Source organism: Olea europaea, unplaced genomic scaffold (genome assembly GCF_002742605.1).
Source record: "Olea europaea var. sylvestris unplaced genomic scaffold, O_europaea_v1 scaffold550, whole genome shotgun sequence".
Classification (NCBI taxonomy): Eukaryota; Viridiplantae; Streptophyta; class Magnoliopsida; order Lamiales; family Oleaceae; genus Olea; species Olea europaea.
In genome coordinates, this window is record NW_019263832.1 from 257,024 (window position 1) to 329,112 (window position 72,089).

Genomic DNA, 72,089 nt, shown 5'->3' on the forward strand with positions numbered 1-72,089 from the left:
AATGATTCCTAAGAGCAGATTCATTTTTTTGACTCTTTTTTCTTATTTTATTTTTAGTCCTCAAATTATCTATGAATTACTAAAGAGCATCTTACTCGACTTTTCTCAAATAAGAAATCATGGATATTATTATTTGTACTCTAATAATATTTTCTCCGCCAATGGAATAGTTTACGTAATTTTCATTTAGGCCTTTGAACTTTTAAATAATATGCAATTAGATATCAAAGCTTCTTAAGTTGTAATATATGCTACACCCTATAATATCATGACTAGGAAGTGACCTCAAAGTTTAAAGGTTTTATCCAAAAAGGAATAAAACTAGCGAATAGCTCAAGTTTCTTTTGGTTAGAAAATTTGCACAATTGTTGGCTTCTTTCCTCTAAATAGAAGCCTCAAGTCCTATTGCATGTCCATCAATATTTGAACGTTAGGAACTAAGTAAAAATGGGGATCTTGAGTTGTGGCATGCTTAATGAGATGCATGCAGTTCTGGGAGTTACTTTCAAGGAGAAGACTCCTAAACCCCAACTCTAGACCTTTCAAAATTTCCCAAAATTTAGCAGTGGTATCAGTAGATACTCCTATACTAATGATAAAGCCTTTTAACCATTTTTTAGTAAAACCTCTCAGCAACCCTCCTATTCCTATTGGTCCCGAGTTTTCACTCAAGGAATTCAATTTATCAGTACCTGATTTTCCCTTCAAAAATGCAAGTCGTCCTCAAAATCTCTAGATCTTCTGTAGTTTTTTGAATTATGAGATTTTAAGGGCTTGTCAGTACCATGAAGTTATGCTGGTGAAGCATCTCATTTTGCCATATAAAGCAAACACTTCTATAAAGATAAATCTCCATGAGCTCCGATCCTCAAGTTGGAATGATTTAGAATACCCTTGCTTTACTTTGAAATCACCATTAGAGGCACATTCTGACATCTTTGAACTCTTCTCAACAACACTCGTTCAAAGTCATTAACAAAGAAAGGAAGGCAGCCTCTCTTTCAGCTAGACAAGAATAGTGTCACAAGGAAGGATCGTGAGCAACTAATCGAGATCCTAGCTAAAGTCCTTCTAACGGTTAGATGTTCTCAAATCTGCCAAATTATCTTGAAGGCATCAATTCTCGTGCTCGAGCAATGCCAGTGTCTAAGCCACGATCAGGAGTAGGGACTTCCTCCACAATTGTACTTTTCTATAAGCTTGAATAAATTTGCTCGAAAGGTTCTTCATATAGAACCAAAAGACATGCTCAGGAATAAATAGAGGGCTAAAAGAGACTTGAAGAGAGAAAGAAGAGAAATTATGTACCTTAAGAGACGTGTCAATAAGTTGATTCTTTAGAAAGGTGTCAAAAGGAGAAAAAGTTACCTACTTGGTTGATGGTAAACTAGCAAGAATTCAATAATCACTTCCTTTTCTTCTCTTGACACTTCATTCTATTGATTGTTTGTACTACAAGAACGATCATCAAATCCACTTCTTTTGGACTGAACTACACCTCTACTAGCCAATTGGAGAAACAAATCAATTTTCATTTCCACTTGATCGAATCGTTTTGACATCTCATTATGTAAGCGATATAGTCATAAGAAGAGGGTGGCCGTCATCTAGCTATTATAGATGAATGTTAATGGCTAGACATAGATGGTCGATCCAATGTACTAGAAAATTGTAGATAACCTTTTCTTAATGGTGCATCAACACTCTCAGATTTTTTCCACCATTATCCTCAATCGCGACATTATCCAGCTTAGGATCTATTTCATCATCAAAAGGTCTAGATTCTTGCCAAAATGGCTCTATCAGTTCATCATCTGCAGAATTTAGCATAAGATGTACCTCAATCTGAAAAACCAAGAATGTATAATTATTCAGCAATTTATTTAGTTATGGTTATCAATATGCCATGTAGATTTTAATAAACAAAACTCACATTTGACAATTCCAAAAATGTGCAAAGTATTTGCCCGTAAGTTGCTTGCACATTTCCTAGTCCATCATTCTTGAAATTCTAGAATCATCTATCACACAACCAAATGTCTTTCCAGCACTGGGAATTGCTTCAAACGCCCAAATCTGTACAATTATAAATTTAATTTTCAATAACTTAATCAAAAAATGTAATGTATAAAATAGTTCTAGAATATTTACTATGATTGCAAGGGGAAATCATGCAGAGAATATGGATATCGCGGAGAATTTGTATAAATTTTTCAACATTTCTTCCAACTTTTGTTTAAACACCCTAATAGTGTACTCATACGATTTTTTCCCCATTAAAAGTTGTTAAATCTATCAAGATCATTCATCAAATAAAACCTCCATGGGTTATTCTCATCTACTGTCAAAAGTACATACACCAATATAACGATGAGGCCTAACTTATATTTATCACTCCTATACTTGCAATGTTTAAAAATATCTAATAATAAACCTCTTTTTATGTCCCTCAAGCTCAACAAATGTCCAAAGCAGGAGTTTGATAATAGTTCTTGATGCTTATCATCTAAGCTGTAGAAAATTCATCAATTAATTTTATTGTACACATATTACTTATCTTCTCTTTCACTATGTCTTCAAGTCCATTTTTTTCCATTTTGACAAAACTAACAATGGACAGCATTTGAGCATTCTTCATATATAAAGATGAAAGAGTATTGTTAGATAAGAACAAACAACTAGAGGATATCACAACATATCAATAGAAAGCAGCCAAAGATGTATCAAGAAACTCCCAAAAACATTCAAAGAAATTGCATGCCTAGTATCCGTGGTTATAATTCCTAAAGTTCTTAACAAATGACCATCATGCATTCAACCTATGTTTCTCTTCACAAACTATATAAAAATATTGAATCCAAAATTGGGAATAAACACATGACATGCCTTCGCATTGAGCATAAAATAGAAGCATCATTTTATAGTACTCGCTGCGTCAGTACCCCGAAATGAAAATTAAACTTTCTCTCGATCAACTCGATGGCTCTTTAATGCATTAAAGCATACATTTTAGTTAGCTATTTGAAGGCCACTTCCATCAAGATTACCAAATAGCAACATCAAGAGAAGTATGTGCATTTTAATTACAAGTTAAGTTCTGCCAAAATATAATGAAGCCTAATCGAATTAAGTTATAAAAGCACACAAAAATGCAGTGGATCCTATTAGATTTGAGTTTACATTTCTAACAAATTTCAAATCATTCTCCACTTTTTTTTAAAGAATCCAAGATTATTGCTATAAATTTATCTATCACCATTCACTTTCATGATAATTTAACCCGAGTCATGAGTTGCTTTCTTTCCCTTTGTTTACTGCAACTGAAATACAGACATTACCACGAAGTCCTCAACATAGACAATCATTAACTATTCAATGTGTGATAGCCTAGTTTGCTTGAGCCCCATAATCTATACTCTCAATTCTATTTTAGCTTGCAGTTTTAATGCTATATGTAATCAAAATAAAAGATAAGAAGTATCAAAGCACGTAACATGTAATTTCCATTTGCTTACTCAAGCCTCAAGGGCACCCCACTCTGACTTTTTGAGAAAGAACGTACTCCTTCAAGATACATGTAGACTTTTAATATGTTTTTCTTTCATCCCTTACTCGTTTTGAAACTATGAGAATTTTTATTTTGCTTCCCAAGACAAAACATATAGAGGAGGAAATTCTCTCAATTTTGATAAAAACAATTATATCTAAATACCAAGCATTTAGCGCCCGTTTGGCCCCCATCAAATTCCATTACATTACATTTAATTTTTGTCCTTCCTATTTTTAACCACACAATCTTTCATAAAATAATATTACACGTAAATCAAAAACTTTTCTATCTTTTTCAACCACTCATTTTTCAAAAAAATAGTATTCCGCCCATTTTTGTTTCTAGAAAATGGGGGGCCAAACGGGGGCTTATAGAGATTCCAGCCATGTCCAAAATTCATTCCAACACACACTAACTGTAAAAATTATTGTACAAATAAGGTAGATAACTTACTCCTATTGCGTTTGCTTCCACCTTCGTAATAGTAAGGAAAGGAATTCTAGAATTTCCACAAATTTGTAATTGAATATTTCATAATTCCTAAATCTTCAAGTATCTGAAACTATGCCCATAAACAATTGATGCTTCCCAATCAATTGAACTTGACGGAATGCAGTGGATTTTACTGGGTTTATAGTGAAGTTGAAGGCAATGAAAGAGAAGAAAGAAGCCATTCATTTTTAAAAAATTGGGAATAGGGTTTTACAATGGGTGAAATTTAAGGAAATAGGGTATAGTTGAAAGGCAGTTTTGTCATTTTACATTTAATACATTTTGAATTTTTTTAAAATATGACTCAAAGGCCATTTGTCCAAACTCTTTGCCACCCAGTTAATTAGACCAATTTTCCTTTTTCTTTTTCCTTTTTTTTCTCAATTTTAGTCTCTGCCTCAGCTTTCTGTTTGTTTTCCCCCAAAATGTGAAATGGGCTCAATTATCTATTTTTGTTCAGCCCATTTTTCTAAAAATTTATTTTTCAAAATTTATTTTCAACCATACATTTTTTAATAAAATAATTTTACACGTAAATTGAAAAAAAATTTCTCATTTTTTAACCTCGCGTTTTCTAAAAAAATCACTATTCAATAATACATTTTTTCCACCTAAAATGGGGCTCCCAAACCTTCATTTAATATAGGTTTTGATCCTTAAATTCCAATAATTGAAAATTAAGTATATGTAGTTGTAGAATGAGCTCCAAAAAAAATCATCTATTCTACTTAAGTTCTTATTTGACTCTGACTTCGACTAGTTGATTTTTTTACTTTGACTAAATAATTCTTGACTTTTGGCTGTATAAAATGGATGGTAACAATCTTACCCCTTCAAAAAAAATTCGTCATTAAAGTTCAACTGACTTGCTTTTAAACATGATATTGACACGTTTAATCCTTACTCGCCTATGTTACCTCTTGTATGAAATGATTTCTTGCACGTTAGAATAACTACACAAAATTCATGCTTATGTGTTTTGCATTTTCTTTGACTTGTTCATGGTTGAGATCTATTCGATTGTACTAAGACGAGCTCTCTTTAATTGTACTGTAATCTATTACCTTAAATGTTAGTTAAATTTGATATTCATCTAATAAACCTTAGAGATAGGGAATATGTTCTTGAATATTAGATAAGTCCATTGTAAAGACCATTAATAAACAATTGGACCCAAGCATTAAATACATTTTAAGGACCAATATATGACATTCTCTGCTTTTCATTTTACCAAACCTTAGAGAAACTCAATCATTTTTCCAATTCGAAGTTTAAGATACTAATTCCTGTGCTCTTCCAAACTTCACTTTATGTCATGATTAGAACAATTCTTGAATCAAGTTTTTTTTCCTTGAAATAATGTCTACATAATTAAGATCGAATAACTTTCTTTTGCCATTTTCATCGTGATGAATACATCTGTGGAATATTTCAATATCATATATAACTTCAAAAATCTTCATTATTGTCTAGTTTTAGCCCCCGTTTGAGGCCCATTAAAACTCATTAAATCTCATTTTTTGCCAAATTTTTCAACCACATGCAAGCCCTGTATGTCCATTCCAGCTGACAGTTGCAGGCTTCTTGGGGGTTTGGTGGGTGGTATAAACAATTTAAAATTTTATACTAGAGACTAAAAAGACCATAACACCCTTACAAATATTATGTGTCAAATCAGGGACAATGCATTGGGAGCGTAATTCTGTAAATGCGCAGGGAAAGTGGAGGGTCACTGGCCACTTCCATTTAATATCCTCTGTCACGAGATTTAAAATACCCAGACGTGGGTCCACCTTGGTCAAATATGTTGGGTTGAAAATGTAATTTAAAGAGATATAATAGGGCTCAAACGGGGGCTTATATGCCAACTCCATTAAAAAATATATGGTTATCCAATTACCCTTTAAATAACAAACTCATTGTTGGCATATATATTCTAAACTCGTCTTCATAATCTCTCGCACTCGAATTAAAAAAACTGTACAAATATAATTTAGGTCCATAACTCCATATAAACTAAGCCAAGTTAGATATTCAAAGTCCATATAAATTAATTATCTTACCTGGGTATAGCTTTAGAAATTTGTCTTATGAACTGACTTATTTTATTTGGCAAAATCTTTTAGCTTATGTTGATTTTTCAACGATGATAGTAATAACTATTTAACAACCTTCTGAGTGCTTGGAAACCATAAAAGAATTTGAGGGTAATATGTTCTATTTCCATTCTAAAATTGGCAATATAGAAAAAAGTTCAATTGTTTCCTAATTTTCTAAAACTTTAATGATACCCAACTACAATTGCTATATCTAAATAAGATGTTCTTTTCCTCTAATTCTAAGTCAGCCAATTATATGTGTACAACTTCAAGTTCAAATCTTTCAAATAAAAATATACTTAAAACTTCTGTGATCGTTAAGTATTGATATTTCTCATCACCATTATAATAAACTCTAAATCATGTATTTTAATAAGGGTAATTAGCACAAAACGTCCTTATCTTTCAATGTTATAATACAAAACATCCTTACCTTTTATTTTTTACAATTTTACCCTTACCTTCATTGCAAAAATCATTATTTCATCCATTTTTTTATTTAAAAGCTGTAAAATGACAAATATACCTCCTCTATAAATAAACAAAAATAAAGGAAAAAAAAGTAAAGAACAAATTGCTACTATACTCCCAATTTTTTTTTTTAAAAAAAAAGCACAAATAATTTTAAATAAATAATTAAAATTAAATTCCAAATAAATAATCAAAATAAAGTCTTTTTTAACTAATTATTTGGAATTTATTTGTAGTTTTTTGAAAATTTTGGAAATATAGTTGCGATTTGTTCTTCATTTTTATTTTTATTTTTGTTTGTTTAAAGAGTAGCATATATTTGTCATTTACAGCTTTTAATTGAGAAAATGGATGAAAATTAAAGATTTCGCAATGAAATATGAAATAAGGATGAAAATGTAAAAAAGTGGAAGGTAGGGATATTTTGCAAAATAAATTTGAAATGTAAGGACTTTTGTGCTAATTATCTTTTTAATAATTTATTTGGACTCGTTTGCACTTTTTAAAAAAGTTTAGGAGTATGATTACAATTTATTTTTTTTAACTTTTCTTTTCTTTTTTGTTGTTTTATTTAAAGAGGGGGTAAATTTGTCATTTTACACAAAAAAATTGATGAAAAGAATGATCTTTGCAATGAAAGGTCGGTCTAAAAGTGCCAAAAAAATGAAAGGTATGGACGATTTTCATTATTACATTAAAAGGTAAGGACGTTTTGTGCTAGTTACCCATTTTAATAATGTGTCTTCAACTATCAACAAGCATGATCTATAACTTTATCAATCGACTTCATAAAACTTTCTAAATCCTTATATAATTTATTATCATAAATCGAAACACTTATCATCTTTAGATACAAAAGCAAATATTTTCACAAAATTTAATCAATTTTGAGCTCCTAAAAACGAAACATTTTACATTCCTAACCCACACAAGCTGCTTTGTACTTTCTATCTACTAGTCAAATAATAAGACCATGTTCTTTCCTTAGTATCAATCTTGTGGGAAATTTCATCCTAGAGAGTGCTTTAAGGATGTCGGTATTTGTTATCATTGTAGTCAAACAGGACACATGAGGAGAGAGTGCCCAATTCACTTTCAGCAGGGTAGTGCATCATTGAGGCCATTTTCACAACCAAGTGTTCTTATTTCTAGGTAGAATCAGAATTAGAACATGTTGCCAAGTAAAGTAGGTGCTACCAATGTTGTTCAATCTGATGTCTTCCTCAACAATTGTACAAGACAGAAGGGCTAGAAAGGAAGTTCAAAGACTTCGGGGAAGAGTTTTTGTAGTGACTCAACATGATGCTGACGAGCTATCAGACGTAATCATGGCTGCATTATCTATTTTGGTAAAAGAAAGCTTGTTCTTTAATTGTTTCAGGTGCTACACATTCATTTATTTCATATGCACTTGCTATTTATGCAGATCATATGTCGAAACCACTATAAAGTTATTTGGTAGTAGCTACTCCCATAGGAGATTCACTTTTAGCTAAAAGTGATTACAAAGATCTTGTGATTAGAATGAATGATTAGGACTTGAAAGCTAATCTGATCCACTTGATATTCATGATTTTGATATTACATTGGGTATGGACTTCTTAGCTACAAATCATGCTTCAGTTGACTATTTTTGCAAAAAGTTGATGTTCATAAAGCAATGTGAGCCTGAAATTGTTCTTGGTAGTGAACGGAGAATATTGTCTTCGTGTATCATGATAGGTGTAATTTCTACACCTATTTTGGCCATCAAAAATGAATATTTAAGAACCTATTTGAATAAAATATTACTTGATTTGTCTGAATGTTGATCGTGATAGGTAGATATGCAATTTTGGATGGAATTTGGTCAAAATGATCGAAGATAGGTGAAAAGGTGAAGAAATTCAAAGTCTGGTAAGCAAATCATAAATATTCAATAGTTGATTCTTAAAAACAAAAAGATGATTAAAAATCATATAGGATCAATGGGATGTAATTAGAAGTCAAATAAGTGTCAAAGTATTTTTTTCAAATCGATGTCAAGCAGCACAAATTATGCTCCAGGTTCTCATCCACAAATTGAAAGCCAATTTTCCCATAGCAAATGTTAAAAGTGTAAAATGATATTGCTAGAAGAATTTTACCCCTTTAAGTTAGCTTTTCAATTCACTTTGAATTACCTCAATTGGATATTGGAAATGAACGTTATGACAAAAATAACGAATGCTGCTTAGAGGAGCTCAATGTTGACCCAAGGGCACTCCTCTCAAGCGTAAATTCCAGAACATGGGTGCTTGATGTCTGCCAATAGGGGTGGTCGAGCACCTATCCAGCAATCTCAATGTTTATTTTTTTTTACTCAAATCCAAATTCTAACGATTTTGGATGCGATTTTAATATATTTTTTTTTATCTCTATAAATACAAAACGTGAGCGTAACATTTAAAAAAAAATAAAAAAAAAATAACTCTCATACTCCTAAATTCGTCAAATAACATCGTTAAAGAGAGGTAAATTTAATTTTTCTTGTGATAATTAAAGGCTAAATTACAAGATTTCAATAAATTGGAAATTCAGCCTTGATTATTAGATAAAGAATAGAAGAAATTTTTTTTTTATCTCTATAAATACAAAACGTGAGCGTAACATTTAAAAAAAAATAACTCTCATACTCCTAAATTCGTCAAATAACATCGTTAAAGAGAGGTAAATTTAATTGTTCTTGTGATAATTAAAGGCTAAATTACAAGATTTCAATAAATTGGAAATTCAGCCTTGATTATTAGATAAAGAATAGAAGAAACAATTAGAGATTCATCCACAAACCATTGAAGAGATTCAAGATTCATCTTCTTCCTTTAAATTTATCAATAATATGGTTATGTTCTTCCAATTATATTTGAATTCTTGGAATTTTGTAATGCTAATCTAGGGTTTTAATTACTAAAACATTGATGAACCTTTGTTATGAAGTTTATATATATATATACCGTTTGGCCCCCATTATTTCTCATTAAATTAAATTAAATTTTTCACTCTCCTATTTTTAACCACACAATCTTTAATAAAATAATATTACACGTAAACCAAAAACTTTTCTTTTTTTTTTAACCACTCATTTTTCCAAAAAAACACTATTTAAAACATTATAACCTCCAAATAATGGGGCTCAAACGGGGGCTAATTACATAATCCTCATGGAAATGATATCCTATTCATTATTTTATTATTTGTTCGCAATACTGCACACTTGCGGGAAATTGTGAATGACTATTGTATTTAATTAGTTTTAATTATATTTAGCTTTAATATGAATATTTAGTACTTTCTTAGTTTTTAAATTGATATTAGAAAAAATTGTGGTGTTGTCTCTCTTTCTTTATAGGATCTTATATGCAAAATTCGAGATACAGTGATCTTACTCCTTTGATCTGAAAATCAAAAGAATACTCTGGTTCTGAAGAAAAGTAAAGTTAGTAGCACATCAAAAATAGCAAGTAGAATCAATGTTAAAAAATTCAAAATTCATTGGTCATTGAGTATAAATGTAGCACATCTAATTATAGCTACAAGAAATGAAAATGGGAGACTGATGGGAGAATACATTTCACCAATGGTAGAAAGCCAACCCAGCATAGCTTATCCAGCATTCAGGCAAGCTAACTTTAATTTGAGGATGGATATAATAAACACGTTCTAGAATGCACAACAATCCTTCAGGAGACCCACTAACAATCCAAAAACTCAAATCTCGAGATTTTTAGTTATGTGCTCAACAATTAAATATTCAGGAGTTTCCGATTATGCAATCGGGCTAAGACTCTTTCTCTACACTTTGATAAAGCTAGAGAATGACTGGACACTTTTTCACCTTATAGGATCACCACTTGTATCAATTTAAGTCAAAAGTTCTTTAGTAAATTCTTCCCACCTAAGAAGATTGCCAAGCTGAAGGACGAAATCATTACCTTCTCTCATCTTTATTCAAAAGGGTATTACAAGGCACGAGAATGATATAAAGGGCTACTTCAATCATATCCACAACGTGGTTATAAAAATGGCTCCAGGTCCAGTACTTGTACATAAATTCGATTAGTAGGGTTAATGTTGACTCTATCGTGATTGGGTTAATTATTAAGAGGATAACTGATCAGGTACATCAAAATCATGGAGGATCTAGCTTACACTAGTGGATTGCGGTCAACATGAAAATCCAATGGGAAGAAAGTTATAGGGATGCACGAGGTTGACAAACTAACAGCAATTCATGAAAGTGTGGATTGTAATGTATAGAGTCCTTTTGCTCCAACAGTTGAGAATACACAAATTACATGCAGAACTTTTAAAGGTAGCAAAATAATCCAGATTTCAATACATACAATCTAGATTGGAATTCTCCCAAACTCTTTCGAGAACAACCAATGTTATCAAAGTGCACCATATTAGAGTGTACATTGGGTTTTCATCAGCCAGAAAAGAAGCCATCATGAGAAGAAGTATTGAACAAAATGGCAGCATCATTATCCGAAGATTTATCAAAATGGCTTAAGCATCAACTAAATTCATGCAATAGACTGAGAAAAACGTTTAGATTCAAGGGGCTACTATACAAAATTTGAAAAATCAGATAGGGCAAATAGCCAAAACACTTTCAAAATGACAACATGGGACCTGTGAAGTAACATTGAGACAAATCCTAAATAGCAGGTAATAGAAATAAATATTGTAAAATATGAGGTCGACTCTGCACAAATCAAATTTGCTCCATTTACAGGAGAATATGTGCCACATATCTCATTCATATTAAAAATTTTGAAGAGGCTAGAAGGGAAAATAGTTCAGGCAATTACTACACGTAAAGGGGGTTTAACTTCAAGAAATCACAACTAAGAGATAGGTGATATTGAATGAAAATGTACTTTCTATAGACGAAGAGCATGTGGATCAGTCTGAACAATCAACAAAAATAATTTCAAATCAGAATTCAGACAGTCCATAGGTTAAGCCAACGTTTCCTATCGAAATGGGTTTACCTTCCCCTTTTCTCAAAAGCTACCAAATAAGAAAATCTACAAATAGTTTGTAAAGTCTTTGGACATATTTAGGAAGTTTCATGTCAACATCCCATTACTTGAAGCGATATCTTAGATGCCAAGCTATGCAAAGTTTTTAATGAAGTTCTTATAAAAAAATTGAAGCTCATTGTATTTGAGACCATAGTACTAAATGAGGAGTTAGTGCTATTGCACAAAACAAACTACCTCCTAAACTAAAGGAACTAGTGAGAGTCAAAATACCTTGCTCAATCGGAAATAGTTCTACTTTCAGTTATTTATGTGACTCCAAAGCAAGTATAAGTTTAATGCATTTTCTATCTACGGGAAATTATTTTTGGAAGAGCTAAAGAACACAACAATTTTTCTTCAACTGGTGGATAGATCAATCAAACACCCTAAGGAGTGGTTGAGAACGTGCTCATTAAAGTGGACATGTTCATATTCCCAAAAGACTTTATCGTCTTACATCTAGAAGAATACTGGGATATATCACTACTAATCTTGGGGTCTATCTTTCCTATCAACAAGTCGGGCAATTATGAACTTCAAAGCAGGCAATTTGACTTTAAGGTATCAATGAGCAAAAAAAATTCCAGGTTTTTACACCACTATGGAAAAACCATCACATAATGAAGTGAATAGCATAACAGTTAAGGAGAAAGGAGCAAAAGAGCATGTTAAGTGCCAACATAAAAAAGAAGTTGGTGGAATAACTGGAAAGCTCAAGGATGAAAAAGGAGCTCTTCAAACAAAGAGAATCGAAAAGGGGATTGGCAATTCTTCAACGCTCTGCTAGTGAATTTTGCTTCGAACTACATGAAAAATCTCTCTTCAACAAAGTCTAGCTAAAAGACTTTAAATTAAGTGCTTTTTTGAAGGTAATCCAATTTCTTACCCTTTTATTGATCATGCTTTTAGTATTTGCATTGCATGTAGTTAATANATTAAGTGCTTTTTTGAAGGTAATCCAATTTCTTACCCTTTTATTGATCATGCTTTTAGTATTTGCATTGCATGTAGTTAATAACTTGCATTAAAATTAGGTATATTTGTTTTAATTTTAGCATAGAAAGGTCATCACATCAACATTAGGCCTATAAAAAGAAATAAATACCTTTATTCAAGTTAAAATTAGTAAAACAAGCAGTAGCCACATTTTTCTAGGTTCCAAGGACGTAAACAAAAGTGATTATCTTACACACTACATTGTAGCTTTCATGCTAGTTATTGACTCTTATGTTTTTTTTCCTCCATTCATACATATTTCATCCCGTTTTGGTGTCTTTGTACATTTTTAATATTCATTATTACTATATTAACTTGAGTGTACCATGAAATCAAGCAGGAAATAGCTATACCAAGAATGGAAGGGAATAATAAATTTCGTGCCTCTACCATCAACAAACCTATTGGTAAGTCTCTTTATCCCTCTCTTATTATTTATTTGATTTTGGGCTTTATACAGTCACTGTATACATTGAGGAAAATGTATAGTTTGAGTTTGGGGGTGGTGCTTATATTAAAAATGATATTGAGCGTTTATTTTGCATGTTTTATAGCTTCATATACAAGAAAAAGAAAAAAAGAAAAAAAAAGTTGAAAATTTTCAAAAAAATATTTTATTGCTTTATTGTATGATTATGTGAGTTGGGTAGTCTTACCGGCTTTTTTTGATATGGATGGGAGCAAGTGATGACAATAAAAATAGTAGGAAAGTGAGTAACCAAGGGTAGCTATAAAAGTTCAATCCGTTGTACCTCCAATCCCACTTTTGCAAAGACTTCGGAAGAGGTCAAAAGAGGAAAATATCCATGCCATAATTACTAGGAGTAAGGTACAACTATTCAAGATTCATGTGAAGAAGCTAATAAGAAATAATAGACATGGGTTGAGAGATGAGGAGGTGAGTAGAGAAAAATCTCTCTATTCTATTTCTTAGGAGTTACAGAAAAACATCCAAGAAACGAAGTTTGAGAAATTCTTGTATAGATTTTGGGTAGACTATTATTAGCGACAAGTTGAACCTTCTTCGATATTGATAAAGGTAAGTTAGTCTTAAGGGTGCAGGATCTGAGCCAAGTTCAAAGTTTTCACCTTACTCAAGCAAACCATCTAACCTTTTGAATTGCATCAGAATCGACAATATGGTAGAACTGAGTGGATTTGAAGCAAACATACCAAATGTGAGAAATGGAGATTAAGCCCCCGTTTGATCCCCCATTAAATTCAATTACATTACATTCTATTTTTCTCTCTCATATTTTCAATCACACAATCTTCCATAAAATAATATTATACGTAAATCGAAAAATTTTCCTTCTTTTTCAACCACTCATTTTTTAAAAAAATACTATTCCCCTCATTTTCATTTTCAGGTAATGGGGGTCAAACGAGGGCTAAAAGTACATACCAAAAGAAAAGTAGAGTCCCTATTGCGTGTTGCCTCTGCCTTTGTTGCTTTGCACAGGTGACACTGTTGCCCCTGTTTGAGAACCATTATTTGAATATTTATTTTTTTATTTTTATTCTTTTACATACTCATTTCCAGCCACATTCATACAATATAATATTCTGCATACAAAAATAAAATTTTCTTACTGAACTATACATCTACAATATATTAAAAATGGAGATTGAGGAGAAACTTCTTATTACCAATTGTACCCTTACTTATTTAGCTTTAAATCCAATATGCCCTCATTTATCCTCATATCTTTAATTTTCCATTTTACCCTTATATTTTTATATTTATGGTCAATAATACCCTTAAAATTAAATTTATTTCAACTAAATTCAATTATTATTAAAATTAAAATTATCTATCTTTTAAATTAATTTCCACTAAACACTATTATTACTAATTATTGTATATGATTAATACAAACTTATCTACAATATTTAAAAAGTGGGGATTGAGGAGAAACTTTTGAAATACAACGATACCCTCATTAATTTTGTATAATTTCCAATACATCCTTCAATTATTATTAGAATTTAAAAATTTTTATAACCTACTATACAATTATTATTTAAATTCAAAACATAATATAAGAGGGTTTTGAATGTGAAGGCCGCTTTTGTATCCCGTTAGTTTTTGGTGAATTAACTAAGAATGTTGCATAGTTCTAAAAGCATTTTGAAATATTTGAAATTGTGTAGCTTTAAGTGTTTAATATTTTCGTCTATTTTTGAATTGTCTGTTTGGCTTAAAAATGATAACAGTAAAACATATATTGTGCTTGTATCAGCACTTGAACGTTGTCAGTTTGGAAAATTTTGAGAAATAAGAGTGGGCTTAGGCTTATTGTGTATGGTTTCTATAATTGTATTTTTCTGACTTTTTTTTTTTCTATAATTGATTCTTTTCTACAGCTTTGAGATGAAATAAGTTAAAAGGGAATCCCCTTGACACATGGAAACAAATGACTAAATGATCCATTTTTGATCTATGTCGTCCACACAACATCAAAATAAGTTTTATTCCCAATAAATTCAAAGTTGGCCGCATGAACCTTCTTTTGTCATTTTGTTCGGTGTAAAGTTTGAACAAAGTCATGTGCTCGCCACCAATCCACTGCAACCCTCTTCCTATACCGAGGCTAGGGACTATCTTCGAAAAATATTGATGGAGTTCATCTGGCCCAAAAATTTTCAAATATAATTACGCAATCAAACATAGACTAATACAAGCACATCTGAATATATAAAAGAAATAGAGAAATCAGGAGAAAAGTTGTATGAGCCCATGGCATTAATAAAGTGAATTCACTAGCGAATTTTTTTTTGTTATGCCGTCGTCAAGAATTCCGCTTGGACCAGAATTTATTTTTGGAATGTTTTCTGAGTTGCGAAGTTTTGAAAAACATATATTTATTTAATTGAAGCACCAATGGCCAATAAAAGTATAATAGAAATCGTTGATAAAATTTTAAGAAATATCTTGAACAATTCAAAATTTTTTGACGGAAAAGATTTTGTATTTGGAGGAGATTTTTGCTAAGTACTACCTATTGTCTCAAAAGTAACAGGACGACAACAATTAACCAAAATTTGATTATATTATATCTTTGAGAGAAAATGAAAAAGATACAACTAAATCAGAACATGCGTGCTCAAACTGATAATTGATTTGCACAATACTTTATCCATATTGGTAATAGAGCATAATCTTACATAGAGGATTGCATCAACTTACCGAATATAACTATATGTTGCACTTTCTCACAGAGTTTCAATGCAAACAACAAAAATCTTGGTAAAAGTAGAACATAAATATCATGTACAAAAAAGTGTTATTGTAATAAAAAACAGTTTTAGTACTTCAAAAATATTACACATATCATTCATTCGATACTTAAGACGTGCAACGTATGTACTTACTACTAGGGGCGGAGCCAGGATTTTAGTTCAGTGCGGGCAAAAAAATTTTGACGACGAATGTCGAGGTTTTGGTCGGGGATTTAATGACGATAAAAAAATAAAACAATAGTACATCAATACTAAAAACGACATAATTTATATATTACACTTGTTTTTTGCGAGTTTTCATACTTTGATATCATTGTATAATAACTTCATTATTGAACCTGAAAAATATATCTTTCTCCACATAAACAATTGTGCTATCATTCATTCACTGATCACCCAATTACTACTAGGAGTGGGAGTAATTCGAGATGTCAAATGAATCACAAATACTGGAAGCAACTCAAAAAACTAGTGCAATTCACAATTTCACAAAATCAATTCACAATCTCACAATGCAATATATACTATTTCCAAATACTTGGCAACTTGAACTTGCAATCACAGATTCCCAGAGAGCTAGAGCCCAGAGGCAACAATGAACTGGTGGTCCACTGGAAGTTTGTGCCGTTTCGAGCAATTAAAGAACAAAGTGCTAATTTAATATGTTAAAAACAAAAAACAAAAAAAAAATTATTACAATTTACACAAATTGAAATAACAAAAAAAAAAATAAGGGAAAAAAAATTTGGGGATTCGCCTTTTGCTTTCTAGAATCTGGCTTCTTATTTTGTCGGCTCGACTGGTTGGCGTTGGCACTTGGTGCCTTGGCGGAGCTGAGGATGTAAAGTCGGAGTTAAAGATGTGAGATGTCAAGATGAGAGCCTAGAGTAGGAGATATACAATAATGAACTGTCGGAGAGGGAAAGGGAACGACGATTGTACTGTGACGACTATCGAAGACGACGGTTGACGGAGAGGGAAGGGAACAGCGGGCTTTGTTACCAGTGGAGAGAGAAGTGGGTGGCGAAGTGTGAAATCGTCACAGACAAAGTCATGAAGGGTAGAAATTTTGAAATGAATGAATGCGTTTGGGTCAACAATTGATTCAATTGAATTTTGATATGAATGGGTCTAAAACGGGTCATGACCTTGAACAATTGGGCTTCTCTCTCTATGCTGGATCGAGAATTGAGTTACTTGGTTAAACAAACAAACAAACCTTAAAAAAAAAAAAAAAAAAAATTCGGGCATCTGCCCGCATTGGACGTATAGTGGCTCCGCCCCTAATTCTACCTATTCTCATTTCCAAAAAAAATGGGAGCCAACCAGGGCCTAAGTTTTGAGCGAGACAGGTCTTGATGGTAGTCAATTCAAGTGGTTTATGTCAGGCTTTTGCTAGCCTAAAGAATTATGGTATATTAATGGAACTTAAACTCCTCTGAGACTAATGTTTTGGATAAAAGAGTCTCAATATTTAAATCCATTTATTTAATGTTCGAATTATTGCATTTTAGCAATTTTATTCACAAATGATTGCATATACTATTTGAAATTGAATAAAATTGACACATCATTGAAACCTGGCAATAGTAACATATGGGCACCACTTCAATTTGAAAAATAATAATAATAAAGAAATCCAATTATAGGCCTCTGTTATGTGCTAGAACATTTAATGTGACTTGTTCTACCACCTCGCCTGAAGCAAAAGTAAATGCTATCTAAGGGAGTAGCAATTTCATATTTAATGCACTTAATGGCCCCAATAATTCAGTTACTGATACACAACGAAATGGAAAAAATAGAGTACCTTCACAACAAATACATTGCAAGCCGAAACCTCTTCGACATATCTTTTGTGAACACTATCCAGATAAAGAACATCAGAAAAGCCATTTTCCTTTGCAGCAATTTGTGCCTTCAGAACCTATAAAATATACTTCCGAAGATAAAAATATGCTTTGTGATAATCAGAATTTTGAAAGTCGGAATAATAAAGAAATTTAACAGTACTTAAAGATGACCCAAAGGAAAGAAGAATTCACATAAAATTAGCTTACTGCTGCATAATTTCCTATAGTCTTAACTCCTCCAGTGCCTCCAGGTGTTGCTCGAGGCGTTACAGTCTCAACTATTAAATTTATTGGTGCCAAACCTTCCTGGCAAAATCATAAACATTCAATACCTATGAGGTTTTATGGTACAAAAATTGTGAAGGAGAAGTCATCCTCCAAAGAGGAAATTGTACAGTAGAACAAGTCACATTAATCAAGATTATTTTGGAAATCAATTATCAAGTGAATGTTAGAAATAAGTTCCAAGACAATAAGCATCGAAATAAGTCTCCATTCTAGTCTCTATTATTATTTTTCCTAAAATGAGGAAAACAAAGGTGTCGACAACCAAAAGGTTGAAGAGATGTGTCATTCATAAAAGGATGCCATTGCCCATTTGTTGAACTGCACACTGCAATTGATTCGTAGGGTTAGGACATGATACCTTGAAATAGTTTCCGACAGGCGATACGTATATCAAAAAGGTGTATTCAGGAGAAGGTGCCAGGCCTAAAACAGCTCCACTCCCCATAAGCATTGGTCTTATATATAAAGAACCTTTACCTGCTGGTGGAATCTGATAGAAGACAAGAAACCAAATTCATTCAATTCTAAGCAACTTAATACATTTCAAATCTCAAAGCTAAAATGTCACATTACCCATCTTTCGTTTGCTAAAACAGTTGCGTTTACAGCTTCTACAAACTGTTCAACACTTGGACAAGGCATGCACATACGTTCTGCACCCATCCTTAGTCGCAAACCATTTTCATTAGGACGAAATAACAAAATATTGCCATCATGCTTCCTGTAAGCTTTTAAACCTTCAAATAATCCCTACAAATTAATTTCCGAAAGTAATTCTGTGAAACTGAACAATAATTCTAAGAAGCTTACTTATAAAACATAAAAAACTGACCTGTCCATAATTTAGAATCCCAGCACATGGATTCAACTGAATGTTCCCAAAACGCTGTAATTCACATTTAGAAAAGTTTTCTCCTTCATAAAATTTCGTCATATACATGTAATCTGTGGGCATAAACTTAAAACCAAGGTTGTCCCAATCAATCTCTGCTGGTTCTACCGCCACACTGCTGAAGTTGTGCTTGAGAGGTTGACGACGTATGTGACTTTTATTGGCGAAGGGAAGAGGCAGAAGCTCAGTAGTGACGCATGAACGGCCGAATAGATGGTGGTGGTAGTTGGGGTGGGTGGTGGAGGGAATAGGCTCTCTGAAATGGCTCCCTATAATGTTATCAAAACTGGACCATTGCGAGGAAAACCGGAAACCAGTAGTAAAACTGGTCCGATTATTACTTAAACGCCGCATAATTGAAACCGATTCAGTATTAAAGGAGTGCCCACCACGAACAAGTTAACAAGGCTAACTGGCCCTCCCTAAGACGGCGAAAGGCCGGAAAAGGCCAATTTCGCCATTTATTTTGACCAGCCTTTTAATAGTCTTACAGCACACCTTGGCCCTCCCTTTTATAGTCAACTTGTCGGGTACATTTCTGCATGAAATATGATGTAGGATCAGAGAAAAAAAACTGGGTAGGCAGTAGTAACTCATTATATTTTCAACAATAATGTCATGGGGTTATAAATTCAGTAAATCATTATTCCATTCGCTATAAAACTTTTTAGAGTATTTCCGATAATCACTGAATTTATCAAATCATTATTATTACATCACTCAATATCTGAATGTTAGAAAATTCAATGTTCTCATTGACATGACAAACAGATGCCCTAACATTGCACATTATTATCGTTATGTCAAATCAATCAAAAACGTTCTTCTAAAATATGAGCTTCCAAAAAAAAAAAAAAAAAAAAAAAAGGTAGTAAATATTGAAATTCAATCGAATTTCCAATTAGTAATTTTAAAATGTTTCATAGCAATCCGAAATTCAGTAGCTTTATTTCCTTCACTTTCCCCACCAACGAACAATTGCAAACTCGGGAAAAAATATATAAATTCTTATAAATCTTTTTATAATCATACAACTGCCATGTTAATTCATTATTGTTTCAATAAGACGTAAATATACATTTACAGTTCCTCTTAGCTACGGAGAAAAAATAGGAAAAAACAACATCGAATTCTTGTAATATTTACTTATCAATTCACATAAATTGAAAGTTTATCAATAAAATAAAAACTTTACATACCCGTCAATCAACTATTTTAATATTTTGACTAATCGACCTGAGTTGAATTGTCGAAAAATATTGAAGTATGGCATGAACCATGTCGAGCAACCTGGGCATATCATTGGAAGAGCTTTACTTAGCCTGACTTGGGCCTTAAGATGATCTCTCCCTTACCCAAACAGAGTCTCGAATTTGCTCATGCATGTAGCCAATTATAAGTTGAAATATGAACTTTAGATACAAGTCAAATCATGCTATGACCATGTAAATGTTACGTCTTACCTTCAATCAATTTTGAACATAAATACTTTTAATATATAACTGATGCAATTTTATAGAAAAAAATATTATTTAGTTAATATTTAATAAATTAAATAATAGAATTCGTAGATTCAAATCTTAGTAATTTGTTAATCAAGAAGAGTTCTAATTGTGAGATACAAATTACATATGATTGAATCTTATTAAATCATTCATAGTCGTAAGTAATAATGAGATACAGATATCATTATTACGAGTAGATCATCATGTATAGTACTTTTTACTTGTGAAATAAGTAGCTGATTTTACAAATTAAAGTGTGGTGACACTTAAATGAACACGTGAATATTTTGTTATTGAACAAAACATTCAAGAAATGTTGGGAAGATTTCACATGGATAACTATTTGAGTATCAGTGATTAATCTCTAACGTTAGATAGTGAAATCAATTCTTCAACTTAAGATCATCATAGTGCCTTATATGAGGATATTAATACTTTGGTGATATTAGATGTTGCTCTACTATGGGCCACTAATATGACATTGTTCTGGTATGATAAGAATCATATGAAAATTGTGAATGATTAATAGAGGATTCACACTCTTAAATAGTAAAAGATTATGATTTACATTTCATTCAGTTAAGTTGATAAGAAAATCATTGGCCAAAGTGTGTTTATAAGTCGAAAAGAAGTTTTCGATTTACATTGATTTAATAGTGGAATGAGAAATATAATCGATAATTAAGATTGACACATATCCATATATCATAATTAATCAGATCATATTGACAAAATGATTACAACTTCATGGTAAACTGACAAATTTGGTTTTGTCATATCTCATAACATTTTTCGTCACATGTATAGCCCCGATACATTGCTACATATCAATTTAGGACAATGAATATTGATTGATGATAAATTAAAAAGAGTTTTTCTTTTTTTAATTTATCGATTTTGATTAAATCAAAATAATAATATTTCACCTTGTTAGGCATCATGATTGGAAACTTAATGGGTCATACACAAAAGGAGAATCGAAAGAATAAGATTCATCAATTAATTAATTAACAAGTGTTGAATAATTAATTAATAGGGTTGCTTGAAAATAGGATCGATTAATTAATCGTATTAATTAAATTAAGGACCAAATTTAATTAATTGGATTAATTAGATATTGGACCTGATTAACTTAGGAGACGGGGAAAGTCCACTTAGACATATATGAATAGGTTGCCAAGGTTATGAAAAAATCAAAAAAGAAGAAAACATAATTATTCTTACTAGTACAAAAACTATAGTTTCCTCAATTTTATTCCTTGAATGAATTTCTATTAGAAGCTGGACAATTGTGGATTGCAGATCATGATTTTTCTTGTTCAAGATAAACAAAGGAGTGCACAATTCACAAAAAGTATAACTTATAATGCAATTTAAACTCAAAGCGGATACTTGGTGGAAATTAAAATTATTTTATTTTTTGCTGTACGTGATTAAGTAAATTTCCAACAGTGGTATAAGAGCCAACTTTATATTTGTTAAAAAGTGTCTTATACCTTGAACAATCAAAAGTTTACTGCTCATATATATTTTTCTTGAATCTAGCAATTAGAAAAAAAGTATTTTTCACCACTATCAACAACAGGGGCAAGCACAACTGCTTGTTACTACAACGTCGGACACTTCTTCTTGGCCATCAGCACTAGCTCCTATATGCTTAGTTCTAGGGTTTTTAGTTCGGGAGAATGAAATTGGGGAGGGATCTTTTGTGCAATTTTTGAAATTAAGGGGCCCTTCCTACAAATTTCTATTTTATGGTCTGTTTGCAATTATTTAATGAAAGGCTTTCTTTAAAATTTGAGTATTTGGAGGGTCTGTGTATAATTTTAAAATGAGTCAAAATGTAAATTTTCAAAAATGAGTTTTGAATTTAAATTTTGAAAAGGGTTTTAAAAGAATTGTATTTTAACTAGGCGTGAACTATATTTTAACTTTGACTCAAATTAAAATCTTATTAAAATTGATGACTTTTTATATTTTCGTTAAAAATGTATTTTAATTTAAATATGAAAATTTGACTCTAAATTGAATTTTATTTATTTAGAATTTTTAAATTAAAATATTAATTCAGTTTAAATTAGAGTTAGACATTAATTTAGTATTTAATTAAATTGTTCATCCCAATATATTCTGAAAGTTAGAATTGGATTCTAATTTGACATTTAATTAGAATTTAATTTTTAATTAAACTGTCTCCTAAATTTTTTCTTGGGACTAGAGTTGGATTCTAATTTGTATTTAATTAAATTTGATTTCATTAAATAAGTTCGCCCTAAAACTTGGAATTAGAGTTGGACTCTAATTTTTCTATTTAATTAAAGTTTTATTTTAATTAAATTCAATCGCTTTAAATTTTAAAATTTGAGTTAGAATCTAATTTGATATTTAATTAAAATTTAATTTTAATTAAATAGTCCCACTCTATAATTATGAAAATTAGAATTCGACTCTAATTTTATGCTTAATTAAAATCTGATTTTAATTAAATAAACCTAATAAATTAAATTAATTGATTAATTTGATAAATTAGTTATTTAATTGTTCTAATCCATTTGTCTAAATTAGTTTAGACGACCTTAATTGTCAGAATCTTGAAACTTGCTTGCATATAATATTAAACATTATATAGGAATACATTTATTTCATGAATGTTTTATTTAGTGGATAATAATGAACTCGACTATGTGGATGTATTTAATTATTAGTTTTATTGTTGTTGTATTATGGATCTGCGAGCTCTTATTTATTTTGGACCTCTTAGTCCGTTGTAATTATTGTGGTCCTATGTGTCCAATTATTTAGGCATGCATGTCAACTAGTATAGAATACAGGTTACAGCTGAACTAATTGAAGATACAAGAAGAGAATAAGACATAGAGATGGAGGACTGAATGTGTCAATGCAATTCCCCATAAGAACTGACCAACTAGTTTTTTTTTTTATAGCTCGAGAAAATTAGATAGTAAAAGTTCATATTCGTCCACACTATTATATATGTGTTTATTTGCGTGTTAGATGTATAATAAAATATATATAATTATTATGATGAGAAATTTGCTTGTAAAATCACTCGTTAAAATATTAAGTTATATTTATATTTGCCTTCCATCATTATAGTGTAAAATCAAATTTCTCAATCGATCGATCTCATCTTGTTAAGAACAATCAAGATTGGTCCATTAAGGATTGTTTGACACTATGAAATATTAAATATTTCTGAATAATAAGTTTGATTTAACTAAAATTTATTTTTTTAGTACACTCAAGAAGATAAATTTTAAAGGCATGTTAAGTTAATATATAAGATGTGTGAAGATAAAATTTGTCAGATTAATGATCTGAGAGTTTTATGAAGATACAATCGATAATAATATCTATCTAAATGCTCTATTAAGACTTGTTGAGTACATTCAAATTCTTAATATAACAAATAGGATCCTGGCCTACTAAGGATCAAGTATGGATTCCAAAAATTTATTCGAAAGGATCATAAATTTGAGTTAAACAATGGGAGCGTAATAAATTTAATAAAAGATCATGTTAAATTAATTGATGCATTATATATATTATTCTTTTATTTTTCGTCATTTATATTTTTTGAATCATGAGTAACCATATGTATTTGAGAAGAATACTGGATGCCAACAACCAATTCAAAATTTCTTGAATGGCATCGTAATCCGAGAATTATTCTCATGTATGAGAAAAATTGGTTGTCCTGTAATAGTCCTTTTTAGAGACATTTGCTGATGACTCGATTAAGGAAGATGTAGTTGCTATAATGAAAACACTGTGATGATGATAGTATTGCACATATGTTATGTTTGCAACTACGTCACTTGAGTTATAAAAGCAACATGAGAGTATAGAAGTAAACACATGATTTTTCATTTCAAAACGTTGTTTGATAATGATCATGTGTGGAAGAATTTGAAACTTCCGCACAACTATATTGGTTCAAAATGACAGAGGGATTTTCAATCAGTGCTCAAGTACTAAAGATGATTGGCATTGAGATAGTGTCTCAACTAGATTTAGTCATGAACCATGAACTAAGTGTTGACTTCGTTTTACAATCTCTGCCATAGTATTCATAGCTAATTATGAATTTTAATATGAATAAACTTGAGTGCACACTCATTAAGTTGCTGAACATGTTTAAAACTGTTAAGCCCAGTATCAAAGTTAGTAGTGGACAAGCCATTGATTTTTCTAAGGGTATTAAGAGGAAGTCTAAAGGGGTTTTGGAAAAGCATCAAAGATGGCTAAGACAGCCAAACTAAATAAGGATGTTATCAAGTCTGATGATTGTTAATATCATCATGGAATGAAAAATCATTGGAAGAAAGATTGCAAAACATTCATTAGCTTCTTGGGTATTATATAACAAATTTAGATCTCATATTTGTTTAAATATGTAGAAACTAAAATAGAAATAAACCTTTGAAAAATGGAGAAGTTGAGCATGTTGAAAATGAGCAAAGTTTGCTGCACTGCTTATAAGACCATACTTCTTGCCATTGTCTTTTGCTTAGTATTAGAATCAGAGAAATGTTTCTTTGTACTCACCATTACTAGAATATTAAATAAATTTTATATATGGACATAAACTATTTTAATATTAAGAGGCCGTTTGGTAGCCATTAATTTTCCGAATTAATTCATCTTTAGACCGTTTGGAGTCCGTCTCTAACAAACCACGTGATGGTGTACGGGCGCCTACAATTTTCTTTTCCACCAATTGCCCCCCCTCCCCCATCGACAGCCTCAGCACTCTTCTTCCTTTTTCACTGAAACCATTGACCTCAACAAACCGAGCAAATCGCGATTGAAGTCTTCCATTTTTTACGGGCCCTGCCATCAACTTTTTTGACAGCCCCGACAATTGGAAGGAGAGGTTAGAGGGACATAAGGTCAACGTTTTGCCTCGAAAACTCTCACCTACATACCGTCCCGTGAACCCATCTTCTACGAATACCGCGAATGGATCCTGGCAGAATAAAGGTATTCCCACTTCCTTCCTCTTGTCTCTCGCCCCTCCAACCAATTTTTCCTCTATGCTAACGGCATCTTCCACTTCGTAACAGGGTGCCGGGCAACGATGCACTTCTAGCGCTACAGTTGAATTGGCCCGAGCATTAGGCTCAAAATCCCACACCCGTTGGAACCTGGACGCAACTCGAGCTTTTATGGCGGCTTGCGAAATAGCCATAGTCGAGGGATATCGAAATGGTTGGTGTTTCTCCAAACATGTCTGGGAACGCGTATCCGCCCTCTTCAACTCCATCACTAGCCACAACTGGACCAAGCAACAGTTGTGTAACCATTTGAACACAATGTGTCGAACCTACAAACGGCTATCGAAGCTTTTAAATAGGAGCGGGGTCGAGTACGAAGCAGCCACCGACCATATCGTCGCTTCAGAAGAATGGTGGAGCTGGAAGCTTAAGGTAACGTCCAACAATTTCACGTTTTAGTCCCAGCATCCAATTCACGAGCAATTGTCATTATCTCCATTTACCAATTTATGCGACACTGCTGAGAACAATGAATTGGATATTTTTTCCTATGTTAATTGGTATCGCCTAGAATGTGCTGAGATCACCTGAGTAATTCACCTTTGAAATGAATAACGAAAAAATACTGCGTATGGAAGTTGCATCCCATCTGCAATTGAATGGACAATCCTCAATGATTTTTGTAGCGAAACATTCGTATGTGATAATCTAGAGAAAAAATAATCTCTATTCCACTATTTCAGTTTCTTACAGTTTGTATTATTAATGACCCAGTGTTTGCGTGAATTGACATTATCTGCACTCGAGTTCATTGTGTTCTTCGTTGCTTTCCAAATTGCCTATAGAAACTATCCAACATGTCTTTGGTTGAATATCTGAGTTGCTACTCGAACACAATTTCTATCTTCGCAACTCAGCGTGTTGTATTTATCACTTGTACGTGGTGTTTTTTTTTCCTTTCTGAAAAAGCTTAAACTGTTGCTTTGGTCTCCATGTTTAAGCATTTTGGGAAGATGCCTACCACTTTACTGCATACGCTTTACCAAAACGGGATTAGTGGAAGTTATCTATAGCCTAGTCAAATATGAAATTTGGTGTCAACCTCTATAATGATTTTTGCAAATATAAATATACCAAAAAGTCGTCAAATTTGTTTGGAGATTGGTCAGCTTGTTTCAATTCTCATGTCGATGCACAACTGTGGCACTGAGCTTTTCATGCATATATTTCAAATACATTCTCGTTTCGCGTTTTACCTCTTTCGAGGCATTCTGAATTTCATTGCCTACTGATACTCATTTTCCTCAACACGTGCTTTGCAAGAGAACATGGACTACAAGAAATTCAAGGACTAGGATGTAAGCGAGATTTACATTCGCTACCATCAGTTGTTCGAAGACAGCTACGATGAAGACAAGTACGTAGTCACTCCCACAAAATTGTGCAGAACGGGATTCAGCTTGCACGAGGACAGTGCACTAGAAAACAATAGGGGCGCTATCTCAATCGAGGGCGAGAACAGTAGTTCGAGCGACAAGGCCGAACAAATGGAACGCGGGCTTGGAGTGAACGTTTCTACCACCACAAGCGGCAGGAAATGAAAATCTTTCTACGAAAATTGACGTGGTCGGAAGAAAAAACTCAGCTCGTGAATTGTCTTTCTCAGTTGACTGCACGACCAGTGCTGCTGAGGAAATAGCAGCGAAGATTAACACGATGATGGCTTTGAACTAAAGCGTCGGTGCTACCTATGTTAAAGAGTTGTTGGCGATAGGCCGGCTGTAGCGGCGGACACATTTATACTTCTTTGCATGCGCACTTCTTGCATAAAAGCGTTATCGGGACATGCTCGCCATCATGAAGGACACAGATGAGAAATTTGAGTGGATCGAGTGCATGTATAACGATCGTGGAAAGTAATTATGTCTGTTGTTATGTGTCTTGTATTCCTAAACTTGACAATTTCAGTGTGAAAACTGTATTTTTATTTAATGCACTATCGTCTGAGCTATGTAATTTATGCGTGTTAATTTTTACTGTGATGTTCAAAACGTTTTCACGTATTGCACTCAATTATTGCATGTGTATCGTACCAGAATTTCACACTCTTTCGTAGACAAATGTAGGCCATAATGAAGGGAATGACAAGTTTGTCACATTTACATTTTTTTAAGTGTCCTCAGCTTGTCACACACTAAAAAAAAAAGGAATACTTTTTAATGGCAGGATATCTATGGCCATAGGCTTAGTCTTCATGAGGCATAAAAGGAGGTGTGTGAACACTGTAAGGCCATAGATTATAGAAATTGCAAGCACGAGGGAATAAGTGAATTTATGTGGTACCCATGCACGTATAAGTTCTATAAATTAGTATGGAGAAAGACAGTGAGTTTAAATGTAAAACTTTGCCATTCTGTCACAGCCCATATATTTGCAAGTTTTTAACACACAAAGGTTGTCATATTCTGGGCAGTAAAAATGTTTGGCAATATAGATGATCTTAACTTTGTCTACGTTCTGCTGTAGGGATTCGACGATGACGACATGGATGAAGGGCAGTTCCTGAGCAATTTGGCAGCCGATGTAACGGCATGGGTTACGTAATATAGACTCGCAGAGAGCGACACATATCAATACTATCGGAGATAACGTCGTCGTTTCCAACAATCTCCATTCGCAAGAAACAATCACGTGTTCATGATGGAGGCAATGAGTGAGATGGCCAGATGTGCTTTCAAAAATTTCGTATGTATCCCCCGATGCTGTGACATTTCGCAAATATATTACGCGACAAGCATGGATTGTGAAGTAGTTAGCAGGTCGACATCTATGAGCAAGTCGAAATGTTCATGTGCATATTCGTGCATGGAAAGGGATATCGGCAAGTGACAACTCTCTTCGACCATTCGCTACAAACCGTGTGTCACTACGTGAAAGAGGTTCTTCATGCGGTTTTTGCGCTATCCTCGCGTTGATTCGGCCGAGTTCGAGCTATAGTGAAGGATTGAACCTGCACCATCCCGATTTGAACAAGCATCCACTGTTCAAGGATTGCATTGGTGCTATTGACAGAACGCATATCAAAGCAGTCCTACCATGGAACGAGCGTATTCACTTCATTGGACGAAAAGGTGAGCCAACGTAGAATGTATTGGCTGTGTGCGATTTCAATTTATGTTTCACGTTTGTCCTACAGGCCACAATGGGAATATCCACGATGCTAGACTCCTCGAGCGTGCTATTCACTCGCTGAACATTCATTTCTCGTTGCCTGGCCAAGGAAAGAACTATTTGGTAGACTTCGGATTTACGCATCGGCCCGGATATATGTCACCTTACAAAGGGTTCGACATCCTCTATCACTTCCAACAATTTCATGACGAGCAAACGGGATGGCATCATCGCTTTCGAAATGCTCAGGGGAAGTTTAACTTCAGACACTGGTCCTACAGGATCATCATAGAACGTGCGTTCAAGGTGTGAAAACAAAAGTAGAAAATCTTGGACCATATGCCTAACTACCCTTACCCGACTCAAGTTGCATTTGTCGTGGCAACGATGGGGATACATAATTTCCTATGACGCTCAGGAGTGGTCGACGGAGCCTTCAGGAGAGTAGAGGAAGATGACAACGAGGCTGAGGTGGAGCTACCCAGCACGAAAAATGAGATGCATGCCGAAATGTGTGCACCAAAAATGCAGCAAAGCGAGTGGGACAGACTGTGGGATTACATGGCGTAACAGCCGTGACTGGGATCCAGGTTTATGGTCTCTTAATAAATGGTATATGCTTAATGCACTGCAATTGCACGTCCGAAATTTCAATGCGAGGAAAAATATTCTTATGAAGCGAAAACGAGTGAAGAAGTCCTTGTTTGAGCCACGTTATTGTGGCAATTTTTTTTTTTGAATAGTGTATTTATGCGAGTTGTATGGTTAAAAAATTAATTGATAATTTAGGTGTTCGCATGTAATATTATTCTATTGACGAATGTGTTTATAAAAATGTATTTTTACCGAATAATGTATGTCACACGGGACCAAAATGACCATGGTACAATTGTGCAAATATCTGGGGCACAAGTGTCACGCAAGATGGTGGGGGCGTGGGGATAAAGTCATGTGTCTGTTACCAATTTCATGCATGTTGGTATGGACTTCAAAATTTTCGGAATGTGTGCCCTTGATGAATTTTGCTTCACTTCTTTCCTGTCGGGCCAAGTAGCGTAAGTGGGATGAAGGAATTGATATGTGATGACAAAAAGGTCAAATTTGCGTCTTCACAAAATTTGAATTGGAGAATATAATATTGCACCGACCCCATATCGATGTGATAGAAAAAATGCATTTTTCAAATTAATGGCTACCAAATGGGGGCAAAAGATAATTGTTGTTCCCTTTTATTTTGATAAGATCTTAATGGTTATGTTCATTACAAAAATGATTGTATTCTAAATCCTGAGTATTCTATAATGAGTATAGAAATTGAGAGGTATAAAATTGATAATTTGAGTAACACCTAAATCTGACATTGCAGATTTGGTCACATACATGAAAATACAGTTCCAAAATTACATAGAGGTGTATATTTAGAGTCAATTGATTTTAAATCAGTTGACGAGTGCGAATAATGCCTGTTAGGCACATTGTTATGTTTGATTAGGCCCAAACCACTTATGTTAGAGAATTTGATCTTTGACAAGAGTTGATTAGCTTAATTGATTCTTGGGGGTTGAAGTAATCAAAAATAAGAAGAATCTTCGTTTATTAATGTGTTGAACTGCAATTAATAAAATTGAACAGAACTAAAGAGGGCGATGACTAGTATATAAATTCAACCTTGGATCCTACCTTAAGAAAAAAGTTAAAAAAATAAGTTCGGATTGTGAATCTTACGAGAAAAGAAATGATGTATTTAACCATTGAGAGTCGAGATTTGAATAATTTTATGAATTTATAATGCATGGCAAGAATTTTCACACACATGTCGATTTGTATTGAAAAAGTAGAAATTAATCTTAGCGATGTGATTTTGAAGCAGTTCATAGTTTTAATACAGGAATTCCAATCTTGATACCAAAAGCAAATTATCTAACCATATATATTTTTTAAAATTTTTGGTTAAAATAGGATATGGTTTTGTTTGATGAAAAGAAGTGTTCAAGTTTGTGAGTGTTGAGTAAGTGTATTTTGTACATTTATCTAGACCAGCAAATTAGAGTATTTGTTAGTGATTTGAAAAATTTATAGCTAAATAATGTGTTAATATTTGTCAGGTTGAACTTAATGCAAATTGGTAAAATTGGAAGAAATGGATGAAAAAGGGACAAACACGAAAGAAATTTGAAGTTTGGGGGACCAAAGTTTAAACATTCAATAGTTGATTTGGACTATGAAATAATGATTGAAAATCATATAGGATCAATTGGATGTAACTTGAGGTCAAAGGAAAGAAATAGAGTTGAATTATTTTCAAAAATCAATTTCGAGCAGAACAAATTATGCTTTGAATTTTTAGTCTCAACTTGAGACCCATTTCTCGGATAGTAAAAGTTGGAATTGGAAAATTTGTAATTCAAGAATAATTGTAACTCTTTGAGTTAACTTCCCTAGCTTCCCAACGTACTTTGAATCATTTCAATTGAGAGAGAATATTATGACTAAAATATCGAAAGTTGCTCAAAGACAACACTAAAAAATAGAGGCGCATGCTCGAAGGGCAAATCTGCCATGCATGCGAGACCCAAAATTTTGATCCGAGAGCCACTTGGCTCAATGGCGCACGGTATTTTTGCCTGTGCACACCACGATTTTTCATAGACAAATCAACAGTTTCCTTTTAAGATTCAAATTCTTTTAGAACCTAAATTAAACGTGATTTTGACCTTTTTTCGGCTCTTATAAATAGGGAACAAGGGTTACACATTTAAAAAAAAAAAGAAAGAAAAAAAAAATCTTACCTCTTTATGCACAATAATTTCATTAAATTCATCAAGAACAAGAGATCGGTTCATCAATTTTGTAAGAGAATATCAAGCCATAACAAGGAATTGAAGTTCAATTACATCAAAATTTTGACGAATTCAACATTAGACTTGAAGATAACATCTTTTGAATTATTTCGTGATTCGGGTAATATTTTTCGATTCTTCTTCTTATAATTTATATATTAATATGATAGACTAGATTTGCTTTTGTATTGGATAAGACGAACATATTTGTTTTTTATTTCTAATTTAAGACTATTAGCTTAGTTTAATTATTGTGTTTCTTACTTAATTTTGTATAACCATTGCATTATTTAATTGATTGACTACCAATTACATAATTAGTTCCTTGTTATAATGTTGGAAAACTCACAATAAGTATAGAACGTGGTAAAATTAACATATGTAAAATAGATGTTAGGAATAATAATTATCATGTGTGCAATCATATAGATAAACTACACTTTAATGCATTCAAAATATACAAATTCGGGCTAAGAATAGATTTGGATCGTGGTTACGATAGATTTAATTTTTCTTGAAAAAAAAATCATATATCATAACTTTATCGATTGTTTAGAACGTATAAATGGAACTAGACTACAAATCAAGAATTGAAATAGATAAAGATAGGCAGATTCCAGATCCAATATAATCATCCATATTTGATAAAAACCAAACTTTTATAGCAAAAGTCAAATCAAAATATCTCTTTTGTTTATATAATTCGAATTCTATACATAACTGGTAAAGTTGAATTAAAATATATTCTCTATGGGACGATACTTTTAACTCATTAATTCTATTACATGTCAACAATCTTGAACTCTTGCGGGTTCTGTACGAAGAAGTTTTTGGCACTGTTATCGAGGGTCAAACCCGAGTTACCCGTGTGTCAGGGGGGAATACTCACCATTATACTACAACAACATAATTTATGAGCTTTGTAATGGGATGCATTATATTGGCAATACTTTTATACATGAACTAATCTCTTTATGTCCAAGCTTCTATGGTTTAAACAGTATTTAAAATGTCGAAAATTAGCAATTGACAAATCTGATGAATGCTACATGCTCGAGGGTGAATATGTATCTACACACCCAATGATGACATCATTATTAAGGGAATTGATCCTCCCTTATTAAACGAGGAGGTACTTGCAAAATATTATAATGAACTTATTATGTTGTATGAAGGCAAAATATGTATAGGAAATTCCATATGGGTTAATTTCAAAAATGGTCACTGAACTTACAAAAAAATTACAAAACGGTCACTGAAGCTTAAAACTTTCAGTAATGGTCACTTAAGTATTGAGACGTTTTCAAAAATGGTCATTGAAGTTTAAAAATTTTTGAGCTACTTTTGCGGCAATTTCTCGACCACTTCCGACCACCAATACCACCAGATTTTGATATCGTTAGAAAACCTACAATATCCTCTTCAATTACAACAGAAAATCTTCCCCAAATTCCAAAAGATTAGGCCGGAATAAACCCACAAAGTTGGCTATCCGGAAAGGCAAAAATTTGCCCAAATTTTCAGATTTTTGGTGGACTTTTACGGTGATTTTTTGACAACTTCCAACCACCAAAATAGTCAAATTTTGATACTGTTGGAAAGCCCACAATGTCCTCTTCAATTAGCATCCAAAATCTCTCCAAAACTCCAAAGGATTCAGCCGGAATAAACACACAAAGTTGGCATCCTAGATTTTCGCCTTTTTGGGATGCCGACTTTGCGGGTTTATTCCGGTCGAATCCTTTGGAGTTTGGGGAAGATTTTGGATGACAATTGAAGAGGACATTATGAGCTTTCTAACGGTATCAAAATTTGACGGTCTTAGTGGTCGAAAGTCACTGGAAATTGCCGTAAAATTGGCCCAAAAATCTAAAAATCTGGGCATATTTTCAAATATTTTGGGGCGACTTTTGTGGTGATTTACCAGTCAAATTCCTTGATGTTACGGAAAGATTTTGAGTGGTAATTGAAAAGGACGTTGTGGGTTTTCCAACGATATCAAAATTCGATGGTATCGGTGGTTGGAAGTAGCCGAAAAATTGCCAAAACTACCCACTTTCCATCAAAGTGGATAGTTATAAGACTGGCACTTTTCAATAAGCTAATTAGATTTTAGCACATAAACTACTTTAATAAATTCATTGATAATATTACGTGGGCCACATTAATTGGTCCAACATTCTCTCACTTGGCCTGAGTAATATTACACCATTATGTGGTCTATAACATAATGCGCATACTATAAGCTGAAATTCTTCGTACATTAGTAATGACGAATAAGAGTTATGGCAATTTTATACCATCATATCGACATAATTCCTCCCATGTACTACAATACTAATCCTCACTTAACATGATACGTAATGAGAAGTTTGATAATTACATTCCAATAATATCTTTAAAAAAACCTATCCCTATCAGTATTCACATAATTCATTCACATACATGTACCAACAGTTATGACAGGAGTAATATTTTATCAAAAATAATACATAGATGAGCTCAAAGTGTCAATACATAAGTATCATAAATTACATAATGATGTCAATGATAATTTTCGATAATGCCCATTCTCTCGACATGTTCATTAAATGTCTTTGTGGCAATCCTTTTGTTAGTGGATCAACGACCATAAGATTGGTGCTAATATGCTCGATTGACACCCTTTGTTTTTTAACTTCTTCTTTTACAGCAAAAGTACTTTAATTCCATGTGTTTAGCACGTTTAGAGTACTTATCGTTCTTTGAAAAGAATACTGCTACAGAATTATCACAATAAAGTTTCAGCAGCTTGCTAATATTGTCGACGATTCCAAGCCCTGAAATAAAGTTCACGTGGCCTCAAATCATGCCACAAACTCAACTTCCATAGTGGATGCAACATTGACTGACTACTTTGCACTTTTCCATGATATAGCCCCTCCAACCAAGAAGAGCAAATAGCCAAATGTGGACTTTTCTAGTATCCACACATCCAGCAAAGTTTGAAACTGAATACTGAATGACCTCCAAGTTATTAGATCTCCTATAAGTGAGCATGAGGTCTTTCGTTTCTTGCAAGTATCTCATCACTTTCTTTGCAGTTTTTCAATGATCAAGTCTCTGGTTACTTGAAAACATGCCCAGCATTTCGACAGCAAAACTGATGTCTGGTATGGTGCAAGTTTGAGCATACATTAAACTCCCAACAAGAGATGCATAAGGAATAGCTGCCATTTGTTTGCGTTCTAATTCATTTTTAGGACATTGCATGAAACTATATTTGTCTCCTTTCTGAATTGGAACGACACTCGATGAACAATTTTTCATATTAAATCTCTCTAAACCTTTATTGATGTATGCCTTTTGAGACAATCCTAACAATCCTTGTAGCCTATCATAGAATACTTCAATTTCAATCACATAGGTTGTCTCCCCATATCTTTCATTTCAAAATTTTTAAAGAGAAATTTCTTAGTCTCGTGTAATAGACCAAGATCATTAGTAGCTAGCAAGGTATTATCAACATACAGAATAAAAAATATAAACTTGCTCCCACTGAAGGAAGTAATAGTATCATTGAACTTAAGATACCATTGATGGGAAGCCTGTTTAAGTCCGTATATTGATTTCTTTAACTTACACACTATATGTTCCTTTCCTTCAATTGAAAAACCTTCAGGTTGATCCATATAAACTTCTTCATCTAAATTCCATTTAGAAATGCAGTTTTCACATCTATTTAATGTAACTCTAAGTCATAATGAGCTACTAAATCCATTATAATTTTGAATGAGTCATAATGAGCTACTTCTTGTATTTCCACATTTCGTGGTTCCAAACTCCCACTAACTTCACCAGTCTCAATGAACCTAGCATTTTCAGTTTCAACAATTTTAGTACTATGGTTCGGACAATGAAATTTATACCCCTTTGATTTTTCTGGATAACTAATGAAAAATTCACTGATTTTTCTGGATAACAGTCTCTTTCCATGTGGACTATAAATTCTTGCTTCTGTCGAGCAATCCCAAACATGCAGGTGCCTTAATTTGGGTTTCCTTTCCGTCCACAGTTCAAAAGAAGTTTTTGGAACTGCCTTACTAGAAACCCGATTTTGCAGATATATAGCAGTTTTTAATGCAAACATCCACAAAGAAATGGGTAAAGACGAATTGCTTAACATATATCTAACTATTTCTATTAGAGTACGATTACGCCTTTCAGCCACACCATTTTGTTGTGGTGTGCCTGACATAGTGTATTGAGAACATATGTCATATCGTTCAAGAAATTTAGCAAATGGACCAGGGTGTTGTCCAGTTTCATCATACTTTCCATAATATTCACCACCTCTATCAAATCTAATAATTTTCATTTTTTTGTCTAATTGTCGTTTAACTTCATTAACAAAGATCTCTAAAATATTTACAGCTCAAGACTTTTCATGCAGCAGATAAACATAACCATAACGTAAAAAATCATCAATAACGATGATAAAATACTTTTCTCCACCAAATGATGGAACGTTAAAAGGCCCACATATATTGTGTGTATTATCTCAAGAAGTTGTGTGCTTCTTATGGCTTCTTTCTTTGTTTGTTTGGTTTGTTTACCCTTAATACAATCTACACAAGTTTTAAGATTACTAAAATTCAAGTCAAGAAGGATTTCATTCTTTACTAATCTTTCTATCCTTTACTTCGATATGTGATCCAAATGTTTATGCCACAAGTTAGCAGATCGTTCATTTAGTAAACCACATTTAGTGCCAACATTATGATGCAAGGTCAAAAGAGCTTCCTCAAAGAGGTTATCAAGCTTTAATTTATATAAGGCATCACAAAGGATAGTAGAATCGATAAGATGATTTTGTTTAAACAAATTTAAACATCTATTTTCACTATTAAAGAAATATCCAACAGAATCAAGTTTCGATAAAGAAACTAAATTGTTAGAAATAGAAAGTACATAAAATGTTTAAAATAAATCTAAATGATATCCAATATCTTAAATCAAATGATAGGTTCCAATGGCTTCAACTGGAGCTTTGACTCGATTTTCCATGAGGACAATCTTTTCATTTGGATTTATGGTCTAGATTGAAAGGAATCCCTACATTGTATTAATAACATGAGTGGTACATCCGGAATCAATCCACCAAGTATTATAAGGAATTTTTGCCAATTCGATTTGAAACATACATAAGAAATAATTTTATCTTTACTTTCAAGTTACGTTTCAGAAAGTCCCTTTTATGATGCCCAGGTTTGCGACAAAAATGGCATGTATCTTTCTTGCATTCCTTATTATGGATTTGGTCAGAAAATTCATTTATCTTTAGTGGTCCTTGCTTAATGCCCTTTCCAGACCTTTTCTTATATTTTTTCCAGCTCATTGATGACTGAAGAGATGAGCAGAATGACTTCATTGATTCTTAAGCCTTGTCTCCTCTTACACGAGCATTTTGTGCAATTCATTCACATTCCATTTATTCTTTAAGGTGTTATGGTTCATATGAAATGGACCATACTCAGGAGGTAAGGAGTTGATGATAAATTGTACCAGAAAGTTCTCATCCACAATCATCCCAAGAGTCTTAAGTCTTGCTGCAATGTTACTCATTTCGGTAACATGCTCATGCAGAGTAAGAGAACCATCAAATTTCATGGTGGTTAAGGTACCCATCAGTGTGCTAGCAAGTGATTTGCCTGCTGTTAGGGAACGTTCTTCCACAAACTTCATATATTCCTTACCAATCTCAGTTTTAAGGATAGTAGACTTGATATTTTTTGCTAAGGTCATCCGCATAAACATTAGGCCCCCGTTTGAGCCCCATTATTTCTCATTACATTAAATTAAATTTTTCTCTCTCCTACTTTTAACCACACAATCTTTAATAAAATAATATTACATGTAAATCAAAAATTTTTCAACCACTCATTTTTCAAAAAAATATTATTCATCTCATTATAATCTACAAATAATGGGGCTAAAACGGGAGTTAGGCTTAATATGTTAGACCTTTCCTGAGCCTCATGAAAAGACCTTTCATCAGCACTGCTCTCATCAGTAAGATCGACAAGTTTCTCAATTCGAAGTGGCAGCCCAAGTTCAAGTCTAAAACACATAAATTGAATTGGACTTGTTCACACCAGTCAGAGAAATTAAACCCATTAAACAGTGGTACAAATGAAACATGCTAATGCAGAGAAACGAGAACAGATATTGCAAAATATAAAATGCTCTAACATTAATGTTTTGAGTTTAGATTTAAATACTTAAATTCATATTTAAATAACAATAAATGTGTACCGTTATTCTCCTTTGGGTGTACTACGTTATACCATCATAATAATATAATGATGCTAATTTAATTTCATTTAATTGGCAATTAAATATACTCTAATAAAAAATGTATGATATCTTCGAATATACAAACACATCCGACCAAGTAAATCAATTAACAACGATCATATTCAAGATTAATAAAATTAACTGATCAACCTTTGGGCGATCCATAATAATTTTATAATCTATGAATGACAATATACTCTTGACAATAATAATCATAATGTCATCTTCATTTATAAGCATTAAACTATCAAGAGTAATTGACAAATAAATTATGTAATTTAGTGTACGAAATACCATAATGTTTGGCCACTTTGATGACTAACAAACAGCATTAATCGAACATTAATATAAATAAAACATTTATGTAAGTGATTCATCAAAACTTTAAATGGAACATTTTTCATCCCAATTTGTTATGTGTAAGTTAATTACCATAGAAATTTTATTCACTTTCAACGATGAATAAGTAAGATATGAGAAGTAAGTGATTAAATTAGATATAATCCATAATTCAAATTGCACGGAAGATGCTACCGAAACTACTCTGACACTTTAATTTTGTTTCTTTGGAAAGAGGAAATCGAGTTCCGATATGCTAAGCTTGTCTCCTTTAAGATAACTATATATAAAAACCCCCGTTAACATTTGACTTTTGTACAGAGTATTCAACCCACACATGATTAATCATAAACCCATTCTGGCCATCATCAATAATAATTGAATCCTGAAAATATGTAGACAACTTTATGCGTGAATGTGTGCATATACAAGTACATACATTGACCTGCAAAAGGTGCGAGAACAGGAAAGAGACCTCTATGCAAATATTTTAACCAAATTTCAGTTTGAGTCAATTGTGGCATTAAGCATAAACTTGATCATAAAATGATGTCAAAATAAAATAAATAAGCATAGTTCCTTGTGTGCCAAAACCCAAATAGCAGAAGGTAAAGTAGTATCTTTTGGGCTCCATGAATATATAATGATTTTGGTAAACATTTATAGGCGGATTTATCTTATTATAATTAACTTTAATAGTCTGAGGGGTATCCCTATGCAAAAATATAATCATTCATGACAACGTTAAATTTACGAATTAAGAGTTAAATATAAGGACAAATATTACTATTATATATAATGAAACACTCGATGTTATACAAAACTTGTAAACCCAGTATAAATCACATATTGAGTAAACAAAAGGATAGTTGATAACATCTAAGAAATATGAATTTCAATTCTCTGAATTGCAGTTTTCAGCTCCTGCTGCAGACTTCCCCTTTCTGGCAACAAAACTATATCTTTCCAAACAGAACCCGGCTGAGTAATATAGTCCGAGTCTTTATAGAGATCATAAATGGTTTCTGCGTCGTCATTCAAATCGCTTACTGAAGCAAAACATTTCATTTCATTTGGATCAACTAATAGCTTACTGTTTCCATCTTTCCACGCTATCAGCTGTAAGAAATTAATTTCAACATAGATTATATTGAATTACAAAGATGCAAGTTTGGCAACATGCATTAAATTTTAGTTCGAACTCTTCGTCTAAACAAAAAGAGGATCATAAGAGTGCTACGAGTTTTAAAGAAGGAAAATCTCCAAAATAGGTTATTATATAACATTTGTACCAATAATGGAAGAAAAAGAATCTCAGTTTTCCCCTTGAGTTCACAAAATGAATCATTTTGTTTGAATTTACTATATGAACCTTTGAATGGAAGCTCATATATAAAGATCTAGAATAAAATGAGATGTTGAATTACTGTTGTAACAAGTGAGAATCTGAAAAAGGAAAGAAAACTATGTACACAGAAACTGAAGTTTACCACTGGAGGACCTCCTGAAGCATTTGTGCAATATAGCCTTGCCTTATCTACAAGTTCACAATATCTTGGAAATGCACTTGCAAATCTTTTGTGGGACTTCAACTGTGACTTTACCCTCACTGCCCTACCCATTTGGATTGCTCTTCTGCAGCAAGTTAGAAAGGACAAATAGAAAACTGAAAAGTATTACTTAAATGAATGACTAAAAGATGTTAATATCACCCAGAGAATGGTGAAAAACATCTACTTGAATTTTGGATCGTACCTGATACCTCTAACAGCAGCCAGATAGGCATCACAGAAAACTCCAACCAATTCTATCTTATATGGTTTTCTGATCTTAGCTTCTTTTCCCTCTTCCCCTTCAATCTGCACCCAGTAATTTTCGGTGACAGTACCATCCTCTGCAACCTGGTAACCATCTCCCATGCGATACCGGTGTTTGTGTACATTTCTTGCCATGCAAATTGTCTGCTCAACAAACGGGATCCATGATAGGGTTCCATCCATGATCACATCACGCCCTTCATTTAGTGCTGTTACCAAGAGTGATGATGCAGCATCAGTGGATGATTGGTGGACCTAGTTAATGAAAAATATCAGTTCTGGGAAATCAAATACATGACATATCAGAGTATGATGCAGCTTGGTATAGAGACACGTAGAAACTTTAATCACTTCGTATTTAATTCAGTTCTCTGTTTGTAATGAAAACCGTACTCATATATTTTTTTAAAGCTCTAATAAGAAGAAAAATAATTGCAATCAAATCTAACAACTATTCATTTTTTCACTGAAAATAAGTTTTTGACTTGGAATGTTCATTTTTTCACCTCAAGAAGACAAATTTTCCACATTTTACGTGTTTACACCATCCATCATCCCAATAAGCAACACACTCACAAGTCACAAGCAATTGGCTTCTGCAGTGATGCATCAAGTCAGTTCCTTGACTTGTTGAACTCTCTAGTTCACTTGTCTTTCAGTCAACAACATGTTAACTCAAGAAGACACAGAAATTCATTGTGAATTTGAACTGAATGCTGATTACACTAGAAATCGACCTAATTGAAGGTCTCATTGTCATGCATTCAAGTTGGCAATGGTCGAAAATACATTAAATTCATCTCGATATAAAAAGTTAAAAGTAAAATTTTAAAGTTGACAAAACAATGGGTAGTTATGTATTCAATGAAGAGAAAATTACCAATTCAGCAGTTTGAAGCATGTCGTGGTGATGACCCCTGGAACTAAGAGCTCTATAGATGACATCTGTCTCCTTGAATGCATCTGCCTCAACTACCACTGCATTCGCTGCAGCACCTGACCAGAATGATCTGCCGAATCGCAAATCCACTTCCCATTATCAGTACCAGCTTCAATTTTGCTTGTCTTAATAACATGATAGTCTTCATTGGGACAATATTACAAACACTTCGAACTATTCCATTTTGTGATAAAATTTGTATAGATCAGTTTTCCAAAAAGCACTAAAACAAATCAATCAATTCCATAAAATGATTTATATATATATAATCCACTTTTCTATTAGTAACAGAATTACAAGTTTGTGTTAAAAAAATAAAATAAAAATCCCACAATAGTTTTCGTTGGGAAAATATTTCACACGCTTTTGAACTATTCCATTTTGCTGTAAAATTTTTATAGATAAGTTGTCCAAAGCATGCATGTTAAGTGTTTACAAACGGTATAATATAAATAGATGGAATTAAGTAGCAACTTGTGGTTCTAACTAGTAGTTTGACCATTACACTTTTGAACTATTGCATTTTGCTATAAAATATGTATAGATTAGTTGTTCAAAATAAAATCAATTTAATTCCACAAAATGATCACTATCCAACATCCCACTTCTCTAACAGTTAACAGAATTAAAAGGGGTTGTTAATAATTACTCCTTCATAATGTCTTTGAGGACAGTGCTCTTGCCAGCACCCATTCCACCACCCATAAGGAGGAGCACCGGACTTCTTTCACTGTGAGCAACTGGCACCATCACCTCCGATTGATTTAATTCTTCATTTGATGTGGTGCCAATGGCTTTCATCTCCTCCACTAGTGTAGAGAACATCCTTGTCACTTTAAGGTCCTGGCTTATTTTCTCGAATCTCTGCTTCCTGTAATTCAAATGCATCTTAATTAATCAATAATAGGAAAGAGGAAATGATCATATTCCCCAGAAATCTCGCAAGTTTTCATAGAACGTAAAATTGAATCTCTGGTAAATTCTATAGAGTGACTTTGGTGATTTTGTAACAGTCTATAGTTGAAATGGTTTTGTTACTATTTGCCTTCAACATTATGACTTGCTAGTTCACTAAAATAGAAACAAAAGTTCAATGTTGGTGTGTAGTTGGTTGCTGACATTTTTGGAAGCCGAAGCATTTGGTCCAGGAAACTGATTGATTACAAACCAAAATCCGGCCCACTTGATGATCCAATTAATTGAAACTCCGGAAGGTTAAAAAAAAAAAAAAAATGTTTTGATGAAACACACTTTCAATATTGAAATGCTACTCTTCTGAATGGATGACACGTGAATTTGTTCACACCGTTGGATTCGCAGTGTTGCCTTATTTCATATCAATTCAGTCTCTTCCTTTTCTTCGTGTAGTCTGCTCTCGGGTTGTATCTGGTCATCCTCTAGATGATTCTTGGTAATTTCTGTATGAAATATTATAGTGTGACTGAGAGAGAAGAAGAGCAAAGGCAATACTTTCTTTGTCAGTAGCCATTGTGAAATATTGTAGTGTGAGAGTGAGAGATTGAAGGATTAGGGTTTAAGAACCTTGGTGTTAGTACTATAATTGAAAATTTGTCTATTTTCGGGACTTTATGGTGGATTCAAGTTTAATCCTAAAGAATGCTCAACGCGGGGATTAGGTATTAGTAGTAGTTGTTGAACCTTCGGGGCCTTTGGCAGAAAATTTCATGTTCTTGTGGTTCTAGGAGTGTAAATGGCTCATTGGCTCACAAGGCCTGTGACTCGACTCGAAAACCAACTAGAGCCGAGCCCCATTTTGGAGCATCGGCCTGAGCCCAACAAATTTATTAAAAAAATAATAATAAAGCTTTGGTAGCTACACATGCAGCTACACGCAAGTTGCCTTTTTTTAAAAATTAAAAAAATCACGAGCCGGCTCGACTGGATAAAGTCGGAGTCGAAAGTTCGGGTCAAGCCTAGAATTTTTGGCTCAGACCAAAAAAATTCGAACCATTTTACTCGAACCGAGTTTGAGCTTCGCGTTTCTGATCGACTCATTGACATTCCTAAGTTCTTGATTTTTTCTTTACTATTTTTTGTTTTTAAATCTTCGAGTTACAAACATTGAGTCACAAAATTGAGACCAACGGTGGTATTAGAGCTTTGAAATCTCTATTTTTAAATCTCAAATTTGTTTTCTAAAACAATCCAGTTCTATGACTCTTAATTCTTTTAGGGGTCGTTTGTCTCCCATTTTATAAGAATGAGAATGAAAAATTTAGTCGTTATGGCTCCACACAAGAGATAGAAATTCAAATTTGGTGGTTTGATGTGATGGATAACGGTCATATTTTTTATTTTAATGAGGAAAGAATATGAAACAAGCTGAGCCTTATAAAAACATTAGATCTGTAAAAATCTATAAATTTTCTGGTCAAGAAACCCTTCGATTTGAACTTGAATCTAATCTGTAGTACTCTTTGAGAACATATTTCGCACCTACAGTTTTGGTAATATATTTTATAAACCCCCCTACATTAAGTTTTGTTCTCAAGAATATATAGCCATCGTCTTTAGATGATTCTTGAAACCACCCCCCTATATTTACCTTTGTCTATGGATATTGAAAGAACCCTAGAATCTGAGGGAAGTAGGATTCGGTCCAAAGAAATCTATAAGTGACATGCATATTTTTTTCTTGAAAAATTATAATCTACTGTTGTGTGATAGCTGTTATTGATTGAAGTTGAGTGAGTTATAAATTTACATCTGTGTTAACATAATATTGTGTTGAAACTATGAATTAATACTCATATTCTGCTTCAATCTCTTAAGCATTTATCCACATGTGAGTAAACTGTGAATTGCATGCTTTAAATCCTTATTGTTTACTGAGTGTAAGCATATTTGAGTGTTGTACAGTTGTTGCATGATCTTTGCTTATTCTCTTACTTTAAACATCTTGAGGCATATATTCTTTGGATTTGTGATTTGTTCACTTAAGTTTAACCTCTGTGATATATTCCTATTCTCTGTCTATAATTTCTTGAACACTATCACTACAATATTGCACACCATGATCACTAGGATAGATGTTCAGATTATTGTTCACACAAGTTGGATCTTTTGTTTAACGAAGTGATCTTGTTTATGCAGAGGATCCTTTAGATAAGCAACTACAAAGCATACTGAATTAGTTTTGCTATGATCTAAACCTTAAATCCATTGTATCAATCTTATTTTAGAAGCTTTGAGAAAATAAATTTGTGTTTAGAAGTTCAAAGAGAATATATTGAAGAAAGGTTTTTTAGTTTTGATTTTCGATAATCTTATCGAGCAGAGGAAGACTTATTTTAACTGGAGGAAGTCTTCCTTGCCCTCCAATAATTTACATCCAATATATCCACGAAGAGTATGAGACAAGACTTGTTCAAGATCTAGGAATCTGTTTTTTTACTAAGTGACAGGCTTTGTACATCAATAATTTAAATATTATAGTACCCAAGGTACACGATACCTAGTCTTTTTAAAAAGAATACTGACACAATCGTACAATAATACATTTTTGTACAATAATAATACAAACTGACACTGTAGGAAGAATCTTCTTTATTACAAACAACATATTACTATGTTAAAATAAAGTTACGGGTTCATAGATTGTTTTCGGTATGGTTCTCCATGTAAGTCACATGGTAGTCCATGATGATACCACCAAGGGTCTTCTTCAAAGGTCACGTGAGCCTTAAAAGAGATCTTCACTATCTTAAAGATATTTTTTTATATTTTTATTAGAAGACACCAACAGTCAACACATCTACAACCTTTCTCCAGAACACTCCCCCTTAAAGAACAAAACCCTTCACTCTAAAGCATTAGCTGGTGAATGGATAAATTTCATTTATTAATTTATTTAGTTAGTTAGTTAGTTAGTTTTTGTAAAAGTAAAAGATAATGTTATGTCACACTCTCGCATCTGGAAGGATTAATTCCATATAATTTGTGTCACATCTTGTATAAAGTACCCATACTTTTCCACTACTTAATTAATAATGGGCCATTTACTAGGACGAAAAATGCTGTGTAGTGTGTACAGTATCTATTTCAAAGAAATTTTACAGATGCTGCCATGCTGCTGTGGCAGCATTTGTGTGATTCAATTTTTCATATTTTTTTTTTTTTTGCCATATTTCAACTAGATTTTGTCAAGTAACCCATCTGTATGAATTCTGTAAACCAGATTCTGTACGTTTAGCAAAGTTCTGTACTCACCTTGTAGCTGCCATTACTAAGTCCTTGAGTTTTTTCTGATCAGAATTCACACTTAATATCTGCAAAATTAAAATATAATTGAAGAATGAATAGATTACCCACATAGTCACAAATAATACATTGCAATTCACTTTCACAGTAGCTCAGCACTAAATTCTTGAAAGGGGTGAAAAATTTATGTAGAAGCAAAATATAAATATACTGCCATTGTTTGATTCCCATTTTAAGTGAAAAAATGCATTTTTAAATAGTGATTAATGGAGAATGTGTTGTTAAAAATTAAGGAAAAATTTTGGATTCGCTTGAAATATTATTTTATTGAAGAATATATGGTTGAAAATGAGTTTTGAGAAAATGAATTTTTGGAAGAATGGGAATCAAACAAGGGCACTATGTATATGTCAAAAAGAAATCAAAATTAATTTAAAGAAATTTCAAGATGTTGCGGATCCCATTGTTGTCAACCTCACTCCACTTTCAAAGGGCATCTCTCTTTATTCTCATTACTAAGTCATGTTTGACCCTATTATTATTATTATTATGAGGAAATGTGCTTTGAATTAGTGATTTAATGAAAAATGTGTAATTGAAAAATATGGAAAAATTTTAGAATTACGTGTAAAATTATTTTATAAGAGAATGTATGAATGAAAATATTTTGGAAATATGAGTTCTGAAAATACGAGGCTTAGTGCTTGTTTGGTAGGAAATTTGATAATTGATTTTTTAACCGTTAGAGATAAAGTAAGCCCTATCTATGAGAGATGAATTCAAAAATGACGGCTGTAATAGTAAAATAATGGTCAAAAAATTGATTTTAATTGACCTTTTAGTTGTACCAAACAAACTCTTAAACATGGGCTAAATTGAAGAAAGATAGATCCTATGCTTTCAAGTCCCAGTTTTGCCATAATTCTTAAAAGCTCTTTCCTTTCTTTCTTCTTTTTTTTTTTTTCCCTATCAAATTCATTTTTAATTATATACAATTTTTATCAATTTTTTAATCATATATCTCATCAATTTTTATCAAAATTTGTTAAAAATCTAAATTTACCTAAATCGTCATCAATGATTTCCATGTATTTTGAGAGGGATGGGCTGTAAATAGATTGGATTTGCCCATATCCGATCCGATTTGATAGTCCAACGGACATTTAATTGTTAAATCTATATTTGATTTGCTATGTTATCGGATATCTGATCGGATAATCCGATCCAAAATTAAAGAAAATGGAAAAATAATTTTTTTATATTAATCAACTTTTAAGCCCTGTAAAGGTCCATATAACTTTTTAACCAATTCTTGACTAACTTATTTATAGGTTATAAATCATGTGATATCTATGCGGGAAGTGTGAAGTTGGAACCAATGAAAGCAATTCCAATTGTTGGTCTCTTTGTTGTTTATTTTATAAAACAAGATAATTATTTTTTTAACTTATTATAATTAATAAAAAATTAAAAATTATCTAAATATTTCAATTAACAATATTATACTATTATCCAATATTTTTACTATTTGAAAATTGTTTGTAAAATATAATGTGAGTTTTTAAAACGAAAAAATTATGTGTAATAAATTATGTGATAATATATAAAATATATTATATTATTATAGCAAATGGGATCGAATTGACATATATTCATATTTACTTCATTTAGGTAACGGATTATCATCCGATTCAAATCTTGATCGGATTATCGGACTAAGATCATAAATCGATCCCCCATTAATTTCATCGGACTCGAATCAAATTCAGATAGAAATCCAATCCACTGAGGGCAGGTGTAAGAGAACAAGTACCTGAGTCATAATGAGAGGAGCTTGACTCCAATGAAATGCAAAATATCCAAGGATGCATCTCTCGAATTCCTCCGCCAATTTCACATAAAGTTCTTCAGCATTTGCTTCTTTAGCCAAATATTCATACATTTTATCATCAAATCCTTTGGATTTTTTCAAGTATTCATAAGCCAACTTCATCACCTCTGGACATTCACTTTCATCCTTAAATCCCAGCTGCCTCGCTGCATAAAATGTTTCCTTGTAAAAACTACTACTCTTTTTTCTTGGCAAAAAGGGTCGAAGAAACTTACCCACATACTGCGAAAATGTTTCAATTTTTCGGACACGGCCCGACTCGGTTCGATCCAAATACGGAGCAAGATTGTTCTCTTTCAATGTGGATTTAGACTTCCAGTGGCGGTAATGCATCACCCCGGCCGAGATAATTCCGAAGGAGGCTGCAGCCAGGATGTGCGCCAAAATGACCTTGACAATGCCATCTAAAAACAAGATACAAATGGGATTAAGGAAAAGCCAAAGTGACAACCCCCCGGGCGTACAGGGGGTTGTGTGGCGCCCCCCTATTGGGGGGTCCCTGGACGTCCAGGGGTTGTCACCAGAGAATCCCCCATGGGATTAACATACAAAGAGAAAGAGAGGTCAAACCAGGGTGGGTGTGGTGAGGGCTTACCTTTCTGCATGACTGATAAGTTGAGAGGGAAGGAGTGTGTTTTGGAATTGAAAATGAACTCAATTATTGGTACCGAGTTCACTAACCTATATATACAAGGGATATATACATACACAAATGATACATACGTGTTTTGTGTGTGGGTTGGGATAAGGATGGGGATTGGATTGGTGTGGAGGCGGATGGGGTTCGGTGCAGGCAGGGTTGAATTTAGTTATTGGACAGGTATGGAGGCGGGTGGGGTTAGTCTTTAAAGAATGTGATTATGGCACAACCTTTCATTTGTCATATTCAAGTCCCTAACCTATTAGTGGAGGAGGGTGGGGTTAGTCTTTAATGAATGTGACTATGGTCCAACCATTCATTTGTCGTACTCAAGTCCCTAACCTATTAGTGGATGGGGGTGGAACCTTTCATTTGTCGTACTCAAGTCCCTAACCTATTAGTGGATGGGGGTGGAACCTTTCATTTGTCGTACTCAAGTCCCTAACCTATTAGTGAGTGTGGCATCCTCGTGACAGAACCCATCCTTGACTTAGAAAATCAAAATGTTTGAAATGATCAATGTATCCATTTTTAATTAAAAGAGGAAAAGGAAAAGAAAGTATGAAAAAAACAGTGTAAAAGAGGTAACAACTGCATCGAAGATTTTAGTCATGCAAAAACACATGACTTCTAGAAGTCTTGTAATGTTATTTTATTATTTAATAATTAGATTCTCTCGTATACTTGGTATGTATTAATGGATGCTCTTTTATGATTCCTTAAATTACATTGTGTTGTGTTTGCTGAATACGATTACATTTAACTTCTTTCTTACAAATATGTATTACATTTCATATCTTCGGTAAATTGAATTAGTTTTGGATAAAATTAACATGCATTACACAAGTATTAGCCTCTGTTTGGCCCCCATTTTGTAGAATTGAAAATGGGTGGAATAATATTATTTTAAAAAATTAGTTGTTGAAAAAGAAAGAAAAATTTTCGATTTACGTGTATTATTATTTTATGAAAGATTTTTTGATTGAAAATATGAAAGAGAAAAATGTAATGTAATGTAATAAAAATTAATGGGATCAAACGGGACTTAATAAATATATTTGCTGTTAAATAAATTATAATGTCGTAACTCGCACGCAACAAACTACGTGCATTGTACATGCTCCCAGTAGTAATAAATAAATGTATAAAAGATCACAATCTTTTTTAAATATATAGATATATCAACTGGCTTTTCACTAAAGATTTGACAATTGGAATTCTTGGCATTTGTAAATTGCTAGCCATCGTTTGAGCCTCATTATTTGTAGATTATAATGAGATGTTGAAAAAAATTTATTTTACGTGTAATATTATTTTATTAAAAATTGTGTGGTTAAAAGTAAGAAAAAGAAAAAATTAATTTAATGCAATGATAAATAATGGGACTCAAAGGGAGGCTTAATATTAATCCACCGTTTGACCCCATTTCTTAAATTAATTTTTAAATACACATTTTATGAGATTCATAATTTTTATTAATATTTCATTTTCAGCTACATATTTTACCTACTTTTATCAAAACATACTAAAAATTTAATTTTAGTCCTTGCGCTCAACATATTACCCAACGTGTTTGGATGCTGGTGCCAAATAAAAAGAAAACGTTTGAGACTTATTTATACTTTTTTGAAAAAGCTGCAACCCCGCTGCATTTTGCCTATCGTTGAACTTCAACCTTGAAGGCCCTCGATCGTCCCATTCCTAGAGTTTTGTGATGGAGGTAATTGGCGGAATTTGTCCCAACAGACCAGAGAACGAGAGCTGCTTGTATACTTCGTCTACAAGGAGTCAAATTTTACGTCTCAAGAATCGAACTCCCACACTGCGACTATCAGCAAGACGTGAGATAACATCACCCTTATTCTTTGCACCACTAGACTATGCCTTGGGGTCTCATTTTTCCTATCATAATTGTGTGTGATGATGGTATGAGTGAGAATGACAATAGGTAATTTCTTTAATGTGTCGTGGCTGAGACGAGATCTACCCTTTATAAAATAATATTATCACAATCATATATAAAGATAAAGATAAAAACTGTCTACATCAATAATTATTTCGGAAATATTTTATTTTATTGAAAAAAATCAAATCAAATCTAAGAAATCCATTAATTTAAATCTCCATGAAACAGAAGAAAACACGAAATGCAACAAATTCATCTAAATGATTCTTATATGGAGTAAGCACAAGTCATGATTAGTTGACCGTCTTATTAACATCTCGAAGAATAAAAAACAAATTTCACTACATACAGGATACATCACATAATGACATTATTATATAAAATAAAATATTCACATTGGTTGCAAATTCAAATATTTTGCGAAGTCAAAAGTTGATATTAAATTTTACATTGAGATAAGTCTATATTTTACTCATATGTATAAACACTCAAATTACATTTTTATATAGATACTTCGAAAAATCTAATAAGTACTACACATTTATCAATCATTCAATTCTATTTATTTGTAATTTAAATCGGTAAAATGGTATGTAACAGTGAGTTATTTTATAAAATTTGGTCTGATGGAGATTTTTACCTGCTCTATTTTTATTTTATTTCATTTTCATGTAAATTTTAGGAGCTATTTAATTTGGTAATTGGGTGGGTATTTTGGAAATTGGGCTTATCAAAATTAATGATTGGTCCAAATCTTATCTTATCTTACATATATAAAAGAGGCTATCAAAGTCAAGACACGTGTCATCATTAATTATTTTTATTTTTTTATGTTGTCGTGACAAAAGCCCAACTTCGTCATAGCTAAATATTTTCCTAGAAAATATTGTCTTGCCTGATGTTAGTTGGGTAAATTGACATTAATTCATTTTTGTTGGAATATTGGGATGTTTGATGTTAATTTGGTGAATTTTTTTTTTTTTGTTGGAAAAGTGTGATATTTGATGTTAATTTGGTGAATTATTATTTAGATAACAACAAATATTTTGGTTGGTGAAAAAATAAATGAAAAAATAATGATTTATAAAACCAATTATTACAAGCAAGTTTTTTGTTTCATATGGGTGGCAAAGTCAAAAATTCACGTGAAACTTCTGAAAAGCTGTTTCACGTGAATAAAAGAGAAAAAAAAAAAATGGCCATTCTACCTTTTGTTTCATTTCTTTACTTTCTTTACGCAAGTTTAGTTTTCTTTCAGCAATATTTTTGCAGTTGGATTCTTCATCTTTCATCCCAAAATTTGAGGAAAACAAATTACAAGGTAATGTATTGGAATGGATTAATCTGAAATTTATAAGTACATGGGAATGAGAATAGATTAGTTTACCATGGCTGTATGCCAAAAAAAAATGCGTAAAATTCAGAGAGATAGAGGTATGGCGCATGACATAAACAACTAATAATAAATAATAATTTCAATTAAAAAGAAAAAAAATCTAAAAGAAAAGAAAAAAAATTAATTGTTTAATAATTGTTTTACTAACTAATCAAATAATTTGATTAATATATTAGTCAATTTTTTTCATTCTTAATCATAGCAAAGTTGTACGCACTGTGCAAAGCATTTGCGTGTTGTTTTTTTGGCAAATTAAATTATTAATTATTAATTGTTTACTTTGTCAGTAAACAAACAATCGATTGCCATATTAGACCATATCGAACCAATTGGATAGTTTTATTGTATAACTAAACTATTCTTTTGTTAATTATATAAAATTATACTTTTATTTCTTCTTAATCTCATTAGTCATTTTTTTTTATATTTCAACACTTTACATCTTAATAATAAAATTTATTTTTAACCAAATCTAGCAAAGCTAGCAGTATCTAAAGAATAATCTCGAGAAAAGTGTTTTGTCTGAAGTACTTTATCCATTTCTTAGCCCCCGTTTGGCCCCCATTTTCTGAAAATGAAAATGGGGGGAATAGTATTTTTTTGAAAAATGAGTGGTTGAAAAAGAAGAAAAAAATTTCGATTTATATGTAATATTATTTTATGAAAAATTGTGTGGTTGAAAATAGGAGAGAGAAAAATGGAATGTAATGTAATTGAATTTAATGAGGGGCCAAATAGGGGCTTATTTTGTCTATTTCAATATTCTTATCCCAGGCATGCGGAGCAACTCCAACAAGTACTCCATACTGTGCAGAGTATTTCCATTCTTTTTTTTCCCTTTTGTTTTGATTTAAATTTTTATTTACTAAATTATTAATTTTTAATTGTTTAATAATTGTTTTACTGATTAATCAAATAATTTGATTATATATTAGCCAATTTTTTGCAGTTTTAATCATAACAAAGTTGTCCGCACTTAATCAAACCATTGTAAAGTTGTTCCGCACAATGTGGAGCATTCTAGCTAACACTCCGCACTGTACAGAGCATTTGCGTGTTGTTTTTTTTTCAATTTAAATTATTAATTATTAATTGTATTAAACCAATTCGACAGTTTTATTGTATAACTAAACTATTCTTTTGTTAATTACATAAAATTATACTTATTAGTCATTTTTTTATTTCAACACTTTACATGTTAGTAATAAAATTCATTTCTAACCAAATCTAGCAGTATCTAAAAAATAATCCCAGAAAGAGTGTTTTGTCTGAACTACTTTGTCCATTTCTTACTTTGTCTATTTCAATATTCCTACCCCGTGAAGCTGTTGTCAAATCTTTTCTCAAAAAAGAAAAAGTATTGTTTAGTTTAAATAGCTTCTCATTCATTTTCTTTATACTTAACCAATTTACATATCTTTATTTTTACCTACCAAGCTTTCCTAAAAAAAATCAGGTTTAATGTAGTGTTTCTTTCTTGATTCTTTTACTACAATTGTTTCAAAATAAATTTGTAGTTTTAAATGATATATAATTTTCAATCTTTAACTGTGTTAAAAATCATACATACTGCAGTTTATCAACACAAAAATGGATGTACAACATAGCTTCTTCAAAATTATCGATGTTTAACTAAATCATAACATCCGTTTGGTAAGTTATATAAAATATAATATCTTCTTTCATTTTATATTTGTATGAATATTTTATTTACTGCCTTTATTTTTTCTCATATATTGTAGATGCTTCGTACATTTTTTGTCAATTGTTGGAGACAAGAATTAGGTGATAGAGTACGATTAACTTCCTATGATGGTATAATTGTAACAATACAATTACAAACAATCGATTGAGAAAAATATCTGATTAATGGATGGGAGCAATTTTTTTACCATCATAACTTACAGGATGATTTTGTTGTAGTATTTGAATATAATGGAAATTCAACGTTCAATATGAGGATATTTGATCATTCTAAATCAGAGGTTGCATATAGCTCTAATGTTGAAGAAGATGAGACTTTACATCTAGATAATTCTGCATTCGAAGTAACATTGATGCTAAATCAAAACAACCATCAAGAAATTGTAGGCTATCTTTAATATATCATTCTATATTTACCTGTTTCACATTATTTTAATTTTAACATCAGCATCCATATATATATTTTTTTAAGTCTATACGAGGAAGATTTGCAAGACACCCTCTACCAAAATATGTGCGGAATATTCGGCTTCATGATTCTTTACATCACAACTGGGATACCACTGCAAATTGAAGACCAAATGGTGTGATGCGCTGACTTACTGTAGGTTGGGCCAATTTTTTGACAGAGAAGGAACTACAAATTGGATATACATCTGTATTTGAATTATTAAATAGCGAATCTCCAATATTCATGGTTTACAAAAAAACCACAACGATGGAACTCTAACTCATCTATGAAACTTTGCACACCAATAATATTTAATATTTATGCTTATCCATTTCACATTTTCATTAATTATCTTAAACTATTGTATAAATATTTTCATAGAAATTACACATTTTCCTTTCTTTACGATTAAAAAATACTACAATCTTTCTAACTAAAACATAACATTCTCTTATATATTATAAATTAATACATATATGGTTACATCAACACACATATATACATGGATTCACCTTCAAGAAAATGTTTTCAAGTAGAATGAACCTGTGTGTTTTGTAATAATATCACTTACCATATGAATATATTCACATACGAATATAATTATAGAATGGTAAAATGATTAAGTTATTTTAACTTACAGAAATGGTTTCCAGAAGTGGTTTCTTCATCTCTATCTAAACTTCTAAATAACAACTTTACCAATTATATTCATATTAACCACCACGCAATACTTGACAGCTACACAGCCTAATATGAATAACAAATGACGATTAGTAAACTGCAAAAAAGTAAGACAATTAAAAAAGTTATGTGTGATTAATACTTATATTCAGAAAATACAAAGCATGGCGACTAATTAATATATTTCTAGAAAGAATAATTTCAGAAATCCTTTTTGCAAAGATACCATTTTGCAAAATCAATATTTCATCATCATGACAATCAGAAGTCATAAGTCTAGATTTGTTATTAATTTTGTGTTTGTAAAAATATATATAATCAATAAAGAATTATAACAAACAATTAAGCATATACCTAAAGATTCTAATATTTATCGTGAACTAAATTCAAGATTTCATGATAGACAATATTTTTGGTACAACAAGTATGTGATTTGTTTTTGACAAAAGGTTTGATCAGAACTTTTATATTTCTCTTGTTCTAGCTCGGGACAATGGAACATACAATTGACCATAGGAAAATACAGGTTCTGGAAGATATAAGCCAACAAAATCTAGAGTATGACATTGAGATTTGTTAATGGTAATTGCAAAACATGGATGAATTGGAAATTGAGTTCTTTTAAATGATACAAACTGTTTATCGCCGTCAAGAGGAATGAATGGAATTCTAGGTAAAAATACTTGCTTTCCACGATTTTCTCCTATCCCAAATTCAGCCAAGATAACATTCTGCTTAAAGTCACGTCAAATAAGTCTAGTCCCATTGCATAAACCTTCTATAGGATTGATATTTCTGAGCAACATAATTAGACAATTTTTTTTTAAATATGAGTTCATGTGAAGGTATACCGTTTGGAGCTAGACTATTCAAAAAATCTTCATCAATAAAACCTTCATTTTTATCGATCATTTCATTAAATCTAAAATATGTAACTTTCTCTCCCGAAATTTCTTTAAGTTCTTGGTCCGTCCTTGTGTACTGACCACCAAAATCTAGTCCTAGGCTTTAGTCGTGGAGCAAGTACATTCGTAAGTGCGGCATAGTCAGATATTTTTTCCACTTCCATGGAATGTTTGTTGAATATAGCTTTTGAGGGATTCAGTTTTCTCTTGTTTAATGCTTACCAACCGCTCTTTAGGCATGGTCATGGCTTTGGAACCCATGAACTAGGCTAGGAACGCCATGGCTAGGTCGTTCAAGTTCTTAATCGACCTCTGATGTAGTCTTCTGAACTATCTTTGGCTTTATCTCCCAGGGTCAAGGGAAAAGCTCGGCATATAATGGTGTCACTTGCCCCTTGTAGCTCCATCCATGAAGTGTACTTGTCTGGGTGGCTAAGGGGATCTCTTTTTCCTTCATATGCAGTCATCTAGGGAATTTTCAATTTCTCTGGCAGTGGTTCGACGAGAACGTCTTCAGTAAAAGAAGAATGTCACTTGGTAGAGTAGTATTCAGTTCCACCTTTATTTTTGGCCTCTAGGTCGGTGATGCACCTTTTTAGTGTGCTTATTTCAGGTTCTGCCTGCTCTAAGGGACACTTTGGGTCGGGTTCAGCGTGCCCTCGCATAGAGGTTAGCGAGTGCGTACCCAGCCTATAAACACACTGTCTCCTCTTCTGACGGTTGACTTGGTTGAGAGGGCCTGGCTTCTGACTTTGTCAGTTCTGCTTTTAGAGGATTCTTCTCTAGAAAAATAAACGGTCTTTCTGGTGGGATAGGTCTGAGTGCAAGTACGATGCATATGAACTACTGTTAGCGTTGCAGGTATATGTTAAAGTTAATGAATTGTCTACGCTTTTTATTAAATTCTATATATAATAATTGTAATTGTTGCAAATATGGGTCTATGAGACTGTCCCCATCTTGGCTAGTCGGTATGTGAGGAAAAGGGAGACACATTGCCCTCGAATGTATCATTGACGAGCACAAGACAAATCACTTGCCAGATAGTTATCAGTTTTCCTCGACGATCTTGAGGTATGTATTATACATTTGCGATTTCTATTGCATATCCTTTTAAAATCTCAATACATGATCATTAACTGTAAAATGTCAGCTTGAAGTCCTCACCAAGTTGGCACCGTCGATCGAGGAGAAGAGTCAGAGTTATATTTGCAAACTACCTGTTTTGACTACTCCTGACGATTAGATGCCCGAGTCCAGCATGTATCGAGATAGGGTATGTTAATTGAATATAATTCATTTAATATCACTTTGATCTTGTAATTAAGTTATTCATTTCTAATATTTATTTTTTTAGGAGGGCTATCCAGTATCACCTCCATCGAGGATGTCACCTTCGCCTAGGATGTCACCTATGGTGAGGAGATCACATCCGGTGAGGATGTCACCTCCGTTGAGAAGATCACATCTGACTATGCCAGACATTCAGATGTTCGAGTTTCGTGTGGATCGAGATAGGTTATGTTAATTAAAAATAATTTGTCGATTATTGTTTTGGTTTTTTAATTAAGTTATTTATTTGTAATTCTTATTTTTTCAGGAGGATCGTTCAGTATCACCTCCTGTACCTAGTCGTCGTGCTTCGACGGATGATTTGTTTGAATTCCTGATGGAGATGAGAGGCAACATAGTGGAGTTACAAGATGATATTACGATGCTACGAGCAGGGTTAGGAGACTTTCATGCTGAGGTTGCAGCGATATGAGGTGATATAGCTAGCCTGCGATGGATTAGTGTTTATCAAGATGGAGGGGATGACAGAGAGATTGGTAGTTATCGGAATGGAGGGTTGATGAAGGGATTGGTGGTTCTCAGGGGCGAGGGAATATGGGGTTTGATGATTCATTGTGGTCATCGGATGTTGCATTCGAGTAATTTTTTTCATTCACCACGAGGAAGGCTGCAGAAGGTGTGGCCCCGATGGCGATGGGGAAGATGGTAAATGAGGCCGCAGAGGGGGTTACAAAAGACGGCGGAGGGTGTGGCCCTAATGGGATGGGAAAGATGGTACAGGAGTTGGAGGAGGAGATATCGGAGGAGGTACAGGAGAGGAAGGGGGTGTCCGAGGGGGTACAGATGGAGAAAGTGGTGGAGGAAGAGAAGACTCCAGACACGATTGATGATGTCGTCTTTGTGTCTAAGGAGGTGATGGAGATGAGGAAGGGGAAGAAACATGCTGCCGACGTACCGAATCTGGTGGTCGGTAAGAGGCCGCGATTGCCATCACAGTACAACGTCTACCCCTTCACGGCCAAGGCAAAGAAAAGGACATTCGTGGACGGGACGTTCTCTAATCTCTTTCGCAAGGTCGACTTGGTGAAGCACAAAACGTTTGATGAATGGTTCAAATTCCTTAAGCCCGAGTAAGTATTTTTATTCATTTGCTGAATTATGTATGAGATCATCTATGCTTTTTGTAACATTTCATTTTTTAAGTGATAGGTACCAGATCGGGGAGACGACGATTTCGAACACTAAAAAGTGGTCCAAAAATTTACTTATGAATAATGTTTGGCTCGCCGATGATGTAAGTGTATTCTCAATGTTATTTATTATGTTTACGAAATTTGTTGTTTTATTTAATTAAACGACCCTCTCTTTTTGGACTGGTGTTTTTTGTTCAGCACATCAACATGGTCATGGAAATCCGTGTAATCGGGCTCAGAGACACCCGAGATCTTTTTACGTTTTTGGCCAAACCATCCTGAACTCTGGATTTGCACATGCAGCCGATATTGAGCATGGCTCGCTCCTACTACAGGGGAATGAATATTTGGTGCCCAAGTACATGTTGGAGTGGGTCATTGGGCTGGAGCCGGTGTGTGGAAAGTCATGGACGGATTGTACATATATGTATGTTCCAGTTATTACGAACTCACACTGCTTTGCGACGGAGATCGTATTCCCTGATTCCACTATCTATGTAAACGACTCCGACCATAGCTTTTTGACACAAGCACAGCCGGAGCAATTGGCTGTGATTGTCCCCATTATGGCTAGACATGTGATGATTCGAGTAGATGATAGATTAGCCGTGGTGCGGGACATGACGACGGCGAGATAAGGATAATCATAAGGATTTACCAGTTTTTAGTTCGAAAACTTTTTTTTAACTATATGGCTCAAACTAATTTATTGTATTTACTTGTAGGGACGATTACTGTATATTTGCAATAAAATATATAGAATTTTTGAGTATCTGCCGTAAGGTTAATACAATTAACCAATCTTGGATAGATATGTGGAGGTTGAAGTTAGCCTACAATTTGTATAAATACAACTGTGATCCATAAATATTGTATATATATATTTTTAATTATGATGTAATTATAAATATTGTAATATTTATGTAAATGCTATTCGTTGATTTTTTTTAAAATTATGAATATAATTGTAATTATTGTAAAATTTATGTAAATGTTATTTGTTAATTTTTTGTAATTATGATGTAATTGTAAAAATTATAAAATATTGTCAGATTTGTGTATTAAATAAATGACATACATAAGCCATTAAAATAATTAAAATATCGAAATACTATGATTCAAACCATCAATTTAAATTTCAAATGGAATGTCTAATGCAATGACATTTACAAAATAGTAAACATTACGTGGAGGACAGAATGTGAAAATAGCAAATAAAAATTAAATTTTATTGCACATTCGAATTGTTATGTAACAAAATATGACTTGTGCAAAATCAGTGAGTATGTCCTGTTGCGCCACACCTACTGTCCTTACGAGGTTGGGAAAATTTTCCAATAGATGGTATGCTAGACGTACTTCTATGTCCAGGAGTACGCGATCCGACTTTGGATGGCAACACATTATTTAGTGGGAGAATATGGTCAGGAACTTCCTACCCAGCTTCATTCAGTACAAAAATATCGTTTCGACAAACGATGCTTTTCAATATTCAGTCATGTAATAATTATTGGTCCAAAGGTCTCTCCCTACCTCCAGAGTCTTGAAGCATTTATCTTCCTAAGCTGGGGGTTAGCACACTTGAACAACTCTGTGATTCTTTACGCCAATCGTGAAACCACTGCTGTAACTTGTTACGAATGTGCTCAATCATTACGAGAATTGGTAACTCTTGATCTTTCATGAATAATGCATTAAGCAACTCCGCATTATTCGACGTCCTGAAAAATGTGATCGTGCCTAATGTTCGATACCTATCTCTGCTAAATACTTCCCATACAACATGTGATTTACTTTCTATTTCCACCATGAACTTATCAAACTCTTCAAAACTACAAACCTCTATAGCTCTTCTAAACAATGCAAGATGCTACTGCTCCAATACCTAGTTTTCAAGTTGCCATGTATGTGATACGTACAATAACCATAATGTGCCTTTGGAAAGATTTCGGTGATACCATTTATTATCCCGGGCAATTACCAATGCAAGGTTCTCGACGTACCCGATTACTTTTCTTAACTTCGTGAAGAACTAATGCATCGCTTGATCATTCTCTCCGTCGACTATGTCGAATACAAAAGGATAAATTTGGATGTTGACATGTTGTAATAATCAATTTACCTTCGTATCTAGTCTTAAGGGTTGTACCGTCAACTAGAATTAGAGGTTGCATCGTATTTCGAAACCCTTGAATGCATTGTCCAAGGGCCATGAAGAAATACTTGAAGCGATTCTCGCCATCCATCTCAATAAAAAAAGGTCGACCTAGGACTAGTTCTCCCCATTTTATGACAATACTAGGCTAATTTAGCATAACTATCCTCGACTGAACCCATTAAGTTCTCCAATGCTTATTTCTTGGCCTTCCAGGCCTTTTAATAGCTCATGACCACCCCTTAGACAAACGTTGTTATTGATGTCTGATGGTCTATAGATCGTTCGTGGATCCTAAAACTTGTGTATTATTTTTCGATCAATGAATTATGATTTGGCCTGTCTGTGATCATTTTGACGGATACCAACTTCGCAGGTATGTTCCCGTGCATACTTATGAACATCAAAGAACTCATTTGTGTCCATCTTCATAGCTCGTATGCACCAACAACAACTGTCGTCAATGCAAATAATTGTGTAGGTCGACTTGTTTGATTTTTTCACTTTAAACTCAAAGTTGTGTTTCAAAGCAATCTGGTAAACAACTACCTGCAAATCTTTCTTTGTTTCAAACAGTTGCTTGACATACAAATCTTCATCAGCTAGAACTATACGCGAACAATTAGAGGAGATTGTACTCGTTCCAACCTGTGAGCTCCCCCCAACTCATGTCTCTGACGAAAAAAGGCAACCAAAGCCTCATTTGTAAATTCATTTTCATTCTCATTAAATATGTGCGTAACAGTGAGGTCATGGTAAGGAACAATTATCTAAGGAATAGCCACATCATCCTCACGAACAATCTTCACCGTGTCCCAAAAATCATTCACATTACGATCCTCTCCATTAAATTCTTCATGTTCACTGGGGTTATTCTTTTTTCGCTAAAGTTACGTGATTAGGAATCGAGTGATTCTTGTTCAATTCAAATAAAACGTTCATTTCAGCTTCAGAAGTAACCATTATAGGTGGAATTGAACTGGATGCATGCTCGCTGAACAGAAATCCTAATTCCATGTCGTTCTGAGAAGGATCGACGCCGAGCATGTTCTGTAATTCATGGTACATTTCTGCATACGATGTATTCGATCTTATCACAACTGCAATAGTACTAGGTCTTTCGCTTGTCCATTTCCATACCCACTGTTCATTTTCGTTCATTTCAAATTTACCAAAGTGGCAAATCGGAATTGCAGCCAAACCCATATCTGTATAAGGAAAACGTAATTGGTTAAGAAATTATAAATATACAAAGAAAAATGGGGAAAATTTTTGGGTCGATTGGAAATCTACGGGTGGGCCAATCAAGTCGTCGATCCATCCGGTCGAAACAGCATGTCCCAACGCGACTGTTCTCAGGGCCAACTGTTTTCATCCTGTCCAAATTCCACCATCGACTGAGATTAACCATACAAGTTTGAATTTTGTCTGATATACATGTAAATGAATTTTTTCTCGTTTTTGGTTAAAAATATTATAGATGTATATCATATTGTAAAAAAATTTCTGCTACGTTGAAATAAGATTTAAAACTCGAAAACGCGTAAATATACATATCGATTTCTTTCTGACGACCATGACCTTTTTTCTGAAATAATATGCTTGTAGATGAATTTTTTAAATATTTGAACAATATACTAATTTAACTAAAATAAAATTAACATTAAGAATACGTAAATATACTTACCGATTTCGAGTGATGCCAGTGACGTAGATGAAAACTGATTTTTTTTTTATTTGTGTTGGAGAAACTAATTTGGTTTTGAAATTCAAGTGGGAAGTGTTTGGATTTATTTATAACTTAAAAATGGTATTATTGTCTTTTGAACATTAACATGTTTATGTAATTACAAAACATAATAACAGTAAAAATGTCATTTACACTTCAAAGGACCATTGGGGTGAATGACAAGAAAAAAAAATGTCCAATGTGGAAAATGGTTAGTTTGGCCAAACTAAAAATATTCCATGAATTTTCCATCCGTGCCCTAATTAAGTAGGCACTAGTGTCACACCTTCGTTTTTTGGCCATCTATACGCATGATATTAACACGATGTTTAGAAATTTTGAACTAAATTTGCATTGTACAAACTTCATCTAAAAACAACATAAACTACCAAATTAATTAATGGAATTCATTATAAAGTGACCCAATATTTGCTTATGAAACTCCATTTTCTGTAAACTTAATTAATGGAATTCATTTTAAATAAAATTACACATGTTAAATTTTTTAGACTGAGAGAACTTCAACTCAAAAGATTAATGTTAAATCAATTTTAAATTGCGAAAAATGAAAATAGAGCAATTTATTCATAATTTTGACCAATTGAAAATGTTACCAAACAATTTTTAAGAAAAGAAATATAATTTTTAGCTTGAATGACAAAATCGGGCACAAATATTTTTAATAAATTAATCTCATTTAATAAATTGAAAATTTACCATTTTCTTGCATTACATATGGCCCAAATGAATATATTCATTTTTACCTTTTCACTTGATTTGCAATATTTAGAGATCATCTATAATCAGTTTTCTAAAATGCACACATATTCTTGGTACATTTTTGAAACGCCTCACATATGGGGTGTGCGCGTAATAAGGCGGTTAACCTCTTTTGTTGTTTGCATATTTGAACGCTAAAATACATGTGTGTTTGTGTTAAAAAGTTGGTCAAATTTAGCATAGCAAAGCCAACCCATTTTTATAACTTAAAAAGGTAAATTAAGCCCAATAAACATCAAATTAGCCCATATCACCCAAGCCATTAATTATATATAGCAATCTGTATGGTTTTAAAACAAATTTTTCGTAGAGCTACAAGCTATCTATGTTGAACACAAGCATTTTTTTTTCTTTGGTCCTCCTCTAGTTTTACTAGCAAGTGATGCTAGTAATACACAATCTTGGATGGTTGATGATTGTGATGATAAAGAGCGGGTTGACGTCATATTACCATCTACAAAAACTAATAGGAAATTTTCGAGTTGAAATAAGGGTGCCCAATGAAGATGATTTTGCATTGGATGAAGAAGAAAAAACTGAATTGGAATTCGATAAACAGCTAGACAAAAACGCATTTTCATGCATAAAAAGTAAAAAAATTATTGAGAAAAAATAAAAGTAAAATTGTCAAATAAATATTTCTTCAACATCATATAAATCACTTTATATTTATTGTAGATTAATAAAGAATTTTATTATTCTTAAGATTTGATTCACATTTTGTATCTATTGATTTTATAAACGATTATTGTGTCAATTTTCAGTTAAGTAGAAGACATTTTTTTTTTTTTGTTTTTTTTTGTCAAATCAATGGTTGGACATTATCCAAAATCAACTAATATCACGTTTGGTCAATATTTATATGAATCGAATCACTTTTTATTCATACTATAGTAAAAAATATTAATTCATCATTTATTTCAAACTAATTATAATTTAAATAGTTGATAGGTACTTTACCAACATAAGAAACGCTTGAATTGTTTTGAAAAACCTTTATTGTGACTTTTCAATGTCACATTGAAGAATTTAAAGCTTTTTTCAGTAAAGAATCGACATTGGTGATTCGTAAGGAGTACGGGCTTACGTGTCTATTCTTCTATCCACACGTAAAATAATTAATAGAATGGTTTCGACTTCTATGTCACGAAAGAGACATTATTACATATCAAATTTAATTTAGTCCATATTTTAGGGATAGATGTGATTTCATTTGATTTTAGTTCCAAGAGAATTGAATTGATTCATGAACTAATAATTATTTTGATAATGTCGAACCATTCAGTTCTATATGATTATCCATTACTTTTTTTAAATGATAAATGAAAATTAAATTATATCATTATACCCATAAGTTCTTTCAAGTTGATAGAGAAATATTACGAGAGACATAAGACACAAGTGTTCGGATACTAGATGTATATAGAGAATAAAATGATAGAGTTACCTTCAAATAGATTAAGTATGAGTTTTTATTGGTAAAAGAGGAGAATGATAACCGTCGGATGAAGAGATACGTGGCCTCATATAACGGAGGAGATGCTTTGTCCTAGGCATCATTTTGTCAATCATAGGTTGACTGGTATTTAACATTTTTAAAGAGTAACCATGCTATAGCCTACATTTGACCTCTGAAATGTAGACTGACAAGTTGACCGTTTAGGCACCGGCTATAAAGATGCCACATCAATCAATTATAGGAAGAAGTTAATTGCCTCGGATCACTTCTGTAGACGGTTATAGCATCTCTAGTCTATGGAGGGTCAATCTTTACATGGAACCTATACAGAGGTAATGCATCACTTTGACTACTTTATATATATGGTCTCAACTTGGAAAGCAAAGGTCAAGTACTATTGTGGAGGATGAGACTCTTAAAGATAGGCAGTTTGATGAAGCTAGATAGCATAGGCTATGTCCTAACATGGAGAACGAGGCTCTAAAAAACAGGTAGCTCGATGATGTTGTTGCAAAGGTGAGGCTTTGAAAATAAACAACTGTGATGAAATTGACAAAGATGTGGGCCTTTGAATATAAGTTGGCTTCATAGGTTTAGAAATGAGATCCCTTTGGAAAATCTACATACCTTTCTATTGAAACGACAAGAGCTTCTTTGCACGGTGGATGGTTCATTCATGTCAAGAGCTTCCTGCATGGTAGATAGTGGATCCATATAGGGAATAATGAAGTCCGCCTTGTAGGTTTCAAGATGAGCTCCCTTTGGGATGTTTCGTACCTCTCTTGTTGATAGGTGCATTTTGTACACTTATTCGGACCATATTATTAAGTTTTTATGTTGTCAAAGTGTTAAATAATATTTAACTTAGGTAGTTTTCTTTTATTTTAGTGTTGGACCCATTTTAAAGCAATTGGAAAAGAAAGAATGATCAATTGGCTATTAAATAGAAGTCTATGCACTAAATCTCACTTTCGTCAAAGTCAAAGGATCAAAATCGAGGAGAAAATGAGGAAAATGACTAACTTGCGTTACATGGAAGAATTGAGGACTTGGAGGCAAGCATTAAATTTTATTTATTTATTTATTTACTTGGACATGCAATAATAATAAAAATCAATCAATTAGCTAGCAATTAAAATACCACAAGAGACAGAGAAACAAATTGGATAGGAATCAAAATTCAATGAAAGTGGGACTTTTTTTCTCAAATACTACAACGTTAGTGGAAGGAATAGAAAGAAGGAATTCTGATATGAAATGAAAGAAAAGTAGCACCCAAATTGGAAGAAAAGAAAACTTGTAGCACAAGGCAGATTGGGAAATAAAGAGACAACATACATATAGAAAGAATGAATGAATGGCACTCGACAAAAAAGGACGGTTGCTTCAATTTAGAAAATTAATTGCGTTCCATCAATTTATTGGTGATGTCGTTCCACTTTTGTTTGTTTAGTTTCAACATTATGAGTAGCTAAATAATTTTCGTGCTAGGACTATGATGAAACTTATATCATGAACCTTTTATTTTTGAATCATATTTATTGTTGACATTCATGGCATATTTTAAATTCTTAAATAATTGACTTAAATTTAATTTTCTCTACAATTATATGCACAAAAGTTGTATGAGTATTGTGACTTATTTCACTTTGAAAGATTTATAATAAGTTATACATAATGTTAATTGCTGTAGAGTCTGATAGGCGATCAATATACTGCTATGTTTTAAGTGGTTATTAATTATTCATAAATCTTTAATGCATATTTATATGTTCGCATCTGTCATAGAAATGCAATGGGGTTACATGTAAGAATATGTTTAATTCTACTCGAAAGAGATTGTTAAACAAATTAGGAATATTGATTTTCATAATTGAATCGCGTTGTCAAATTTATAAGTTTTGGAGTTAAAAAAAATTGATAGAAGGGGATTCGGAATCCTAATACAATTTTCATCATCGTATTTTTATAAAACTTGTATTTAATTATAACTTTATATTGAATTTAATTAGCTTAGGTCCAGCATTTATATGTAATTTAAGTGGTAATAATTTAGTAATAGAAAAATCATAAAGTTCCATTGTTTCAATTAAAGCTAAGTTAATTCGGACTTAAACTAATAGAATCTTTATGAGTATGATACTTGGACTAAAAATTTATTTTATTATTTGTTAAAGAACAATACATTTGCGGCATTTTAAATCGAAAAAAATTCGCAACAAGTTTTTGACACCATTATTGGAGATTGTATTTGAGTTTAATTTCATTTATCTAGACAATAATTTGAACTTTTTTCTTTTCTGTCAATTTATTTCAGTGCTTTTGAAAGACATTTTATGCAAAATTCGGGAGATAGTGAACCATAACCAGTTGATCTGAAAGTTGAAAATACTTTTCACCATTGGCAAAGAAAAATAAGAGAAGCACAACAACAAGAGATAACTAATGAATAGAATAATCCAATTATTCAAGTGAATGAAGAGACAGTGGTCGATGAAATGAATATGCTAGTTTGGGACTTTATGTCTTTGCAAATTATTAAGAGCCAATCTAGCATCGTTTTTTCTCCTTTTAGGCAACCAAGCTTTCAATTGAAGACCCTAGGTCAAATACTTCTGTGCAAGTCTACTTTTATCTTACAAGAGCATGATGGACTCATCATCTAATGGTTCTTTATTTACGAAGACAATTGATAGGCCCTTAGAGTTGCTTGAGATAGTAACTACTAACAACGCCATGTGAGCTTCTGAGAGGGTTATTCATAAGAAGGCGCCATGAGTATACGATGTGGATACTTATACGACATTATTTGAAACAATTGATTCTTTAATTCATTAGGTTGAGAGCATATCACAATCAGCTAATGCTATACAAGCTAAGTGACCAAGTTGTGAAGAATACATGACATATAATAGTACAGCAGATTATCTAATTCTTGCACAATATACAGAACAAATATAATATGTTTAATAAAATGGAAGAAGCATCCAAATTTTTCTTGGAGTAATTAAAATCGTCACTACACCTCATTGTTATCAGTATCAGTAGCCTGAGAAGAGAACTCATTTGGAAGAGATGTTTACCAAATTTATGGAAAAGATAGAGCTCTACTTGGAGACAAACAATCAGTTCCTAGAAGGACTGAGACATATGTGCTAGAAATAATCACGACTTAAAGAAAATGTGAAGGAGTTTGAGTTAAGGAGTCGAGAGCGAGCACTAGCCATTTTTAAAATTCTAATCCATATCAAATGAAAATGTGATACACCTTATACTTATCCACGTTGAGTTTTCATGACTCAAGTGATTAAGTCCGTAAGGATATCTAAAATCTACTGTCTTATAATTATCTGATTTAGGAGTCATTGACCTAAAACTACCTACATGGGTCATTTAAAAAGTTTATTGGAGAGATGTCTTGCACATAAGGTATAAAAATAAAGAAAAGAAAGTATGATGCGTCTTATGCTTCCCTTTGTAGTCTTTATGACTCTATTAATTAAGCTTTAAGGGTATCTAAAGTATGGAGCCATATAGTCATCTAATTTTGGGGGTCATCGGCCCAAAACTCGCTACATGAATTATTTCGAAAGCTTAATGAGAGAAATATCGCACAGGAGATGTCAAAAAGAAATAAGAGAAAAAGGATTTAGCTTATTAAAACCAAGATGTGCCGATAAGGACTTAGAGATTTGAACTTTAGAAACTGACGACGTGATTTTGAGAAATACTTACAATCTACCTTCTAGGTATACAAGTATCTAATTTTGATCACTTGTAGGGAAAAATGCATTTTAATAATTATTAAGAATCCATATGTGTTAGAAATACTTTGGGGTTGGAGAGAAGCATGAGTACTGATTTTGCATGAGATGTATGAAGAAAATCTGACAACAGGAGGATTAGAATTATGAGTAAATAATCAACACATAATTGGTTGTGTTCTAGTACAGGTGTGAGTTCAATGTTGGTTAATCACACACACACATTAAGTTGAGCATTGGATAAGCAAAAATTTATTTTTGATATTGTTTGAATCTTTCTAAAGTGATATTTATGTGTTGAATAAATAATCAACACTAAATTGGTTGAGTTCTAGGATAGGTATGAGTTCAATGTTGGCTAATCACACACATACATTAAGTTGAGCATTGGATAAGTAAAAATTTATTTTTGATGTTGTTTGAATCTTTCTAAGGTTATAGTTAAATTTGAACTTGAGGCAAATGAGAAGCAGTTCAACATTGAGTCTATTATTTATGGTTTGTTTTAGGTAGTGATATGGTTTATGCCTGAGTTTTGTTTTGTTCAAGGATGAACAAATGTTTTAATTTGAGGGTATTTGATAAATGCATTTTATGCAGTTATTTGGAACATATTATTAAGCTTTTATGTCGACAAAGTGTTAAATTTTACTTAACTTAGGTTGATTTTCTTTTATTCAGTGTTGGACCCATTTCAAAGCAATTGAAAAAGAAAGAATGATCAATTGGCAATTAAATAGAAGTTTGTGAACTAAATCTTACTAGACTAAAAGTTGGAGGATCAAAATCTAGGAGAGAATGAAGAAAATGACTAACTTGTAGTCCATGGAATAACTAAGGACTTGAAATGTAATGACCCAAGTCTCTGTACCCAAGTCATTAACTTACGTAAAATGCGCTTTTTTTGTAACGACCCAGATCTCTGTACCCAAGCCGTTAGTTTACATACTGTCCGCTTTGGGTAAGCAGGCCCACTTACCCCTCACGACTTTCTATCCCATCTTCCAAGATTCGAACTCATAACATTTCCCTTAAGTAAGACTTAAGTTGAATCATGGTACCAATTGAGTTAAGTTAAATCCTCGTACCAATCGGTACTCGGATTCAACTTAAGTCTTATTTAAGGGAAATATTATGAGTTCATATCCTGGGGGATGCGACAGAAAATCGTGGGGGGGTAAGTGAGCCTTACGCCCCACTCAAAGCGAACAGTACGTAAGCTAACAGTTTGGGTATAGAGACCCGAGTCGTTACATGGAAGGAACCATTAATCTAATTGGGCTTCTTTTTTTTTTCTTCTTTTTTTATTACTTGGGTTTGCAATGGGAGTAAAAATAAATCAATTGGCTGATAATTAAAATGACATAGGAGACAAAGAAACGAATTGTATAGGAATCAAAATTCAAGGAAATTGGGACTTTTTTCTCCACTATTACAATGTCAGTGGAAGGATTTAAAAGAAGGAATTATGTACAAAATGAAAGAAAGACTGTGATTAATTGGGAGAAAAAAGGGCTCACGCAGAAGCAAATTGGGAAATAAAAAGACAATGTACATATAGAAAGAACTAGGGATGTAAGCAAGCCCAGCTAGTTCATGAGCAGAAGGTCGAGGCTTAATCATGGCTCAGGCTAAAATCTTGGGCTTCTTTGGCTAAGTCAAGTCGAGCCAAAGCTCGGCAAAAAAACAAGGCTTGACACTTAGCAAAAAATAAGGCTTGTCTTGAGCTTTAGGTTGGGGCCTTACTTAGCCGGCTTTTTTTATTTTAGTCTTGAAAAATGGAAAAAAATCGGTGTAGATGTGGACATTGTTAGACCGGTAGAGTCACGAGTGAAAATGCAAGAATCTGAACATAAAAGGCTAATTGATCATTTGCTGAAACCACTATATGTATATAGTTCAAAATTAGAAAGGCTCTTTTGGAAGTTTGACTAATATTATGCTGGTGTTTACTTACCTATAACTTGGTTCTTATTGATTCTTTCACATTGCCCACCTACAAGAACGAATGAGTGAAGATTTAAATCACCACGATCTACCACAAGTTTTTTCTAGGCTATCGGGGAAAACTTAATTATTGATGGAGATGATGGTGTCTGTAGCCCCTAACTTTATAGTTCATACAACTATTTGTCAATTCAGGTTCCTTCTATACATCACTTGAGTTCTAACTCATAATCTATCTATGGAAGGTTAAAAGTTAAGATTGTCAATACAAATCATTCAACTGTAAAATAAGCAAGCATTCTTATGTGCTAATGAAACAGTGGAAATAATTACCATTGCAGAGCAACACTAGAAGAGTAAACTGTGGCACAAGCTAAAATGGCCCTTGTAGCTTGGCGAGCTACATGGTCCTCATTGAGCTCAAGCCAATGCTCAAAAAATAAGGCTTAGTCCCATCGAGCCTCGAGCCGATTCACTAACTATCCGAGGCAACGGGCTAAATTGACATCACCAGAAAGAACGAAAGACAAACGTTGAAAAAAGACTGCAGCTTCAATTTGGAAAATTAATACGTTACGTCAATTTATTGGTAATGTTGTTCCATTTTTATTTGTTTAATTCCAACATTATGAGTAGCTAAATAATTTTAGTTTTAGGATGACGATAAAGCTTATATCATGAACCTTTGATTTTTGAATCTTATTTATTTTTTATATTTAAAGCATGTTTTCGATTCTTAAATAATTGACATGTGTTCAATTTTCTCTACAATTATATGCACAATAATTGTATGAGTATTGTGACTTGTTTTATTTTTGAAAGATCGAAAATATAAGTTAAGACATAGTGTCAATTGTTGTAGAGTCCGATAGGGTATAGAATATATCGCTATGTTTTACATGATCTCTAAGTACTCATAAATTTATAATGCATTTTTATATGTTGGTACCTGTCATAGAAATGTAGTCGAGTCACATGTAAGAATATGTTTAATTCTACTCAAAAGAGATTGTTAAATAAATTAGGAATATTGGTCTTTATAATTGAATCATGTTGTCAAATTTATTAATATCGGAGTTAAAGGTGATTGATATAAGGTTTGAAACTCATGTCTATAAAAGAATTTTGGAGAAATATGCTATGCCCTGTCACCTTTGATATAGCCTCTTCTGAGTTGTGCAATACAAGCCGCATTATCTTCATACAAAATTATTGGATTATCCTTTGTTAAAGATAATCCCCATGATATTTGGATATGATGGGTCATGTTTCTCAACCACACACATTCTCGACTTACTTCATGGATTGCAATAATTTCAGAGTGATTTAAGGATGTAGCTGTCAATGATTGTTTCACAAATCTCCATGATATAGCCATTCCTCAATGTGTAAAAACATAACTTGCTTGTGATTTAACTTTATGTGAGTCAGATAGATAATTTGCATCTGCATATCATACTAAAGCAAACCCCAACTTTTGAGAATGAAATAATTCCAAGTCAATAGTACCCTTTAAGTAACGAAAAATATGTTTAACACAATCCCAATGTCTTTGAGTTGGTGTGGAGCTATATTTTGCAAGGAGATTTACAGAAAAAGCTATATCGGTTCGAGTGCAATTCACAAGATAAGTTAATGTTCCAATTGCACTAAGATATGGTACTTCAGGACCAAGAACCTTTTCTCCATATTCAAGTGGACGAAATGGATCATTTTTCACATCAAGTGATCGAACAACCATATGTGATGTCAATGGATGTGCATTATCCATATAAAAACGTCTCAAAACTTTTTCTGTATACGTAGATTGATGAACAAATAATCCATCTGCGAAATGTTCAATCTGCAATTCGAGACAAAATTTGGTTTTTCCCAAATCCTTCATCTCAAATTCATTTTTCAAATAATCAGCAATTTTGTTGAGCTCTTCATGAGTTCCAATTAAATTTAAGTCATCAACATAAACTGCCACAATTGCAAATCCAATATCTATTTTTTTTTATGAAAACACATAGGCAGATATTATCATTTTCATAACCCTCCTTCAACAAATATTCGCTAAGGCGATTATACCACATGCGTCCGGATTGTTTTAATCCATGTAATATAATTGAGAACATAGTTCTCGAGTATATATCGTTTGTTCCTATACCTTAAGTCCTTCAGGGACTTTTATATATAACTCACTATCGAGTGAACTATATAAATATGCAATTATTGCATCCAAAGACGCATATCAAGCTTTTGTGATACAGTCAAAATAATTAATAATATAAAAGTGATGGTGTCCATTACGAGAGAATATGTTTCCTCATAATCAATTTCTGGTCTTTGTGAGAAACCTTGAGCTACTAGTCGGGCATTGTACATTGTGATTTCATTATTTTCATTTCTCGTTCGTACAAAAATCCATTTGTATCTAACAGGAATTACATTTTTAGGTGTTCGAACTACGGGTCCAAACACTTTTCTTTTTTCCAAAAAATTCAATTCCGCCTATATGGCTTCTTCCCATTTTGACCAATCATTTCTATTTTGACAGTTTTTAACCGACTGTGATTCAGGATCTTCATTTTGTATAATATCAAGAGCCACATTAAATGCGAAAATATTGTCTATAATAACATTATTTCGTTTCCATAATTTATGAGATAACATATAATTTATTGAAATCTCATTATTTTGGGACAGTTATGGTTCTTCAGGAATCGTGTTTTCAATATTTGATTGATCAATGTTTTCTAATGTGACTTTTTTTGAAGATTTTAGTTGATTTTTCTCATTTACTTTTCTTTTTCAAGGAACAGAGTCTTTTGAACCAAACGGTCAACCATGCTTCTGGCGTATTTGAGATTCATTTACTGCAGCAGATTGTCCTACAGGAACATCAATTTTTGCTGGAACATTTTCTACTGGAATATATGACTTTGTCACTTTTCTTATGTCAACAAATACATCAAGTAATTGATTTGCAACTTTGCAAATGAATGATTTTTTCAACCTCTTGCTCACATTGATTGCTGTGGGGATCAAAATGAGATAGAGTTGTTTCATTCCAAGAAATTTTACCTTATTT

General features: G+C 32.8%; 2 protein-coding genes across 3 annotated transcripts; both read right to left on the minus strand.

Moving 5' to 3' along the window:
- Positions 1-17,657: 17,657 nt before the first annotated feature.
- LOC111389017 (branched-chain amino acid aminotransferase 2, chloroplastic-like) lies at positions 17,658-19,429 on the minus strand. 2 transcript variants are annotated; one of them, XM_023013865.1, is made up of 5 exons: positions 18,873-19,429; positions 18,614-18,790; positions 18,399-18,530; positions 17,960-18,058; positions 17,658-17,826 (listed from the first exon to the last, which is right to left on the minus strand). In XM_023013865.1, exons 1-5 carry the CDS (start codon positions 19,284-19,286, stop codon positions 17,674-17,676), a joined length of 975 nt encoding a protein of 324 aa, XP_022869633.1. In that variant the 5' UTR covers positions 19,287-19,429; the 3' UTR covers positions 17,658-17,673. The 2 variants fall into 2 exon arrangements, with proteins under 2 accessions (XP_022869633.1, XP_022869634.1); XM_023013866.1 differs by having other exon boundaries at positions 18,614-18,777; positions 18,873-18,946.
- Positions 19,430-38,905: 19,476 nt separating this feature from the next.
- On the minus strand, positions 38,906-47,736 carry LOC111389013. The gene is made up of 9 exons (XM_023013857.1): positions 47,606-47,736; positions 47,226-47,414; positions 46,933-47,156; positions 45,129-45,187; positions 41,548-41,769; positions 40,839-40,968; positions 39,897-40,213; positions 39,632-39,776; positions 38,906-39,260 (listed from the first exon to the last, which is right to left on the minus strand). The coding sequence occupies exons 1-9, from the start codon at positions 47,613-47,615 to the stop codon at positions 39,021-39,023; spliced, it is 1,536 nt and encodes a 511-aa protein (XP_022869625.1). The 5' UTR covers positions 47,616-47,736; the 3' UTR covers positions 38,906-39,020.
- Between the last annotated feature and the right edge of the window lie 24,353 nt (positions 47,737-72,089).

Coding starts and splice junctions, on each gene's coding strand:
- LOC111389017 (XM_023013865.1), bottom strand. CDS start 19,286: ATGCGGCGTTTAAGTAATAATCGGACCAGTTTTACTACTGGTTTCCGG. Junction 18,791..18,872: donor GGATTCTAAATTATGGACAG/GTCAGTTTTTTA, acceptor ATTAATTTGTAG/GGATTATTTGAAGGTTTAAA. Junction 18,531..18,613: donor TTTTAGCAAACGAAAGATGG/GTAATGTGACAT, acceptor GTCTTCTATCAG/ATTCCACCAGCAGGTAAAGG.
- LOC111389013 (XM_023013857.1), bottom strand. Junction 41,770..45,128: donor TTAGTAATGGCAGCTACAAG/GTGAGTACAGAA, acceptor TTTGAATTACAG/GAAGCAGAGATTCGAGAAAA. Junction 40,214..40,838: donor TGCTTCAAACTGCTGAATTG/GTAATTTTCTCT, acceptor TTCATTAACTAG/GTCCACCAATCATCCACTGA.